Consider the following 64,694-nt stretch of genomic DNA (forward strand, 5'->3'; position numbering starts at 1 on the left):
TAGACTAATTAGGAAATGTAAAACGTTATTATATGAAGTTTATGTTTTGAGAGACAGACAGACAGTTCTGCTTGCCAGGTCTTTGAGATGCGGTGCGAATTTATGCAGAAGAGAATTTATGCCGTGCGTACTGATTCTAGATAATTACGAAGATTAAACTTCAGCTCATTCAGATAACCTTGATAAACATGCGTGCCCAACATTGTAAATCTCTGGGTGTTATGATCAATACTGAATATATACATAACTTTTTAAAGCTGGGATCCGCAAAAGGGGAAACAGTGCCGCTGGTCGCCCCAGGCGCTTTTGTAATTTTTTACTTTTTTTTTTTTACTAAACAGAGGTTAGGAGCATCCTAACGGAAGTGAACAGCACGTTTTAATAAATTCTGTACATAGGGAAAAAACAGTGTTGGTTGTTTGCAGGGATTTCTTCGTTGTTGTAATATCCCAAACAGACATGGCAGTTTCATCATTAATGATTCCAGCTTTAACTCTGGCTCAGTGGATTCAAATGGCAAAGTGTAAGAAAATATATTTTTTAAAGTAAACGATTTAATGATTTTGGAATCAATCTAATTGTACCCTTTTTGAGATGTATTAGATAGTAGTCAATTACTGGGCAGGGCAACCAACCTATGAAAGTGGTCTTGGGTAATGGTATGGGAATAGTTACATGCTGATTTATCAAATTACTCAGAATGAAATGCAAGCTATTTCAATTCAGAGTATATTCTGGAATCAGCAGTATTGAGAATTCTTATATGTACAGTGTGGAAGATTAATATTCTGTAATTGGGAGAAGCGGCCATGGAAGATGAGACCATCAACTCAGAAGTGAGAGAGAGAAAGGGAGGAAAAGTGAATGAGAGCAATGAACAAAAGCCTTTCTTGGCCTGAAATCTCATCACTGTTGGAAAATGTATGCCCCCATCAAGATTAGTTCAGCCTGAGTGGTTTAGTCCCTTAGTGAAATAGAGTGCCTTCAGAAAGTATTCACGAACCTTGACTTTTTCCACATTTTGTTGTGTTACAGCCTGAATTCAAAATGTATTCAATTTAGAGTTTGTGTCACTGGCCTACACATAATGTCAAAGTGGACTTATGTTTTTAGAAATGTTTTCAAATTAATTAAAAATGAAAATCTGAAATGTCTTGAGTCAATATGTATTAACCGCTTTGTTATGACAAGCCTAAATACGTTCAGGAGTAAGAATGTGCTTAATAAGTCCCATGACAAGTTGCATGGACTCTGTGTGTGCAATAAAAGTGTTTAACATGATTTTTGATGACCTCATCTCTGCACCCCACACATACAGTCGAGCAGAGAATTTCAAACAAAGATTCAACCACAAAGACCAGGGAGGCATTTTAATGCCATGCAAAGAAGGGCACCTATCGGTAGATGGGAGGGAAAAAAGCAGACATTGAATATTCCTTTGAGCATGGTGAAGTTATTAATTACACTTTGGATGGTATATCAATACACCCAGTCACTACAAAGATACAGGTGTCCTTTCTAACTCAGTTGCCAGAGAGGAAGAAAACTGCTCAGGGATTTCACCGTGAGGCCAATGGTGACTTTAAAATAGTTACATAGTTTAATGGCTGTTATAGGAGAAAACTCAAGATGGATCAACAACATTGTAGTTACTCCACAATACTAACCTAAATGACAGAGTGAAAAGAAAAAAGCCTGTACAGAATAACAAATATTCCAAAACATGGATCCTGTTTGCAATAAGGCACTAAAGTAAAACTGCAAAAAATGTGGCAAAGAAATGTATTTTATGTCCTGAATACAAAGCGTTATGTTTGAGGCGAATCCAATGCAACACATCACTGAGTACCACTCTTCATATTTTCAAGCATGTTGGTGGCTGCATCATGTTATGGGTATGCTTGTCATCGGCAAGGACTAGGGAGTCTTTTAGGATAAAAAGAAACGGAATAGAGCAAAATCATAGAGGAAAACCTGGTTCAGTCTGCTTTCCAACAGACACTAGGAGACAAATTCACCTTTTAGCAGGGCAAGGGCCTGTTACAGTTTTGACTTAAATCACAGGTGACAAACTCATTCCACGGGGGGCCGAGTGTCTGCGGGTTTTCGCTCCTCCCTTGTACTTGATTGATGAATTAACATCACTAATTAGTTAGGAACTCCCCACACCTGGTTGTCTAGGGCTTTATTGAAAGGAAAAACCAAAAACCTGCAGACACTAGGCCCTCCGTGGAATGAGTTTGACACCCCTGACTTAAATCATCTTGAAAAGCTATGGCAAGACTTGAAAATGGCTGTCTAGCAATGATCAACAACCAATGTGACTGAGATTGATTGTAACGTCCTGACCAGAGTTCTTATGTGTTTTGCTTGTTTAGTGTTGGTCAGGACGTGAACTGGGTGGGAATTCTATGTTGTGTGTCTAGTGCGTCTGTTTCTGTGTCCAGCCTAATATGGTTCTCAATCAGAGGCAGCTGTCAATCGTTGTCCCTGATTGAGAATCATATATAGGTGGCTTGTTTTGTGTTGGGGATTGTGGGTGGTTGTTTCCTGTCTTTGTGTTTTGTCTGCACCAGCTAGGACTGTGACGGTTAGTTTGTTTTGTCATTTTGTATAGTGTCTTGTTTTGTGTTAATTAAATCATGGAAAATTACCACGCTGCACATTGGTCCTCAGATCCTTCTCGCCTCTCCTCGTCTGAGGAGGAGGACGACTTAGACTGCCGTGACATTGATTAATTTTTTTAACAATAATGTGCAAATATTGTGCAATCAAGGTGTGCAAAGCTCTTAGAGACTTCCATTTGCTCTTCTACTCATATTTTCCCTATAAACAATGGCTTGACTTACTTTTGAAGGTTTGGTGTGGTGTGGCTATTATTAAGCTTTAGCTATTGCAGGCCTATGATATGAAGGCAGTGCAGTTGACTCAGACAGTTGACCTTGTGGTGAGGAAGACTGTTTCAGGCCTACCAGAGTGACTCTTATAATCTAACAATACAATGCTTAACTTTATATGAAATATTCAAATCGAAAATGTAATTACCCTCTTTCTGTATGTCTATATCTGTATAGCAGACGCAGTAGTTATCTGACATAAAGAAGTGCATGTCGGTGTCATAGCATGCCACCGGTATATGTATCTCTCTGGGGTTAGGCTAAGCTTCTTTTTCTTTATATACAGTGCATTCGGTGGACACCTAAGCCTTTGCATGCAATGCCCTGATACATTTTGTACTCAAATCTCTGACAGCTGAACCGTGAGATGGACAGTAGGAAAGGAGCTTAACCCCACCCCCTCAAAAAAAAATAGGCTATAAAGATTTGCATATGCTAAACATCAAAATACAATGAATAGTGATTTTGTAATTTGTTAAAGACTATTTTTAAGGACACAAATGTTGCTCATTTGGCACATATCCCTCATTTATTGACCGCGCTGGCTGCGCAAGGTTGGCTCTGAATGCATATGGATGTCCGTAAAAATGTTCAAATGTCTGGTAAATTTAAATATGCCCTGTCATGTTGATCGGCAACAAATTGTCCTGAAGGAAACTCTGAAATTGCATTTGGTTTTTATGAAGATTTAAAAATATTCACATGAAAATCTGTTGCCAATTGGATGGAAACCTGGCTATAGATATCCTAAAGACTCTGGCAAGTGTGCTAGTCAAGTGTAACTTTGATTATGCCTTCACATCATGGTTCACCAGCAGCCCCAAACGTATAAAGAATAAGTTACCAGCCAAACATGATTGTAAGAATTTGACTTAAACTCCCCCCTCATACTCATCTGAAGGTTGAGTGTTTTTCATCTCTATCTCTGTCTCTATCTCAGAACATACAGGGCGATCACTAAAGCCATGGAGCATGCTGGGAGATTACAGTGTCTGTAATCAAGAGAATGAGAGTGCATTTATGTAGCGGGTTGGCTTGGCACACTTGTCCATGTGAGAATGATCATAGTATTCCCTTTCCTGCAGTCAAATGACCTAGTGGCCTCATGGGTGGAATGTTATTCATATTTTTCATAATTTTATAATGAATAAACATTTATAATTTTTTTCCGCCAACAATCTGGTGTTTCTATGTCAAACGGTTTCGTTATATTTTAGTCTTCTGTGATGTATATAAAGTGAAATTGTCACACCCTGATCTGTTTCACCTGTCTTTGTTATTGTCTCCACCCTCCTCCAGGTGTCGCCCATCTTCCCCATTATCCCCTTTTTTTCCCTTTCTGCCTGCCCTGACCCTGCCTGCCGTCCTGTACCTTTGCCCCACCACTCTGGTTTACCGACCTCTGCCTTTGTATCCTAAAAATCTGTCATTTTGCCCCTGAACAAGGTAGTTAACCCACTGTTCCTAGGCTGTCATTGAAAATAAAAATGTGTTCTTTACTGACTTGCATAGTTAAATAAAGGTAAAAAAAAATATATGGACTTGGTCTTTTACCAAATAGGGCTATCTTCTGTATACCACCCTTACCTTGTCACAACACAACTGATTGTCTCAAATGCATTAAGAAGGAATGAAATTCCACAAATTAACTTTTAACAAGGCACACCTGTTAATTGAAATGCATTCCAGGTGACTACATCATGAAGCTGGTTGAAAGAATGCCAAGAGTGTGCAAAGCTTTCATCAAGGCAAAAGGTGGCTACTTTGAAGAATCTCAAATATAAAATATATTTTGATTTGTTTAACACTTTTTTGGTTACTACATGATTCCATATGTAGAAAATGTTAAAAAATTAAGAAAAACCCTTGAATGAGTACATGTGTCCAAACCTTTGACTGTATGTGAACTGCACTGTTGAAAATCTTGACTCTTGAAGTGATGACTCACTTCATAGAGGTCAATAACATGATCAGGCTGTCAGAGCTAAATCCCATTACACCTTACACCTGTGGAGAGGATGAAATACTGAGGAGACGGAGTCGTTTAATGCCTGATACATAAAGTGCTCAAGGATGTGCTAAATGTCATGGGTTGTGGCTGTAACACAAGGCAAATCTTTCTCTCTCCAGCCTCCTCACAGATTGAGATGCTTGGGGAATTAAACGAACACAGAGACTGCAGAGTATGTGGTGCACATAGAGTACAGTAGAGAATGTGAAACCTTGGACTATATAACACAGGTCTACTGTTATACAAATAATGCAATACCTCTATTCAACCGTTTCATGGAAATAGGCAGTAGCCTTCCTTTAAATCTATAAATCCTAAACATGTGATAATGCACCTTATTTTTTGCTATTGTGCAGGTTCTTAATGTAGCTTATAGTTTACTGCTGCTGTTATTGGGTGATTTTTGATAAATGACTTCATTACTTTCCCTGCAGTCTAGAAGAGATATTTTGTAATGGAACAGTACAACTTGTTTGTCCTTACAGCGTGTTTGTGTCAGTAAAGCCTTCACCACCCAAGGCAGGCACAGAGTATGATTTAATTGACTGATTTCTCTCACAAAGGATGATGGAACACAACTTCTGTTGTTCTGAGTTTGTGTAGAGAGGTGACTGGGGGAACTGTGTGTTTCACTATAGACTGGATCAGTGAGTAATTATGCTTGTGGGAAAGTGGGAATACACCCACACCTCCAGAGGCATCATGCCCATAGGGGCACAGGGGAAGGTGCCCCCTCAGATTTGTCCTCTTTTAAAAATAGATATAGCACTTTTTGGTTAAATTTGCTGTTGTTGTTTCTCTGTAATACTACTAGCCACCTAGCAATTTTATGAAGTTGGTTTTAGCTAGCCCAGATAGGTTCCCAATCTCCCAATCTCATAACTAGCTACCCAAGAAAATATGCAGAAAAATAAACATATTTTTTACAAGGAATTAAGCAGAATGATTATGGCTCTGGATTGCAGGAAGAAAAAAAACACCCGGACGGGGAAGCCATCCTCACGTATTTTGTTCCCCATCCGATTTTGGGGTGCGTGATGCCCCTGCACACCTCTATCAGGGTTGATACCAGCCATGTATTTGGTTTTCATGCTGATGTGATGTGTTTTGTGTGTATTAATGGCATAATACCAATGTAAAAGTGTGTCTTATTGTTACAAGAATATCCCCACTGCCTCAGTTGGTTAAACTAGAGTATTTGATATGGGTTCTCTCATAAAAAAAATACTAGATATTTTCTCTCCTTTCCATTTTCTCCATCCCTCTTCAAACAGAACATTTTAACCTCAGTCCATGGAGACCCCTCAGAGCAAGAGATTCCGCCTCGCCTCTAATCTCAAAATATGCCAGCGGCCAGCAAATTCCTCCTGCAGACAGGCTGGCTCATCAGGTGGGGAGCCCTGGATGTGTGAGCGGAGTAGGAATCAGCCACAGGGCTCACCACAGAAATCAACCACAGGGCTCACCACAGGAATCAACCACAGGAATCAGCCACAGGGCTCACCACAGAAATCAGCCACATGGCTCACCACAGAAATCAACCACATGGCTCACCACAGAAATCAACCACAGGGCTCACCACAGAAATCAGCCACAGGGCTCACCACAGAAATCAACCACAGGGCTCACCACAGAAATCAGCCACAGGGCTCACCACAGAAATCAGCCAAAGGAATCAGCCACAGGACGATGGCTCTGACAGTTCCTGAACCCCCACACAATTTGTAGATCTCACGTCCGCCATTGCTGTGTCTCAGCAGATCCGAGTAGGTGTATGTGCGTGGAATGTTAACCGGTTGGAGCTGGGTCAGGACTCCCCCTGTCCATCAGCTTTGACCCCGTGACCCCCACAGCTCCATACAGCAGAACATGCTTGGAGAATTCCCTGCTCATTGCAGGAGAGCCAAATAGATGCCCTGCAAGTTTTGCCAGAAAATAACCATCTGTCTCACTTTCTTTCTCACAATACCAGAGAGACATGCTGTGCGCTGGGCTGAGCTGATAGGAAACTCCCTGGAGATACCACCTATAGGAACCACTCAGTGTGGATGGTTCTATTGGCTAGGTTTGGCCGCTTCAGACAGCTGAAATTAATTTATTAAGGACCAGAATGGAAGGGCCTTCAATAAGCCGGTTCATATGAATAATTCAGCACAGCTAGCCTTTGTTCTGAATGTAATTCATGTCATTCATGCTGAGGGTTCAGTCAATTAAATGTGCATTCTAAAGAGGTTTTTTTCCACTCTTCCTTTGCTAATGGATGATTTCTGAACTCCTTGACCCATACACCATAAACCGTAATTTAGAGCTTACTGTAACACTCTGAAATGAGCGTGTGTGCATGTACAAGTGTCTGCATGGTAATTTATGAGGCGAGAGAAAGGGACGGAGATTCTATACAGTACAGATTAGGAAGAGGGTGGGCAGGGTCCTTCTACTTACCCCATAACTGTATTTTGGAAACAAGGTTTGGTTTGGAATATGAGACCCAATATTAAGAGGGTGGGTCATGCTGTCAGGTGGTTGATAGGCCATTACTGTGGAGGTTGGACCTCCATCTCTCAGAGTGCAGCTTGTCAGAGAGCCTGCCGATCAATCATCAACCAGTGTGCCTCAGTCCTCCACAGGCATACCACACTGCAACACTTCATCCTGGAAGAACCACACTGGAATCATCCGGGCAGAGCAGACTCCCAGAGGTGCAGAAATAAACCAGTTTCTCCACAGAACTTTCTTTCTCACAGCCGCAAATGTGTATTTGAAGTGTACACACACTTTGATGTACCCGTTGCAGTCCATTGCCTATATCTGTTACACTTTACCAGCTCTGCAACATTGTAGAACAGGGAAAATAGTAACGTTCAGAAATTCAAATGAAAACCAATAGGCTGTGACATAGCTGAAAGAGTTCAGTAGTTATAGGACCACTTCAGTACATTGACTACTGACCAGACAGTAAGACTGCTAATTCATTGGAGGGATGAGAAAAGTTCTAGAGAGGGATAAGATCGTAATTCTTGAAGCAACATAATGCCTGAACTCCTAATCGAAACCAGGCGGTGCCACTTTCCTCACCTGCAGAAATCCAATTACTGGACACCTATTGATCACGAGCACCTCCCCATTACATTGACAGAGGGCTCCAAAGATATGCTGTAAGCATGTGGGATGGGGTTAAGACAGGATTCTAGATATTGACAAAAAGGCATTGCTTTTTTGTCAATATAGGAAAGATAGGATTTAAAATCTTGTTGAAATAAGATGTTTCAATGTCAAATAATGGAACTTGCCAGAGAATTTGATTCCACTAAACTGTGTGAAAGCATACTGACCTCTTGTGACTAAAGAATGGAGTTATGTGTTTTATGTAAAGTGTTGTGGGCAGTATAAAACAACAGAACAGGGCAGCATAGTCTCTTTCCCTGCCCTCCTTTTGGGGCTCTCAATTTAGAGATAGTCTTGTGACAAAGTACCAAAAAAAAGGCATAAAATAGTATACAGTACTCTTGCACAATATTCCTTAATATCATGTAGTACATTGGCCTTGTATGGATGAGTGGGTGTTTCTCATTGACATCAATGAATGGCTTTAGTGAAAATTTAGTTGCATGCACGTTAGGATTCAGCCGTTACTGAACTGACTAGTAACGTTCGCCTTGCCCTTGTCATGGTCTCAATCGCATCCTGCGGCAGTACTGAGGAGAGGGTGGAACTCGTTGCTGCTTTTGAACGAGGGTACAGAACTGTCTTTTACAGGTGAACTCTATGCCATGCATGTCTCTTTGCTGTCTGATCCCTGTGCCAGAGCTGGAACGTCATTCAAAATGAACTGTTCCAAAAGAAAAAAGCAGAAACAAAGAATCCCAGAGATTCCAGACTCACATTTAGCATCTCCAATCCAAAATTAAATCTCCAATCAGCTTCCTATTTCGCAACAAAGCATCCATCACTCATGCTGCCAAACATACCCTTGTAAAACTGACTATCCTACCGATCCTTGACTTCAACGATGTAATTTACAAAATAGCCTCCAACACTCTACTCAGCAAATTGGATGCAGTCTATCACAGTGCCATCCGTTCTGTCACCAAAGCCCCATATACTACCCACCACTGCAACCTGCATGCTCTCGTTGGCTGGCCCTCGCTTCATATTCGTCGCCAAACCCACTGGCTCCAGGTCATCTATAAGTCTTTGCTAGGTAAAGCCCCGCCTTATCTCAGCTCACTGGTCACCATAGCAGCACCCACCCATAGCACACGCTCCAGCAGGTATATTTCACTGGTCCAAAGCCTATTCCTCCTTTGGCCGCCTTTCCTTCCAGCTCTCTGCTGCCAATGACTGGAACGAATTGCAAAAATCACTGAAGCTGGAGACTCATATCTCCCTCACTAACTTTAAGCATCAGCTGTCAGAGCAGCTCACAGATCATTGCACCTGTATATAGCCCATCTGTAAATAACCCACCCAACTACCTCATCCTCATATTGTTATTTTTGTATTTTATTCAATTTTTGCTCCTTTGCATGCCAGTATCTCTACTTGTACATTCATCTTCTGCACATCTATCACTCCAGTGTTTAATTGCTAAATTGTAATTACCTTGCCACTACGGCCTATTTCTTGCCTTACCTCCCTAATCTTACCTCATTTGCACACACTGTATATCGATTTTTTTCTATTGCGTTATTGACTGTACGTTTGTTTATTCCATGTGTAACTCTGTGTTGTTGTTTGTGTCGCACTGCTTTGCTTTAACTTGGCCAGGTCGCAGTTGTAAATGAGAACTTGTTCTCAACTGGCCTACCTGGTTAAATAAAGATGAAATAAAAATACATGTAAAAAAATCTGTGCAATGTTACAGGTCCAATATTAGAGAGGCTTTTTTTACAGTGTGCAGAGAGGACGCTTGACTTCCAACCAACACACGAGAACCGCACCCCTGTTTTCTCCCGTCGGTGTGTTTGTGTGTTTTCTGGGTTGCACATGGCCTACAGATGTAGCCAGGCTTGTTACACACATGCAGGCACACACACACACACACACACACACTCTTCATCCTGGTCAGTCTTTGTCGCTTACATAACACATACTGTTAGTTGTCAAATAATGGAACTTGCCAGTGAATTTGATTCCACTAAACTGTGTGGAAGCACACTGACCTCTTGTGGCTAAAGAATGGAGTTACGTATTTTATTGTGTTGCAGGCAATATACGTATAACACCAGAACAGCGCAGCAATTAAAATCTCTTGTCTCTTTCCCTGCCCTCCTTTTCTTCCACACGTCCTGGGTAGTGATTCACATGCAGGAAAAATACTTGTGATGTCAAGCTTCTAGCATTTTGTTCAAGCTTTTAATCCACAGTCTCTCTGCTAACCTCTCACAGCTCAGAGGACATTCCTTTATCTCTGGGATTCTTTGTTCCTGCTTTGACTCCTTTTGGAGCAGTTAATTTTGAATGAAAGATTGAGTGTGTCTTAGCTTTGGATTCATTACTTAGTCAGGATCAAGGGAAAATCTCTATTTCTCTGACTTTCTCTCACATTTACACAGACATGCCTCTTTAATTTTTTATCACCACTAATTAGTTATTTTAGTTATCCGAATGTTCATGTTTTTTTAATTGTTCCATCAAATTAAATTTTTATCAAAAAAAATTGCAAAAACATTTGAGTAATGCTTTTTCGTTCCCCTGCCTCAATGACTACTTCTCATGTTTAATTTTCAGTAATGCGTAGTTCCATAATAGAGACTGTGTTCTGATCTCAAACAGAGATCTTTGGGAATTCCCCTTTGTCCATGCAAATGTACATCCATATTGACTGCACATTAAAATAGTTACTTTTATCAATGTTTTTGTAAATGTAATTCCTCTTTTAAATATGTTTCCATAATTTTTGGACAATCTACTGAAGGAAGCTGAAAACGTGTCTTCACTTTCCATGTTCCAGGTAAAAGCTCATCCTCAGAGCTGGCAGGCACCTTCCGTTTCTACAGAACATGTTTATGGAGCAGACTTTGATAGATTTGGACTAATCTTAACACGGCATAAGTTATCAGAGTGCAATTAGCAATACAGCTTGTCTCCTCCTTCACAGCGGGATACACTTACAAGAGTTGACAGTATTCTCTGTAGTATCACACTGTACTGCTGGTATAACTCTATAAGTCCACAGAAGGTGTTACATTTTGAGAAGCTGCCCTGGGATCATAGCCCTTCCGTTCAAATTAGTGCTGGAATGTTAGAGTGTTTTATTTTTCATTGTGCTAGTTGTTGCCTCTTCAAATGTTCGCCGCTGAAGCAGAATTTAACATGATCTAATTATGGTCTCTGAAATGCAAGGAAGCAACGAAGGGAGTAACTATGTGCCGAGAATAGAAAGCAGAGAATTATGCTAGACTCTTCTTGCGGTGTCTGTTGAAATGGAGAGGGAAGCAAGTTTTGTGCCTAAGAAACAGCAGACAGACAGGATGGCATGGCAGAGAGACATCGCCCCAGGCATCTGTTTGATATCCTGTCCATGGCTACTGGTGGCTATTGTGTGGAATACTGGACAGATTTAAACCTTTTTCAGATGTTGCAGAGGCATTTGGGATGTTTACACACACACACTTATAAAAAAAAGTGCCTTAGTCCATCATGAGCACACAGCAGCAGCCTCCATTTCCTTTCAGATGATAAAGTATAAATTCAAAAGCAAGGTCACATGACTCAGACCTTGTCACTCAAGGTCTGAGTCATTTTGCTGGTGGATATTTACTGTCCCTCACACCGTAATATCACCTCTCATTGTGTTTTCCTAATCTAAAATAGATGTTGTTTTCTCATTGCAATTGCATGAAAATTATCATGTCAACAGGCATAATGAATCACAAATATTAACATTCTCTTAATGCTTCTCCATTTTTCACATTTACGGTGATAGTGCACTGTTATATTTATGTTTTGAAAGGCAATGGTGATGTTTAGAGAAACTGTTTGTATAGACAGGGGAGGACATAATGCAAACTTTGAGACATTTCTCTATTTGGCATTTAAGTTCATTTGCTAGTTCTTGGAGTAAATGTAGGCTACCATGCACTCTGTGAACAATAAGCCAGAGAGCCCAATGTGACTCTCTTAACACCTGTGCAAAGCAATCAGACAGAACATGGCAAATGTACACTATGTGATGGATGGATATGTAGGAACATATCTACATTGTGTATCAGACAATTCAGTGAGCAAAACAGTTACACACTGAAGGAAGGAGGGCAGGCTTGACATGATGTTGGCTGGCCCCAGAGAGCTTTGATATACACGCCTTTGAAACATGTATAGCTCGTGGCTGATCACAGCATTCTAACATGTTCAAAAGTGATACATCGTTTTAACACTAAATCGTTGTATCTTAATTAACACTGCAGTTTCTGTACATTTTCTATGTGTTTGTCTTGGTAGCACATATAATGATTAAAGATGATGTAGACCATCTAAATATATCCTATTTTGTCAAATTATAAATACAAGTTTAGTGACCTCATTTCTTGAAAAATAGAGGTCCATTTATAGATTTCAGGGAAAGCAAGGATAGCTGGTATGGCTTCGCATAGCCTTGGAGAAACAATGCAGAGGTGAGAGACCTGTTTCAGTCCCCTGCTGGGGACATGCAGTATGAACAGCACATCAATTATACAAAACAATATATGATAAAAGGAACATTGACATAAGCTAAAAACTACCATATTATAGTACATTTGACTTATACAGACTTTTCCTCCACATTTTTTTTCACACATTGTTAAGGAATGATAATGTATCCATCCTTAGTGAAAACAATGTACACAAACATTTAAATATAGATTCCTTTTGTTCTACTTATCTGGTTAAAAGATACAAATATAGAAAGGAACCCTGCGTGATTTGTGTTGCTGTCATTGTGACATGGGGTGACCAAAGTTAATGGTTTGTAAGCAATTCTTCACCTTAATCCCTGTCGAGTCCCCCTGCACACCACTGCAGGGGCATACCATTAGTAGGATGGTTCACATTGTGCCCACATGAGGTAATGAGAGCAAGTTGGTCGGGTATAGCACACGTGTCCAAGCCTATCCTTTCCAGCAGAGCACACAGGTAGAGAGCACTTTAAGCTGTTTATGTGCAAGATGTATAGAATTTATGGACAAACGACTCAGCCTTAGTTTACAGCATTAACTCGCCTCCTCCTCTTCTTCCTTCTCCTTCTCCTCCTCCCCCTCCTCTACCTCTCACATCACACCACACTGACCCATAGCCCTTGCCTTTTGGGGGTCCTAAGTGAAGTTTTGTTGTACCCATTCAACTTTAGATAGCTGGCTAGACTAAATTACCAATCTAAAAATGTTAGCTGACATGGGCTAATTGAGTGACTGTCAGTGACTGATTTTGGGGGGGCCGGGGTCCCCCTAGCGGCCGCGGGGCCCGAAGCGGTCGCTTATGTAGCTTATGCGTAGTGGCGGCCAAGCCGGCAAGGTACCGCCCACTTAAATGACAGCCATCACATAAATCAACCTTTGACCTTTGAGCAGGATCCTGAACTTTTATCTGTACAACAATACCAAACAGTGACTGGATTCATGAGGGGTGGAGCAGGTGTCCTATTAAAATTAGTATTCCTATTAAACATAGTATGTTATGAGAATATATAACAAGACATTGTAAGAGATCCACCCAAGGCTACTGTAAAGAGGTCATCTTGTGACAGCTTGATGTTGTTCCTTTTGTGGGACCTACTTCTTGTGGTCCTTCTGTCATGGCATAGCCATTCCTCTTCCACATTTAGAAAACCTATCTCATGGTTACCTAATGTGTCCTGTGAAAGTATGACAAGGTTATCCACCACCCATAGATCATGTAAGGCACAGGTAGGCCCAACTAAAGAACAGTGGTGTTCTATGTAGCTAAATATCTTGTGCTTATAATATATTTCAAATGTATATAGAAATTATTTCTAACAGATTTTGTTGTGTTACAGCCTGAATTCAAAATGGATTAAAGAGATTTTTGTTCTCACCCATCTGCACACGATAACCCATAATGACAAAGTGAAAACATGTTTTTCAAAATGTGTGCAGCTTCTGGTGGAAAGCAGACTGAAACAAGTTTTCCTCTAGGATTTTGCCTGTGCTTAGCTCCATTCCGCTTCTTTTTTATCCTGAAAAACTATCCATTCCTTACAATTACAAGCATACCCATAACATGATGCAGCCACCACTATGGTTGAGAATATGGAGAGTGGTACTCAGTAATGTGTTGTATTGGATTTGCCCCAAACATAACACTTTGTATTCAGAACAAAAAGTGAATTGCTTTGCTGCATTTTTTGCAGTATTACTTTAGTGCCTTATTGCGAACAGGATGCATGTTTTGGGATATTTTTATTCTGTACAGGCTTCCTTCTTTTCAATTAGTCAAATTGTGGACTAACTGCCTCCCGGGTGGCGCAGTGGTCTAGGGCACTGCATCGCAGCGACCAGAGACTCTGAGAGAGAGAGACTCTGTGCCACCAGAGACTCTGGGTTCGCGCCCAGGCTCTGTCGCAGCCGGCCGCGACCGGGAGGTCCGTGGGGCGACGCACAATTAGCCTAGCGTCGTCCGGGTTAGGGAGGGTTTGGCTGGTAAGGATATCCTTGTCTCATCGCGCACCAGCGATTCCTGTGGCGGGCCGGGCGCAGTGCGCGCTAACCAAGGTAGCCATGTGCACGGTGTTTCCTCTGACACATTGGTGCGGCTGGCTTCCGGGTTGGAGGCGCGCTGTGTTAAGAAGCAGTGCCGCTTGGTTGGGTTGTGTTTCGGAGGACGCATGGCTTTCGACCTTCGTCTCTCCCGAGCCCGTACGGGAGTTGTAGCGATGAGACAAGATAGTAATTACTAACAATTGGATACCATGAAATTGGGGAGAAAAGGGGGTAAAAAAAAAAAAATAATAAAAAAAATAAATAAATTGTGGACTAACTACAAAGTTGTTGATCCATCCTCAGTTTTCACCTATCACAGTCATTAACTGTCATGATGAAATCCCTGAGCGGTTAACTCCCTCTCTGGCGACTGAATTAGGAAGGACACCTGCATCTTTGTAGTGACTGGGTGTATTGATACAGCATCCAAAGTGTAATTTTTAACTTCACCATACTCAAAAGCATATTCAATGACTGCTTTTTTAAATTTATACCCTTCTACCAATAGGTGCCCTTTGCGAGGCATTGGAAAACCTCCCTGGTATTTGGGGTTAAATCTGTGTTGGAAATTCACTACTCGACTGAGGGACATTTGCAGATAATTGTATGTGTGGGGTACAGAGATGAGGTAATCATTCAAAAATCATGTTAAACAATATTATTGCACACAGTTAAGCAAATGTTTACTCCTGAACATATTTAAGCTTGCCATAACAAAGGGGTTGAATGCTTATTGAGTCAAGACATTTCAGATTTCAGATGTTTTTCAAATTTTTAAACATAATTTCACTTTGACATTATGGGGTATTGTGTGTAGGCAAGTGACAAAACAAATCTAAATTGTATATATTTTAAATACATGCTGTAACACAACAAAATGCATAAAAAGTCAGGGTGTTTGAATACTTTCTGAACACACTGTATAATAGCTTGCTGCAAGATAAATTCACCTGATGCTGTGAATAGCAAGAGTAAACGCAAGTGGATGCTATGCTCTTTCACCCTCACATTGCTACCTTTACAGGAAGTGTGTAGAGAGTGACAGAACTCTCTTCATTGGTCCAAAGTCTAAGTCTGAATTCAGAGTGCAATTTAGACGTCACATATCTCTAAGCACATTTAGCTTTCTAATGTCTCCAAGGAAATGTTCTCCTTGCCAAAGTTACCAATAAACAGTCTGTGGATGGGTTCCAATGAGCATTTGCTTTGTGGTGGTCCAACAGCACTTTTTCACTTCAAGGCCTCATATACCCTTTACATGCTTGCAATAAATAAACAGCCTTGTTTCTATATTTAGATGACAGCCAGAGACAGTAACTCTGGGTAATTTGAGGATAGCAAAGCTCTGTTACGTACAGCAAAAAAATAAAGACATCAATATCAAAAACCTTCATCACATCCCAGGTTTCTGCAGTTTGGTAGATGAATAGATAGAGATTTAATTGAAGTAGGCCCTCTTGTTCAGTGTCATGTCATGGACAACCATGGAATAGGATCAAAAGCAGTGTGACCAGTAGGGCCCTTGGCAGAGGTGCTGAAAGCTGAATTAGTGGTGAGTGTTGGTGGAGGTGTCGTCATGCAGATGCCTGCACTGAACGGGTGACATCAACATCAATAATGAAAGTGTCTCATCAATGACCAGGGGAGGGCTACTGTATAAAAAGGAGGGCGATATACTCTAAGCACTTATAAAAGACTGATCAACCAGCTAGACTGGCCCCTCCAAAGCATTATAGAAAAACATATCTAAACTTTGTGGAATTAACTCAGGCAGAAACTGGTAAGTAAAAGTTTGCAATAAATGTTGTAATCTGATATTGATAATCTAAGATACATTTAATAACGCTATGTTAACGCTATGTTAAATGTGAAGCATTGTCTTACCACAGAGTTAAAGATATGGACATGTTACTGACCTTTATTGAAAACAGATTACTTGTAATAATGAGTTAAATAAGTTCATAGAAGATTGCTGAGACGCGTTCTTAATTTTTCAGGCAATCAATATGCTTTCCATCAGATCTTTGGACAAAATTGTTTTGATAATTGTCCTCTGCAGTTTACACACAGAGGCGAGACCAATGAGGTAAGTTGACCAACTTAACTGTCGAAATGCAATTTTGTGTGTTGCATTTCATACCATGGTTTATTCCTCAGTGGCATTTAATTTCTTTGTTGTATCCTGTATTCTAAGTCACATCAATCAAAACGGGTTGCAATGGTTATTCTCTGACCAACAGAAAGAGGTCCATCAGTGAGGTCCAGCTCATGCATAACGTGGGAGTACACAAGCAGGTTGGGGAGAGACAAGACTGGCTTCAGCTGAAGTTAAAGGATATAATTGCAGCCTCACACGCCAAAGCACAACAACATGGACAATCAGGGAAGATCCGGAGTCTGCTTCCTGATGATCTCACAGGACTGAGCCTGTATACAAGTTAAGCCTGAGTACTCAGGGTTTGTCTTCTCTTCAGTCTTACACAAGTAATACCTCGTAAAAAAAACAGTTGAAATTTCACAATGAAACTTGTGAAACTCATTTTAGTTTTAGATATTTTCTAAATTATTATTCTAATTATGTTTTTATTAATGTATTTATTATTTATTTATTTATATTTTATATTTATTTCCTGGTTTTTCTGCATTTGAATTAACAAGACATTTTGTTTATGACCACTACCTGGACTAAAGCACACAGAACAGTATATATTTTTTTACACCACTTTACCACCTTTACCTCCTACTACACCGGCTCTGACACTCGTCGGATGTGGCAGGTCTTGAAAACTATTACGGTCTACAAAGGGAAACTTAGACTCGAGCTGCCCAGTGACGCAAGCCTACCAGATGAGCTAAATGCCTTTTATGCTTGCTTCGAGGCAAGCAACACTGAAGCACGCACAAGAGCACCAGCTGTTCTGGATGACTGTGTGATAACGTTCTCGGTAGCCGATGTGAGCAAGACTTTTAAACAGGTCAACATTCACAAGCCGCGGGCCCAGATGGATTACCAGGACATGAACTCAAAGCATGCGCGGACCAACTGGCAAGTGTCTTCCCTGACATTTTCAACCTCTCCCTGACTGAGTCTGTAATACCTACATGTTTCAAGCAGAGCACCATAGTCCCTGAGCCCAAGGAAGCGAAGGTAACCAGCCTAAATGATTAACGCCCCATAGCGCTCACATGGGTAGCCATGAAGTGCTTTGAAAGGCTGGTCATGACTCACATCAACAGCATCCTCCCGGATACCCTAGACCCACTCCAATTCGCATTCCACCCCAACAGATCCACAGATGATGCAATCTCAATCGCACTCCACACTGCCCTTTCCCACCTGGACAAAAGGAACACCTATGCGATAATGCTGTTCATTGACTACAGCTCAGCGTTCAACACCATAGTGCCCACAAAGCTCATCACTAAGCTAAGGATCCTGGGACTAAACACCTCCCTCTGCAACTGGATCCTGGACTTCCTGACGGGCCACCCCAGGTAGAAAGGGTAGGCAGCAACACGTCTGCCACGCTGATCCTCAACACTGGGGCCCCTCAGGGGTGTGTACTTAGTCCCCTCCTGTACTCCCTGTTCACCCACGACTGCGTAGCCAAACACGACTCCAACACCATCATTAAGTTTGCTGACGACACAACAGTGATAGGCCTAATCACCGACAACGATGAAACAGCCTATAGGGAGGAGTTCAGAGAACTGGCAGTGTGGTGCCAGGACAACAACCTCTTCCTCAATGTGAGTAAGACAAAGGAGCCTATTGTGGACTACAGGAAAAGGCGGGCCGAACAAGCCCCCATTAACATCAACGGGGCTGTAGTGGAGCGGGTTGAGAGTTTCAAGTTTCTTGGTGTCCACATCACCACACAAACACAACAAGACAGTCATGAAGAGGGCACAACAAAATATTTTCCCCCTCAGGAGACTGAAAAGATTTGGCATTGGTCCCCAGATCCTCAAAAAGTTCTACAGCTGCACCATCGAGAGTATCCTGACTGGTTGCATCACCACCTGGTATGGCAACTGCTCGGCGTCTGACTGTAAGGCGCTACAGAGTGTAGTGCGTACGGCCCAGTGCATCACTGGGGCCAAGCTTCCTGCCATCCAGGACCTATATAATAGGTGGTGTTAGAGGAAAGCCCATAAAATTGTCAAAGACTCCAGTCACCCAAGTCATAGACTATTTTCTCTGCTACCGCACGGCAAGCGGTATCGCAGCGCCAATTCTAGGACTAAAAGGCTCCTTAACAGCTTCTACCCCCAAACCATAAGACTGCTGAACAACTAATAAAATGGCCGTCGGACTATTACATTGACCCCCCATTTGTTTTGTACACTGCTGCTACTCGCTGTTTATTATCTATAGATAGTCACTTCACCCCCACTTACATGTACAAATTACCTCTAACTTGTACCCCCGCACACTGACTCGGTACCGGTACCCCCTGTATATAGCCTCGTTATTGTTATGTTATTGTGTTACTTTTCATTATTTTTTACTTTAGTTTATTTGGTACATATTTTCTTCACTCTTCTTGAACTGCACTGTTGGTTAAGGGCTTGTAAGTAAGCATTTCACAGTAAAGTCTATACTTGTTGTGTTCAGCGCATGTGACAAATAAAGTTTGATTTGATTTGATTTGTATGTGTCAAATTACCGTTAGCAGTATCAAAAAAGGTTTGTTATTGTCTTTGATATGTCCATCTCTTTGCCATTGCTTTATTTCAGTGTAAAGCACTGTTTACTTTAAATAATGTTCACAATGAGGACCAACTTGGTTACTGTTTGTACCGTTATAATCATAATGACATCACTGTTTACTACTCTCACAGAGGCTTTGTAATTTCAAAATAAGAATTCATGAAAAGCACAAAATGTAAAAAAGGTTTAATTTCAATGTGAATATCATGTGAGATTATTTTTATATGCATTAATAAATTGAATATTTGCAAAAAAATTGGCAGGTCTACATTTGTGGGGTGGAAGCAGAGTTACGGGGGACTCAGTGACCCTCTGAATGAGACATGAGTCCCCCTAAATGCAACAAAGTCAAACTTTGGGGGGGCTCCAAATAATGCTAATTTAAGCATTTTACTAGTTTTGTATGCAATTTGTACTGCTATAGTGATAACTATTCAAATAAAAGCTTATTCCAAATTAAATGTACATCCCCAGCTCTGTGTCATGGTTGAAACAACTTTTTTCCATGTATATACTTGTCATCCTGGGACAGTCCCGTGTCTCAGCCCCTTTTCAGGTATCCCAACTTTTCTTTCTACAAAAAATTACACATCAATTAATTACGGCTACAAGAGTGTAGACACAATGGCATTCACCGAATGTGTTCATTTCAAATTAAAATGTTATAAAAAAGTATGTCTTTACTATTAAGCCTGTGCACATGAAGCGCCTGTACACAAAGGAGGACCAAATGTTAAGGTATAATTCGCACTCTGGGTGGAAGTAAGACAAGGAGTTGAGACACTGGAGGAAGAAGAAGAATCTCTCCCTTCTCATGTAAAGTTAGACTTTGTGAGATACCCTAGAAGAGCTTATTTGCACAAACCCCTTCAGTGTCATGAATGCAAAAGATTTGGTCATGTGTCAAGTGTATGCCGAAGGGAAGAATATAGTATGCCAGCTGAGGTTATATGCTCAAATCCAATCAAATGTGTGTAGAATGACAGTGAAATGCTTACTTATGGGCCCTTCCCAACATTGCAGAGAGCAAAATAGAAAAATAATAGAAAGATAATAACACCAGGAATAAATACAGCTCTTCAAGGTGCAACGGGTTCTACTGGAGTTGATGGGGCGAGGCCTGTCTCCGGAGAAGGAGCTGTGCGACTGCAATACCTGCACCCCTAAGAGAAGCTGTGCATGTGACTGTGGCCATGACTGGGAAGTCTGCCTTGGTGACAAGGCCTGGTGTTATCACTGCGACAAGCACGGGCACATACTGAAAACCTGCGTGTTCCACCAGCCATGGAGGTCCGAGGCGTCGGCTGATTCGCCACCTGTTGTAGAGGCCCCACAGTCAAGCACTGTTACCGACGAGGAACTGTCCACTCTGTTCTGCGGTGTGCTCCTGGAGGAGAGGATGAGCTTTCTCTGTCTGCTGGTGAGGTCCCTGATCTACCTGTCCGTGATCTTCTGCTTCCTGCTGGGGGTGAGTCCGAGCTGCAGGCTGGGGTGCCCGAGACTCCAGTGGAGCTGCAGGTTTCTGATGCTGTTGATGAGTTGGTGGCTAGCCAGCTGCCCATGGCCAATACTGTTGAGCTGATGGATGGCGGTGGGCCGGAGTCTCTGCCGGTTGCTGGTAAGAGTGAAGAGCCTCTCACACACTATCTCCTGGGACTGATAATACTAGGTTGTACCCTAGGCCTGAAGCTGGGGAGGGGTTTGACCCTGCCCTTGGTTCTGCTGGGTTAGTGGCAGTCAAAACTGAACATTGCTTTCCTGATTCACCTGACTCCTCTTCTCTACAAAAGGTGACTGTGCCAAGAAGAGTGGACATGCCCTCAACAACCAAGCAGGTCAGTGAAGACCCGGGAGTGAAGCTGGTGTTCAAGATGAACAATCATACAGAGTGCATGTTCTCATTGTTTCAGGTGATGTTGCTCATTCATGTTTACCTGTGTAGGCCTACTGCAATGCAATGTCAGGACTCTGGTCAGGTGAAATACCAGCCAGCTCCTATTATGGTTCCTGTTCCTGTACATTCAGCTTGGTTATGTAAACCCCCTGTTTTAATGTTTAAATGCTTTTGACAGCCTTCATATCTAGGGAGGTGGTAAACCTATAACTGTTTAGTGCTTTTTCTCCACACTTCGTGCATCAAGGACAAAGGGGAGTAAACGTGACGATTGTCATTATGTTATACGTCACATAATCTAAGGTCTTGCCTGATTATGTATGTCCAGACATAGATTAATCCCCGTTTATTAGGAGAATCACATTTATTGACTGTTAGTGATGTGGGGATATTTATCATGTGAATATATTACCTGAATGTGTTTGTATATCATTGGCATACCTTTAATTGAAGTTGATTGTCAATTATGTAATTGGTAGGGTTTCTGATGCGTTCTGGGTCATGGGTGTTGCTACAAGAAGCAGGTCTTTGCTTTGTTTGGGAGACAAGACAGACAGGTAACAGGTCGGCATGGATTGAAGCCTCGGTTTTCATTTGTTAGGGCTCTCTTTGATTCCGATAAGTTTATTAAGTCTACTGGCCCTATCCGCTTGCAAATAAAAAAGCCTCACATAGGCAAGAAAAAGCACATCTTCCTCGTAGTTTAGTTTAGTTTAGTTTATTAATTCGACCATTTAAAAAAACAAGCACATATAAAACTTAAAAGCCATACATGCACATTAATAAAATCATCGAGGATAACACACAATAAAGTCTGGGACTTATTTCCATTGTGGTCCTCTTGAGACAAGATGGCTAGACAAGATCGAACACAGTATGGCAGTGAAATAATAAAACAAAAACATAAAATAAGAACATCTATCTCATCATTCCAGTTACATCATAGGGTTCATTCATATGGGCACAGAGGACATCAAACATATTTCAAGCTGTCCAGAGAGGACGTTGTTTTTATAGGCAGAGGCAACTCATTCCATTCTGAGGCTCCAGTATACAAGAAAGTACCTTTCCCAGCATTCCTCCTAAACCTGTATAAGCACACATCAGCAACACCTGATCTGGTGCTGTGATTGTGTGCATCCCTAACACGAGGAAAGTAATCACTTAGATATCTGGGCGCAGGACCATAAATACTCCTGTAAACCAAACCTAGTCTAATCTGGGACACCCTAGCCTCAACAGGCAGCCAGTTTAGTTCCTGAAAGCAGCTCCTGCCTATGTGAGTATGTGGACTCACCTTCAAAACTACCCTGATCAACTTATTCTGGGCTATCTGGAGCTTCCCCTTCATAAGTTTAGATAAGCCCCCAAACCAGGAAGTACTAGCATAGTCAAAATGGCATTGAATGAGGGCAGTAGCTAGCACTTTCATGGAGTCCTTATCAAGCAGCTTGGACTTTCTAGACAAAAACTTAATCCTGGCATTAACCTTCCCTAGCACCTTATTGGCCATGCTCACACCTCCCAAGCTTCCATCAAGGATACATCCCAAGTAGCTAACGGAGGTTTTAGTAGTCAGCACCTACTCACTGTTAAAATCCTACCGCATGGTACGCTTTAGTAGAGCCTGCACCAGTGAATGGGTTTGTTTGGCATTCCATCCGACAGTGCAACCTTGGATCATAAATAACTACTCATTATTATTTGTTGATCAGTCGGTCACAATTTAACCATGACACATTACCGTTTTCTTTCTCTCAAACACGGCCAATGTTTCTCGGCAACTGAGAGATCATAATAAATTGAATATGAAAAAGGTGGACTTTGTATAATTTATTGAAATGTTCATAAACTGCACACCACAAATGGAAGGAATCTGAAAAAATTGTCATCATTGTGAGTGCAGCTGAACACTTTTTGGGACTCAGTGATTTTACAGCAGAGGCCTGCAGGGAATCCTGTTGAAGAATGTTCCACCATCACAAGCCCCCGGGCCTGTAGGGATGTGACTTGAATTAGATTGTGACTGAAGGAGTGGGATGGGGTTTTAATGTGTCTATTTTTTGTATTATGTCCAGGGTTTATTCTTCAATGTTTTTTCATTCTATTGTTCACTGCCCCATACAGTAGGGGGCGGCAATACACTTTATAGGATGTAGTCCGTCTCAAACCTCAGATACGCAGTGTGTAGGAGGGAGATTCCTAGATTTGAGAAGTGTGCAAGAGGACATGAGACAAAGGAATGTGTAGTATCCGTGGAAATGTGTGTGTGTGTGTGTGTGTGTGTGTGTGTGTGTGTGTGTGTGTGTGTGTGTGTGTGTGTGTGTGTGTGTGTGTGTGTGTGTGTGTGTGTGTGTGTGTGTGTGTGTGTGTGTGTGTGTGTGTGTGTGTGTGTAAACTGTAGGGGTACCCATGGTGCTGGAGATCAGAACTGTGTCCTGTGAGAGAAAGGCAGGTTCAGGTTGCCAGGATCAGAGTAGTGCAGAAGGTGTCATATGCTAAGGTAGTGAAGAGAGTAGGAGAGGAAGATGGGTGCAGGGTGAGGGATCCTAAGAGGATCCCTGTGAGAAGGCCGAGGCCAATGGAGTGATAGGAATAACATGCTTCAGTAAGGTTTTTTTTTTTGGGCGTTCAAGGCCATGGTTGTCAATTGTACTGCAGGGAACGTAAATCATAGAGGATAGATAGGTGGCAGCTGCAAAGAAGTACTTGGGTGTATGAGATTTTACTGCCGAAGCGTTAGATGTTTTTGAATTATAGTGTCCCATCCTCCCAGACTGCTGGCCTGGAGTAGGATCAGATGGGGCCAAAGTAGTGGAATAGTGGTGAGGTTTTAATGGGTGTAGGGTTAGTTGGAAGGGCAATTTGTTTTCTCACAAAGTGTAAGGAATTCATACTCCAGAATAGTAGGTTGATACACAGCCAATACAGTAGGTGGCGACATGCACCTATGATATTTGTTTGCGGACTGCCAAGAAGAAGAAGAAGAAACTGGGCTATGTAATTATTATTATTTTTACAGCCAAATCTCGCGAGAGCGTCTGAGCAGCAGGGACAACATTACTTTTGCCTTTTAGGGGAAAATGCCAAACCAAGATCAATTATTTTACCAACGGATTGGATTGATCCTTTGAATTCCATGTATATGTTTTGTACAGGGTATACGATGTTAATGCGAGAATATTTATCATTTAAAAGGTAAGACTTGTTTTGGTGAATGTAAGTGTTCACATGTTTGAGCTAGCTAGTTTACTGGTAGTTTCTCTGCATATATAGCTTGTTGTAGCTAACGTAACTATTGATTGGTTATTGGTCAATCCCCTGAATTAATGCAGCTAGCTAGCTAACTTGACATGAAACTAGCTAGGTTTTGTTTTGTCCAGTTAGTTAGCCGACGAGTCAATAGCCAACTGTTTGCACATGATGTTTGCTCAGGTTAGCCACTGCACCTATGTGAAGTTTAGCCACAATAGTGGAATTTGCTGCATGCCTTCAAAATAAAAGTCCTCCATTGAAAGTGATGCAAACGGAAACAAATAGTGGTAATACAATTATTTGTTAATTTGACAAAAATAAATTCAAAAAGTTGAAATCGCACTGTGGATGTGTTAAAGTTCAGAATTGCATTGGGGGCATACCAACATGCACGGTACAGCCTTAACCCATTTCATGGAACCAAGATCCATAGGTAAGGATGTACATTGCAATATGAATGTTCAATACATAGTAGGTTGACTGGTGAGCTTAATGTGGCTCATTTTACAGTGGTTTCAGAGTCCTGTAATAAGAGCTACGTTGCACATTTATGTATAAACTCTTCAGAATGGTAATCTGTGGATGTCACTGAGTAGGCTGATACCCTAAATCCATAGGTATCAGCCTACTCTGTGACACCCACAGATTACAATTCTGAAGAGTTTATACAAATATTAGTGTAGTAGGCCATATTAGAGAACTTCAACTGTAGGAAATCACCTCACTAGCCTATTGTGCGTATTGACATTCATATTGCAATGTACAGCCTTACCCGATTTCGTGGACCCAAGATCCATAGGTATCAGCCTACTCAACTCTAATTTTTATTTGTCACATGCTTTTTAAACAGGTGTAGACTAACAGTGAAATGCTTACTTACGGCATAGAACAATTATAGAAACATAGTAACATGAGGAATAAACACACAATGAGTAATTAACTTGGCTATATACACAGGGTACTAGTACAGAGTCGTTGTTCAGGGGTACGAGGTAATTGAAGTAGATATGTACATATAGGTAGGGATAAAAGGGTCAATGCAGATAGCTAGTCTGGGTAGCTATGTGGTTAACTATTTAGCAGTCTTATGGCTTTGGGGGTAGAAGCCGTTCAGGATCCTGTTGGTTCCAGACTTGATGCATCAATACCGCTTGCCGTGTGGTAACAGAGAGAACAGTCTAACTTGGGTGGCAGGAGTTGTTGACAGTTTTTATTTTTTTAGGGCCTTCCTCTGACACCGCCTGGTATAGAGGTCCTGGATGGCAGGGAGCTTGGCCCCAGTGATGTACTGGGTAGTATGTACTAGAGGTCGACTGATTAATCGGAATGGCCAATTAATTAGGGCCGATTTCAAGTTTTCATAACAGTCGGAAATCGGTAATTTTGGATACCGATTTTGCAGGTTTTTTTTTTTTTTTTTACACCTTTATTTAACTAGGCAAGTCAGTTAAGAACAAATTCTTATTTACAATGACGGCCTAGGAGGGCCAGAGCGACAGATTTGTACCTTCTCAGCTTGGGGATTGTATCTAGCAACCTTTACTGGCCCAACGCTCTAACCACTAGGCTACCTGCCGCCCCTATGGATGTCCGGTACTTATTGAGGTTTTGGGGTCACGGTTTGGTTTGTTTACGATACAGCAGGAAATTGAAATGCCAACAGTTGCTGTAGTTATTTTTTGTTTATTTGGCAAAAGACTCCAAACAAAAGTCCAGCTTCTGTGACAGCATTCACAATGTTCCTGCATTGTCTGTTGTGACAGATATTTATTTTGGGCCTCTCAAGTAGTCTTCAGGGGTCCAAAGTGTTGGACCTGTTCCAAAATGGACCTGGGACTTTCCCACTCTATGCATAAATACAATTTTCAATATAAAGACTGAACGAACCCGAAGACAACTAGACCAGTTACGTATAGACCTGGTTGGATCTAAACCCAATCCGAGTGAGGAAAGCAGCAGAAAAGTAAATTTGTAAAATACTTTGTTAACCAGAGTTGATAAAGCGTGAGGGAGAAAGAGGTGCCGCTGTAGCAGATGGAGGGGTCTTGTGTGTGTACTGTGAGCGAGTGACTGGCGGAGGGAGATACTTAAACCAAGCCGAAGCGCGGTAGTAGACTAACCTCTAGCTTGTTATAGCTAATTTATCAAATATGATTACGTTGTACCTGTCCTGACTGCATCAAACCGATAAACACTAGCAGCTAATTGAGGATGCATGCACTTTTCACATGTGCTGACAGTATCAAACCAAGAAACACTAGTTAGCTAGCTAGGCTAATTGAGGATGCATGCACTTTTTACATGTCCTACAGTTACAAATATTACCTCCATTCAGATTATTAAGTAGCAGCCTAACTGTTGTCTCTTGGTCGTTGTAGCATATCCTTCTCATTTAACTTTTAATTCCATCTTCCATTGATTAAATATCTCCTAACTTGCTTTGCCACTCACGGAAGCTCTATGAATGTAGGGCCGCTTTGATGACTTGTGATAGCCCAAAAACAACAAGCTACACATGCCACTCTGCATAGGCTATTCTCGATGAGTATTGGTGACATACTATTAATATTTTGTCCACAACTCTGTCCACCGCCGTTGTAATCTACTGTGAAGTCAAAATGTTCCCAAACTGGAGATTTCAACGATGGTTTATCGACCCTACCACTCGCCATTGTACCGAAGTAGTTGCTGGCTGCGCCTCACAAAAGTATAGTTTGAAATATGCCAGTTAAGATTTTGATTACAATGTGCGCATATGCTCTAGTTAATGGAATAGCCTACCATGGTTTTTTCAAATCAGTTTTACTCGAGGCAGTGGCATACAACGCAGCATAGACATAGCCTTTATTAACATTTATTTTGTATGTACTGTATTTATTCAGGTTCACAGTGTGGACCAAACCAAGGACCCCATACCGAACATTTCAGTACGAATACGTGTACCGTTACACCCCTACAACCTATGTGTTGAACAATAATATTACAATGTATACCGTATCCCATTTCATGGACCCAAGAGCCATAGGTATCAGTCCACTGTGACACCCACGGATTACAATTCTGAAGTGTTTACACAACTAATATGCGCTATGACGCTAATATTTATCTTCAACTGTCCGAAATCACCTCACTATACAGTTTTTAGTCTCGCAGTAAGAGCTATGACGCTCATATTTGTGTGAACTCTTCAGAATTGTAATCTGTGGATGTCAGTCAGTTGATACCCCATTTCAATGACCCAAGATTCATAGGTAAGGCTATACAGTGCATTCAAAAAGTATTCAGGTCCCTTGACTTTTTCCACATTTTGTTACATTACAGCCTTATTCAAATATATATCTCATTAATCTACACACAACACACCATAATGACAAATCAAAAACAGATTTAGGAATTTCTGCAAATTTCTAGAAAAGAAAAAAAACGGTCACATTTACATAAGTATTAAGACCCTTTACTCAGTACTTTGTTGAAGAACTTTTGGTGGCGATTACACCCAAGAAGTGTATTTTCAGGTCTCTCGAGACGTTAGATCGGGTTCAGGTCCAGGCTCTGGCAGGGCCACTCAAGGACATTCAGAGACGTGTCCCGAAGCCACTCCTGTGTTGTCTTGGTTGTGTGCATTGTCCTGTTGGAGGTGAACCTTCTCTGAGGTCCTGAGCACTGTGGAGCAGGTTTTCATCAAGGATCTCTCTGTGCTTTGCTCCGTTCATCTTTCCCTCGATCCTAACTAGTCTCCCAGTCCCTGCCGCTGAAAAACATCCCAACAGCATGATGCTGCCACCATCAGGCCAAAGCACTCAATCTTGGTTTCATCAGACCAGTGAATCTTGTTTCTCATGGTCTGAGTCATTAAGGGGCCTTTTGGCAAATTTTACTGAGGAGTGGCTTCCGTTTGGCTGCTCTACCATGAAGGCCAGATTGGTGGAGTGCTGCAGAGATGTTTGTCCTTCTGGAAGGTTCTCCCATCTCCACAGAGGAACTCTGGAGCTCTGTCAGAGTGACCATTAGGTTCTTGGTCACCTCCCTGACCAAGGCCCTTCTCCCCCGATTGCTCAGTTTGGTCGGGCGGCCAGCTCTAGGAATAGTCTTGGTGGTTCCAAACCTCTTCCATTTAAGAATGATGGAGACCACTGTGTTCTTGGGGACCTTCAATGCTGCAGACATTTTTTGGTACCCTTCCCCAGATCTGTGCCTTAACACAATCCTGTCTCAGCTCTACGGACAATTCCTTCGACCTCATGGCTTGGTTTATGCTCTGACATGCACTGTCAACTGTGGGACCTTATCTAGACAGGTGTGTGCCTTTCCAAATCATGTCCAATCAATTGAATTTACCACAGGTGGACTCCAATCAAGTTGTAGAAACATCTCAAGGATGATCATTTTGAAACAGGATGCACCTGTCCCCTCCATCTACACTGATTGAAGTGGCTTTAACATGTGACATCCAATAAGGGATTATAGCTTTCACCTGGATTCACATGGTCAGTCAATGTCATGGAAAGAGCAGATGTTCCTAATGTTTTGTACACTCAATGCCTGTAGAAAGTCTACATACACCCCCTTGAACTTTTTCACATTTTGTTGTAATACAAAGTGGGATTGAAATATATTTAATTGTACTTTTTTTGTCATTGATCTACACAAAATAGTCTGTCAAATTGAAAAGAGAATTCTACAAAAATCATTGCATAAGTATTCACCCGCTTTGTTTAGGAGTTCAGAAGTCAAATGTGGCTTAACAAATCACACTAAGTTTTATATGTGAAATAATAGAGGTTGACATTATTATTTTTAATTTTTTTATGACTACCCCCTTCCTCTGTCCCACATACATACAGTACAAGTCAAACGTTTGGACACGCCTCCTTCCAGGGTTTTCTTTTTTTGTGCTATTTTCTACATTGTAGAATAATAGTGAAGACACAAACTATGAAATAACACATATGGAATCATGTATTAACCAAAAAAGTGTTTAACAAATCAAAATATATTTTATATTTGAGATTCTTCAAATAGCCACCCTTTGCCTTGATGACAGCTTTGCACGCTCTTGGCAAACTTTTGACTGGTACTGTATATCTGTAAGGTCACTTACAGATCAAGCACAGATTCAACTTTAAAGACCAGGGAACTTTTTAAAAGCCTCATAAGGAAGGACAGTGATGGGTAATAATAATAACAGATCAGACATTGAATATATCTTTAAGCATGGTTAATAATTATGCTGTGGATGATATATTAAACCAGACTAAGTCGTCATTCTGAACTGAGCTGCATGACAGGAAGGAAACTGCTTAGGGATGTGATTTTAAAACAGCTACGGCGTTCAATGGCTGTGATCTGAGGATGGATCAACAACATTGTAGTGACTCTACAATAATGACTTAAATGACAGAGTGAAAATAACAATTTAAATATACAGAATAAAAATATTCCTAAACATGTATATGCATTAAGGCACTAAAGGAATACTGCAAAAAAACACAGCAAAGGAATACATCACTGAGTTAACTGCCTCCTTATTTTCAAGCATGGTGCTGGCTCCAGCATGGTATGGGTATGACTTTTTCAGGATGAAAAGAAACAGGACTGAGGTAACCACAGGCAAAATCCTAGAGGAAAACCTGTTTGTCTGCTTTACACCAGACACTGGGAGGAGAATTCACCTTTCAGCAGGACAAAAATACAAATCTGCATTGGAGTTGCTTACCAAGAAGAACTGTATGTTCCTGAGAGGTCAAGTTAGTTTTGACCTAAATCTGCTTGAAAATCTATGGCAAGACTTGAAAATTGCTGTCTAGCCATGATCGGATGACAGAGTTTGAAGAATTTTGAAAAAAAGAATGGGCAAATATTGCACAATACAGGTGTGCAAAGCTCTTATGAGACTTACCAAAGAAGACTAATAGCTGTAATCTGTGCCAAAGGAGTTTCTAACGCCTATTGACTCAAAGGGGTGAATACCTATCTAATGAAGGTATATTAGTGTTAACATTTTCATAAATTCACTTTTTTTTTTAAGATTCTTCTTCCACTTTGACATTGGAGTATTTTGTGTAGATCGTTGACCAAAAAAGGACAAATTCTTTTCAATCCCACTTTGTCACACAAAATGTGAAGAAATCCAAGGGGGATGTAGACTTTATAAGTATGCCCCAATTACAATTCTGAAGTCTAATACAGCCACAATACGATTTCAACAGATTTTTGCATTATTTCGTCAAATTAACAAATTATTGTCTTTTGTTAAGATTATATAACAACATTTAGAACTTGTTTAACATTATCTAGTCCAAATATGGCCTGAGTCCGCAATTTGTATCCGTAATTTGTATCCGTTTGCATCGCTTTCAATGGGGGACTTTTATTTTGAAGGCTACCCGCAAATTCCACTATTGTGGCTAATCCTTATTGTGGCCAGCTTCACATAGGTAGCCACTGCCTGGCTAGCTAAACATATATATATATATAATATATATTTATTTTACAAGCATTCTAAATCATCTCTGCTATTTACTAGCTGGGACTGGTAACTAACTTAGTGCTGGTTATGTTGTGATCACATTAGTTAGCTGAGGTGCTACTGTCATCACTGTTAGCTAGCTAGTTAGCCACCATTAGCTAGCTCGTATTATTCGGGATCATCGTGACATTAGCTGGCGAGCAGCTGTGAAGAGTTAGAATGCGAAGGGGAACTGCGTTTTAGTTACGTATTCACTGAATGGATAACTAGCATTTATGTGAATATTTACAGCTTGTTTTGCTCTCCTGAATCAACCCAGTGAATTAATATATAACTCGACTCCCTTCGTCATGTCAGATTATGAATGGTGAGTAATCCGGGCTGGATGTCTCTGTGCACGGGTGATGGCAGCACGTCCACAGTCATATGATAGCAACTCAAGTGTCACTGAGAATTGGGAACGAAAAACAACCAACCGACCTCGCTAACTCTGCAAGCACTCGAGGTGAGGCAATTACTTTGTATTTGATAGTGTGTAAGATCAGAAAGAACTGACACTAACCAAGATAGTTGTCATTTCTGTGGAGGCATTTCACATCCATGATCATGTGTATAGTGCTATAGGTATAGTCCATCCTATTATAGGCTAGACAGATGTTTTTCAGCATAGTCACACACTCATTGTGCACTTCTTTACTTTTCTATATATATTTTTTGCAAGTATTTTCTTATAAAAAAATATATAAAAAGCTCTGCGTTGTTGGTTAAGGGCTTGTTGGTAAAGTCTACACCTGTTGTATTCGGCACATGTAACAAATACATTTTGATTTCATAATGTTGACATTGACCATTGTGATTTACAATGAAGGCCTGGTTAATCTTGAGCCCAACATCATAAAAGACTACTCTTTTTATCATGACTGTAAAGTCAGATGGGCTGTCATAACTCTCCCAGTAGTCATTATTTTAAAAATCCACTGTCATGACAGCGCTATGTACACTTTATAACAACAAGTTTAAAGTGTTTGCGAATGGTCTATGACCTTTACTGGCTGTTGTTTTGGCAGAAAGAAAGTCTTTGACATTTCTTGGGTCATTGTAGTTCAGTTATTTAAGAGTCCCTAGAGAGACTAGCTACCTAACTTCCAAAGCAAATTCTTTCAAAAACAGTCCTTATTTTTCCTAACTTCTAAGAACTGATGCAGAACATGACCATGCAAGTGTGTCTTTTGGCTTCTCTCCAAACAGGAACGTTTGCCTTTTTATACTTCCATGGCTCACTGATGTGATGTGCCCTCATATTAAAGGAACAGACGTTATCCTATACAACACTCTGCTTTTACTGAATCTCTGGGACAATATGTTCAATATTTCAATACTAAATGGGAAGCTATTACTCATGATTGTAGGCCTATATAGGGACGCAATCATTTTGATACTGCTTTTAATGTCTTTTCCCTTTAAAAGATGTACCAATAGACAAGTGGTCCGCCTGCACTAAAAGGGATTCTGCTTTTGTGCGTGTACATTCGTCTCCTTCCATTCTGTCCAGTTATTCTTCTTGGGTTAGATGGGCTGCTTCTATGCTGTCTGTATTTTTTAATTGTTTTATTATTATTGAGTATTTAAAACATACAATATACTTGCAGTGAAGCCGCTCAACAACTACATCACATTAGTAGTCCTCTTACAGACTCCCATCCAGAGCGACATACAGAAACAACCAGGGTCAACGCCCTGCTCAAGGGCACGTAGACAAAAACGTGACTGTGACAGTATGGTCCAGTGCGGTGTTGTTATAATTACCTCTAGAGGTAAATACTGGTTCTAGTAAAGCCCTGGACCATACTGTCACTGCTGACAGAGGTCCTGAGTGTCTCTACGGTTACAGCAAACACAAGATTTGTGACCTGCAATCTGTAATAATACATTAGGGGAAGAAAGACAACTGTGTGTGTGTGTGTGTGTGTGTGTGTGTGTGTGTGTGTGTGTGTGTGTGTGTGTGTGTGTGTGTGTGTGTGTGTGTGTGTGTGTGTGTATATAGTTTAACTGCAATTAGTATTTAGTGTGCTTTCTGCTCTGGCCAGCGCTCAGTCGCATGCATCTCGACTAGAGGCAGACCTGGTGAAGATGAGCCTGCATGGTGCTAGTGGGGGCAGTGACCGCTCACGCGACCGCCGCCGCTCCAGCGACCGCTCCCGGGACTCGTCGCACGAGAGGGGAGAGGGCCAGCTCACCCCTTGCATCAGAAATGTCACCTCGCCCACCCGCCAGCACAACAGCGGTGAGTAGAACGTACTGCGAACACTTTCACACAGTCTCCTAAAATAATATTTCTAAGAGAACATGTTGGATTCTAATGTTGGCATGTAATAGGAGTAGTCTGTGAGAAAGGTCAGTCGTCATGCCAGTGAGTTAGTGCCTCTCTCCCTCCACCTCCAGACCGTGAGAGGGACGGTGGCTCCAGGCCCAGCAGCCCCCGTCCTCAGAGGATTTCCCCCAGCAGCTCCAGTAGCAGCGGGGTGGTCAGCAGCCGTAACAGCAGCCTGTCCAGCACTGAAGGCTGCTTTAAGAGCCTGGGAGTGGGAGAGATGGTGTTTGTCTATGAGAATAGCAAGGAGGGACTGGGCACGGGCCTGGGTACCCGCAGCATCCGGACCTCAGGCTCCGAGAGGGTCACTCTTATTGTGGATAACACACGGTTTGTGGTGGACCCTTCAATCTTCACAGCACAGCCCAACACCATGCTGGGCAGGTAGGGCTGACCTCATTGTTGTACTTTGTTATGGTAAAATCATCGATCCATATCAAGTTTTGTTTTACCAGTATGGTTATATGAGGAGGAAGTAACCTACATGGGTTTTTTCCTTTAGCTTTTTTATTTTTTAACGCTGAACAACACTGAAGTGTGACCCCTGTGAAATGTGACCTGTTTTGTGGTTTCTTGCAGAATGTTTGGATCTGGAAGGGAACACAATTTCACACGGCCCAATGAAAAAGGAGAGTATGAAGTTGCCGAGGGCATCAGCTCTACGGTGTTCCGAGCCATCCTGGTCAGTCAATAGCACTGTATTACCAAGTACAACACTCCCTTTTACTAGCTTGGTCAATTATTGACTGTTTTTACTTTTTTTAAATCCTTGATCTAGCGTAGCCGTTGCTAACCTTTGCTCTTCTGAGCCACAAGGGGAGGGGCAGCCTGCTACGCATAGTAATCCTGAATTGATTAACTTATTTGTTGATTGTCTGAAACTTTGTAGCTTAATTATATAGACAACAGAAACATTTACTTCAGGCTATAGAGTCAACCTCAGACTGTTATTATAGAGTAGATGCCATGAGTTGTCCACTGAGGCTATGAATGTCCTGAGAACAAGTACAATAATCAATACCACTGGCTGTAGGCTTCTGATGTGAAAATGGAGGATGGGATTGATACATGTGGGCTGTTGTTGACAAACATGGATCACTCTGGCCTCAGAGGCACAGCACTTGTTTTGAAAGATGCACCATTTTATTTTTGCATTTGCAAATCTATATCCATGCCCAGCTCAACTGGCAGTAAACTGATATCCGTACGTAGGGGGGACGGCATTGGCCATTTTGACCATTTTAGGAAGGGGGAGCTGATAGTGGGCAGTCTCTGTAATTTACATTTTTACATTTAAGTCATTTAGCAGACGCTCTTATCCAGAGCGACTTACAAGAGAGCGACTAAAAGTCCTAATATAATACAGTTTCTCCCCGACCAGATTATTCTCCCTCTTCCTCCTTCACCTTTTTCTTCTTCTTCTTCTTCTTTGACGATTCCTCTGTGGGAGAGACGGGCGCCTCCTCTTCCTCTACGTCCATCGCCTCGGCTTTCTTGGACTTCTTTTTCTTCTTCTTGGGAGTTTCTCCTGCTGCCGTTGACGCCTCTGGTTCTTCCACCGGTTCTTTTTTGGGTTTCTTGGGTTTGACTGTCACCGGTGTGGCCACCTCTTCCTCCACCTCCTCAAACTTCCTCTTCCTGGAAACAGGGGAGGGTGGAGTCTCCGGAGGGGTCGTACACCTTCACGTCACTCTTGTGTTGGTATTTGTCAGACTTCGCCATGGCTTTGCCTGTTCCACTGATTCTTCTGATTCCCTTCTCCTCTAGGTGGCGTAGCCTGGCCTCCAGCTTGGCGCGGTTCTCAACTCCCATCTCAGCGTTCGTGTCCTCTCCCAGGGCATCGTAGCGGATCGCCAGAGATGCTTTGGCTGCCAGCATCCTGGAGATCTTGCCCTTGTTCTTGGCCGAGGTCTGTCCCACCAGAGAGGCGTGGTAGATGAGCCCATATTTGGGCGTGTCTCTGCGCGTCTTCAGGGCTCTGAACAGGGCCTTCTCTGCTCCCAGGATCTGGACTGTGGAGGCCGGGTGCTTGGCCAGGTTCAACAGGGACCCGGCATGCGAGATGAGCCGTGCCCCCACCAGTTCCCCCACCATGACAGTCAGGTTGGGAGCGATAGCCATCATCCTGTTCTTCAGATAGTCGTACAGCTGGGTGCGGTACTCCGTAATATCTATCACCTGGTCACACAGGTGCATGATGTTGCCGATGTCCTCCTCGGACACCTCCGTTCCCATGGAGATCTCTGCGGCCAGTTTGACCTCTGCCTCCACCTCCTCGGGGAGATGTTCAGACAGGTCAGTGGTTGCCACGTTGGTACGAGCCCCTATCTTGCGGACACTCTTGCAGTAGGCCAGGTTGTCAGTGATGATCTTCCCCACCTCGGGGAAGTGCCAGCCGTACCACTCTCTACAGCGCATGATGTAGTTGTTGAGCTCCTTGTCCAGGTCATCCAGCAGAGAGATAGCTTGAACTATCATGGTATCCACTTTGTCAGGGCTGAACTTCAGCTTGTAACGGGACAAACTGTGAGCCAGTCCCAGAGACATGGCGCTGATCTCCCGGGGGGGCAGCCCAGTGATCAGGGCCTCCATCTGTGTCCTGATGCCTCTCATCAGCTCTGCCACCGCAGGGCTGTGGACACAGCTCAGGTTCAACTTCTCCTTGATGACGCCCCCCAGCTTAGCGTCGCTGATGGCCAGCTGTTCATGAGCTTCTTTAGCCACCACTTTCTTCAGGATCTTCTTCAGACTCTTCCCCATCTTCCCTTCCGTCATGGCAGTGGCCGCTGCCAAAGCCTCTGTTGTGTCCTGGAATTTCTCAAAATGCTTCAACTTCACTACTTTGTTGGCCTTCTCCGGCGTTTCGAACTCCTTCCATAAACTGTCCACCTCCTGGAGCTTTGACTCATCTAGGACTTTAAATATTGCATAACCAGCAGCGGTTTCAAATAAAACAAGCATCTCTGACGCTTTTTCACCGTTTAAACCCGAAACAAAACGCTCTCCTACTGATCCTTCGCTAGTCGCAGTTCCAATAGAAAAGTGTTCCACGCGGTGATCTGTGTGCCTCACCCGGAAGCACGTCCTCATGTAATGGCTGCCTTTTGTGTTTTCTCTGTTCACTCTCTAACTGGCAGGATTACTACAAATCTGGGATAATCCGTTGCCCCGATGGAATCTCCATCCCTGAGCTGAGGGAGGCATGTGACTATCTGTGCATCACCTTTGACTACAGCACCATCAAGTGCAGAGACCTCAGTGAGTACACCCCCTTTTTACCCTTCTTGACCTGGTAGGTTTCCATTAAACTGATGAAAATGTTCGTGGAAAGTTAGTGTGTTGGTTTGCGTCTCTGAACTGCTGTCTCCTGACTGACCATGTCCCACTGTCCCTAGGTGCCCTCATGCATGAGCTGTCTAACGACGGTGCCCGGCGTCAGTTTGAGTTCTATCTGGAGGAAATGGTTGTGCCTCTGATGGTGGCCAGCGCCCAGAGCGGAGAGAGAGAATGCCACATCGTGGTGCTCACTGATGACGACGTAGTGGACTGGGACGAAGAGTACCCACCACAGATGGGAGAAGAGTACTCACAGAGTGAGTCAATACACACACACACTCTCCACCCACCCCTATTTGACCTAGATATTTTGTGTTACATATTGATATGTAGACTGTGTGTGTCGTTTTTAAATGTAAGTAGTTTTGTCCTTGAGCTGTTCTGGTCTATTTATGTTCTGTATTATGTCATGTTTCATGTTCTGTGTGGACCCCATGTAGAGTAGTTTCGGCTTTTGCAACAGCTAATAGGGATCCTAATAAGATACTTAATACCAAAAATATGTTCTTCCTAATTAGTAATCCCTGCCGTGGATTAAACTGTTGTTCACTTACCTAAAGGGACTAACTTAATTGACACTGCTTCAAATTTTTATTTTCTCTCTGCAGTAATATACAGTACAAAACTATACCGGTTCTTCAAGTATATAGAAAATCGAGATGTTGCCAAATCAGTTTTAAAGGAGAGAGGACTGAAGAAAATAAGATTAGGCATTGAAGGTAAGATGCTGATTTTATCATGTATTTGCTGGGGTTCAGAGCAAAAATGTAAGATTTCGATTCAGCATTGTGAACTCACTGGCTGTTGTCTGCGCCATGTATTGGTAGGTTACCCCACGTATAAAGAGAAGGTGAAGAAGCGTCCTGGTGGCCGTCCTGAGGTCATCTACAACTACGTCCAGAGGCCTTTCATCCGCATGTCCTGGGAGAAGGAGGAGGGAAAGAGCCGCCATGTTGACTTCCAGTGTGTCAAAAGCAAGTCCATCACTAACCTGGCTGCAGCTGCTGCAGATATCCCCCAGGACCAGCTGGTCAACATGCACCCTGGCCCTCAGGTGGACGAGCTGGACAACCTCCCCAACCAGCCCCCCAGCGGACCCCAGTACAGCAACAACTACAACAACGACCCCGGTGACCCAGATGCCCCCTCGCCCGCAGTCTGAGGACTGCCCCCTCCCTGACACCTCCCTCCCCAGCGTACCGCAGCATGGAGCTAGAGGAGCATCATAACCATATTGCCTTGGCACCTCCTCCGCAGCCTTAGAGCCTCAAGGATCTGGTCGACTGTAAAAACCCTATAAGGGACTAGACTGGCAAAAGGGCATATTTCTCTTATTTCTTAAAAAAAAATACTTGACCAAAGGAATTTATTTTTCTGTTAATTGTTTGAAATAAATTTAGCAAACCCAATTATTTTGTAGTTATTATTATTAATATATTATTTACAATGGTTATCGGGCTGGTGTTACTGTGTTCTCCCCCTGAGTTTTATTTCACGTGCAGTTCTGGGCATACTTCCTGGATGGCAAGACTAGTGAATACTGTAACTGTTTGGGGAACAGATGCAGAGCGTGATGCCTGGCCATGGAGAAAAGCCTCTGATTTCATCACCATTCAGTGGAAATTACTGTTGAATTCCCCTCAGATATACTTTGAATCATGTAATGGTTGGGTTGGTTGACATCATAGAATTGGTAATGTGATGCTGTGCTCTGTGCTCCCTAAATATTCAGCATGACATAAAGACATTCAAATCACTACATTGTATTGTTTTTATTCTTATCATTATGCTTATTATCCATTAATAGCACTTGAGTTGAAAGTGGTTACTTTCACCTTATCCCTCTATGTAGAGCCCGCGATGGTTTTATTTGGCCCCCCACAGTTTCTGAGCAAAAATCATTTGGCAGAAAACACCAGTTATTTTAATTTTGGAAATCTGTTCCCAAGTATTCCCACACATGAGAGACACGTGATCGTATACAAATTTAGGCAAGGTTTGAAATGATCATGTTCTTGTCAAATATATCTGTTTGGGATTCTTGCGGTCAAATTGCAGTCTACAAATGATTTGTAATTATGTTCTGGCCCCCCGACCATCCACTCACAAAAACATCTGCCCGAGGCTGAGTCTAGTTGATGATCCCTGACGTAGAGTGTGTGTAATAGGATATTTTTAAACCATTTGTTAATCATTTCTGTGACTTGACTTCCTAACCTAGGGCTCTATTCAATCTGTATTGTGAAAGTTCAGCTTTACAGCATGATTGAAATTTAAAGGCAATGTTGCTGCATTAGTAGAGACTATTCATGGTAAACGCTGCATCAATTAGAAGTCTCCTTTACATTTCTATTGCGCAATCTGTAACGCTTCCGCGATACAGATTTCAATAGAGCCCCTACACTTTCAAACTGAAAGTTCAAAAAGTAGCCTAATATATGTGCAATACCTAGCCTGCAATTGTGGTTTGAGTTGACCTGATTTCAGATCAGGAGGAACGTTTTCCTTTTATGGGTCATTTGGATAGTCTGCCTGTTGCTAGGGAACAACAATATTTCCCGGGGGTCAGTAGTAAAGCACATCCTGTGTGTGGGTGGACGGCGCTGGCAGTGAGGTGGTCCAGGAAGGCGAGTAGGTGATGAGAAATGGTGTTCCCCCACAATATGCAAACATCACAAGTAGTGTGGACAATACCAACCAGTCTCCTAGCAACTCTGGCACAGGAACTTGTCTGTGATTTTGTCATTTCATCTATTGTTGGCAAGCAAACATTACTCACTGTATTTCCACATTCAACATATTGTAGCAAAGTACCTTGGATTTCCACATTGTAGCAACAATGTAAAATCCCTACAGTTGATTTAGCAGTGTTATGCCACTGGATGGTAACTTAATACAGACCGCCCTGTTTTGTATTTTAGAAAATGTAAATAAGCAATAGAGAGTAAGTTTTATTTTAAAAAGAATGCACTGCTGACACAATACACTTTTACATATATATATATTTAGAGAAAATTAGAATAAACATGTATGATACAATTTTCTTTAGAAATATTAACATGTTTTTTGTAGTGTAAAAACAAAAAAACAAACGTATGCCATTATAAAAGAGCTGGGTTCAATGCCTGTGAGGATGAATGGACATAGAAAAACCCAGATAACTGGTACAATAATACTACATGAGTAATGAGGCAGTTTCACTTTTCCCAAACCGCACTGAGGCGGACTGTACACCATGACCGACCCCAGGCCTAGTATTCCTTCCTTTTCAGGGCCCGCCTGCATTCAGCCTTACTGTGAGGCTACAGTCACATTAGCCCTGTTGATATGGCTCTCTGGTACTGGTCACAAACTGACATAATGTGAATACTGTAACACCCAGCCCCTTCTCCACCATGTTCAGCTCATTTAGGAGGCCTTGCCTAAGCCTGACAGTCCTCACAGTGGCCAGGGCAGGTCACTGAAGTCCACTGGGCCTCCCAGCCCTGCATCTGCCTCCAGAAGGCTCATGATCACAGCCATGGCTGCCTCGTCATTACTCGGGCTACTGGAGCCTGGCTCATCCATGATGTCAATGCCAATGTGAGAGTTATCACCTAAATAGGGTCAGGACAAGGGTTAAATATTTAAGATTTTATGTGGATAGTTTCATTAACTGTAATCGAGATTAGATTTCAGAGCGGGGAAAAATACATACTTAGATTGGAGTTGTTGGAGTATGGATAGCCTATGGAGTCTGGTCCCGGTATCAGCCCTGCTGAGGGATGTTCTGGGGTTCCACTGTTCTGTATCTGTGAGAGAATCAAGACAGAATTTACATTCAGGAATCACCATTGCATTCTCAAGTATGAGCCACCAACAGACACTAAAAATATCCACCAGATGTGCTAATTACTGACTTCACATGGATGAGCAGTGGAGTGAATAGCAGATTTCCTCCCAGATGGGAGGGGTTGAAGTGGAGGAGAATGGGAAGGACAGGTGGGAGCTCTTACCTTCTTTCCCCCTGGGAATGACATGTCTGGGGGTGGAGTGCTGGTGAAGTTGTGAGGACTGGAGCCACAGCTGGAGGGCGAGGAGCCTCTTATCCTGGAAGAGTAAAAACCCAGGGTAAAAACAGCAGGAGACAGCCCCATACAGTCTCAGTCACACACAGACATTTCCATTATGCACTGGGGGTCAATGACCATGGTATAGTTATGACAATACAGACATGTCAATTTCTGTCTGACAATTTCTGTCTGACAATCGTAACACAATCCACATGGTCCCTCTCACCTCTGGATCTCCATCACCTCCTCTGCGATTATCCGGCCGATCTTTCCCGCCCCTGCCCTTGTGCCACCAGGGATGCCAGGCACAGTCTGAAGGGCCCGCTTCCCAGTTCCTACAACCAACAAACGCAAAGGCTCAGTCACATTTCGGAAAACAAAACAATTACTTAGTCAGAGTCATGCCAGGCACAACAAAATGTATGTCAACTCATCAAAGTACAGTCTCACTTCATCCAAGCGGGTGAACTGCTGTGTGAGAGCACAGCAGGAGGGCAGGCTTACCGTCTGTGAGTACACTATCCATGCTCTGGGGGGAGGCGGCGAGCTGAGGATAGATGCCATCAGATCCTTCAGGTACGCTGCCGCTGTGAGACAGAAAGGGAGAGAGAAGAGAGAGTGAGCATCATCACTGAGCATGCTCATCACTTCACACCTCATTGGGCAGCTTATTAACATCCATTGCATAGATAGCCCAACAGCTCTACACAGTAATAAATATGCAAGAGTTCCAATAATACATGCTTTGTTTTCTGAGGCAAGCCAGTTAGCTACATGAGTTGGACATTGATTTCATGTTGAAACAATAGTGGTGGTGATAAAAACAACTTTGACCCAGTAGGCATTGTAATCAGCTGTTTGAAATCTTACATTTATTATTTGACTTTATTAGGATATGACCCTAATACAATGAATACAGTGTAATATTATGCATTGACTAGTTAAATGGGGGCTATGGAAGAAAGTCCTAGCAGAAACAGATGTGTAGCTACTTACCAGACGACAGTGTTGGTGGAGACAATGTACTCCACCTCTTTGGTCCAAGGGTTCATAAAACTGAACCAGCAACTCCTCAGCGTGATAAAGGAGCCGTCTTTTATTTTGAACTTGTAGCAGTTTGTATTGATCTTCTCCCTCATCTGGAGCACTGAGAACAGAGGCGGCAGCCAGGGGGTGAGCTCAATAAGGTATGATATCTGCACACTTGGCCTCTGTGACATGCCAAATGGTAGCCTGCCACGTTCTAGATTAATTCATATCACAGTCTACTCGCTATGTGACAGGCTTATTAGCACAATACACTTTTTATGACAAAATTACCAGACATTACAATATTACTCATGTATGGCCTGAGATTCAGGGATGTATCACAGAGTCTAAAACATTGATCTTTGGTCTTATATTGGTGTCCTTTTTCAATCTGATACATACCTTGTCTATGACATTCCGCAAGGTGCCCTATGTCATCTTGATGAAAGTATTCATAAAACGATGTACCCAGCAACTCTTGGGGTAGATAAGCCAAAATGGCAGTGGCCCTACAAAAAAGAACAGTATTAAACACAAGTCCTGGCATTCAAAGCAGGCCAGTGTTATTTAAGACATTTTTAAGATAAGTCTAGCCCACATCTTTTTTTATTGTATGCAAATAAAATAATATTCTCCCCCCTGCTTTACTTGCTTGATCATAATCAATGCCATGACAATCTAGGGCTGGGCAGTATACCGTATTTGACTATATACCGGTATTGATACACGGACCGGTTTCAGTTTTTACTTTAACTTCTATAACGGTATTTCAATGTTTGGTTTGTTAAATGTAATACGCAACTCTGGCGTGTGTAATGTCTGTTTTTATGGTTTACTCCGTTTTCTTCTTGAGTCATCTCTCCCTCTCCTGCTGCTGCATGCCGCTAACCACACCAAGCCCTGCCCTGCCCTGTCACTCAAGAAGAGAGCAGTTGCTCGACCATAGAGTCACAAGCACTTTCTTGCCGTTCACTCAGCATGGTCAGATGGATGCATCAATGTTGGTGACATGCTACTTACCACAAGCATCCTATTATTACTCTATTCGTTTGTGTATCTTACTGTCTGCAAACGACTGTTTGCTAGTTGGTCTTTTCTTAGCAAGGTGTTGCTAAAATAATTTGTGCTTATCGCTAGTTTGCTGGCTAGTGGCTAGCTAGCTAAATGTACTAAGAGTCAGAGCAAACTTATCTAGTTAGCTAACACTGCCTGGTGCCAATGCCGGTGTAAGCCAAGATAAGCATGTTGTGCAATGGTATCTTATCAGAGAGGAATAGGCAAAGTATGAATATGTTGGCTTCTTCTATGATATAATGGCGGGTCCGCAAACAAACGTTAAAGGTGCATGCCGCCACCTACTATGCTGGAGTGTTTGGTCAATCACGGTTTACAACATTAGCGCCACATTTCTAAATCCTCCTACCTAACTCAGTACTTCTGAGAAAATAAAAAAGAGCCCTACTAACTTCTAAAAGACCCTCCCCCACCCCCAAAATCCCTTCCAACCTCAATAAATTTACACTTCAATTTTTCCCTCTCTTCAACATCCTTACAACAATATAAAAACACATAAGCCATCATTTCATCGACCATACACTTCAGACACAAACCATTCACATACTTGCCAACCAGATGTAATGACGAGTTCAATGTACATTGTCCTAGGCACAATCAAGCAAACACCACCCCTTCCTAATCTGACCTTTGAATCTTGGTCCACCGACCTTCTTTGGAGGGCATATAAATGCCGGCCCTTGGGCTCAGAGTCCCATCTCTTCTGCCACACATCTATCAAAATGACTCTGATCTTACATTTGGCCTCACCTCTACCCAGTGGAACATTAATATCAATTATATCTAGTGGGAATAGCTCTTTTGGCCAACTGGTCTACAATTTAATTCCCTTCCACACCCGAATGGGCTGGGTCCCAGCAGAATCTAACTACTACAACCAGTCTCTCAATTCTCCATAATAGCAAAAATACCTCCAATAGTAGGTCACTTCTATTATATTTGCCTGACAATAAACTATTCAATACAAACAGGGAATCTGAGCATACTATCATTCTGGCAGGTTGTACAGACTCCACCCACTAGAGGGCAACTACTATTGCCAACAGTTCAACTGAGTATGCTGACAGTTTAGTCTTCTACATATCTGCACATCAAATTCAGGAACGTAAATGCCTGCTCCTGTGCGCCCACTATCTGGGTCCTTGGATCCACCTGTGAAAAGTGGTAAAAATGCATAACAACTTCTACCAATGTAATTGTGAACCAGTTTCCCTATATCACTGACTTTTGACCAATCATTCCTTTTTTCTACCAAGGTTAGATCGACAACAGGATCTGGGAGTAACCATAGAGGACCATCCCCTATCACCACAGAAGGGCCAACCTCGAACTCCCTCCAACCACTCTCATCAACAAGCTTTCCAACTGTCCAACCAAAACCACTGCCTTGTCTACTAGTATATTCCCAACAGTCATCTAGAACAGTAGCAGTGGGATGGTAAAGAATATGTTGGCTAGCTAGAATATATTTTTTGCCAATATCATGCTGAGTGTGGAAATATTTTGATATTTTGTCCATATCGCCCAGCCCTATGACAATCACATAGCACCCAGTGACATTATCTAGAAATTCCCAGTGTACCCAACAGTATTAGTGACGTGGCGAGGTTGTGGGATTGTTTTGTCAGGGGGCAGTGGAGTATTTATTGTCAACATATCTACTCTGAATTCTGTCTGCCCTCTGGGCCTCCATTACACCTCCATCTGGAACATGTTGCTGATGCTATATTTGGACATTGACAAAAACCTCACTCACACATAAGCTGTCACTCCACAGTAAATCCAGCTCTGTACTACCCACGAGGTCCAGCAAGGTGTCAGGACATCACTGTGTAGGGGCCAACTGGCATGTCTTTTGCTACATGTTTGTATGTCTGCCTGCATGCCATAAAACATCTCTCACCTCTGATCAACAAAGACAAACTTCCCGTCGATGGCATGGCGCGAGACGTACTCAGTGGGCTTGACACGGATCTCATTGTTCATTGGCTGAGGGACAATGTGGGGATGCAGCCGTCCAATGGCCACCAGACAACTGAGGTTGCAGCCCTCATTGTCTGGTTCATTGTCGTCATCCAGACCCATCTTGGTGGGCGGCCAGCTCTTCAGATAGCCAGTACTGTGTATTGTGCAGAAGCTCTTACGGTCAGCTGTGGATATAGGGAATGTATCATCATCATCTAGTTCTACTCTCGAGCTATCACTAACATCAATGAGTAAGTAGTCTATTGGTACGAAACCAAATGAACTGTTAACTAAAATGAATCACAGGAGATGAAAAAACACCCTTAAGCAAGTTACGTAAGGAAAAGATAGGAGGCTAAAGTACCTTTCTTCTTGGAGCAGGTGGAAGGAAAGTCCTTGTCCTCCATTTTGATGAGGGGCCGATTGCACTTCATCCTGCAGAAGAAGGATCGCCTGGCTCCAGAGCAAAGTCTGGATGGGCCGGGGGTGATGTCTGTCTTTACTGGAAGGCCAGCTGAGGACCAGACACAACATAACATTTCATTTATGCTGCAACAACAGGAACAGTATTACCCATGGTCCTTTATAAATATATACTGTATCAAGTCTTACTCTGGCAAATAAAGCTACAATACATAATTTGCTATTACAATTTTTTTTTGCTGAATTTACAGAAATTGTTTGACTGTTTATTTTTACACTAAACCCAGCATGGCTTAATGTAAAAATAGCACTACCCTACATTTAGCTTCTGACATTTAAATAATGAGGAACAACGGTACAGGGGGATACATTGAGGGCTGTGTCACTGTGCTAGCTGTGTAGGGGACAGCAGGCTGATGACACTGATTACAGTCTGCTCTTCTACTCTATCAGATACACTGTGTCCCTGCTTTCCTTGTGCTCCACCCCCCGGGCACTATAAGAAAGGCTGGTAACTAGAGGCCAGGATGCATTACTTTTGGAATCGATGAGGCGCTCCCGCGGCGCCGTGTCCGATGAGGACAGCTGCTCCTTGACTTTGGCAATGTCTTTAGGATGCAGGTAATCAAATAGGCTCTGGCCAATCAGGTCATTCTGCACAGAGAGGGAGAGAGTTCCGTAAGATAAGACAACGTTACATAAATGAGGCCCATAAAAAAAATAGAAAATAACTAACACCCTTGCCTTTCATGAACTAACACTTGTACTTGACTTTTTCCAACTAGCACCGACTTTGCTGATAGCTACTTTATTGTGGAAAAATGTACTGACTGAGATGTAGTTGTCTTAGCTACTTATCTTAAGATGAATGCACTAACTGTAAATCACTCTGGATTAGAGTGTCTGCTAAACAACTAAAATGTAAATGTCTGTAAAGTAATACCAGGTTAATAATAATAAATAAATGTTATATTCATGTCATCAGGATAGCTCATGAGGGTAAAAATGACTACAGTACCACCATTTATTGAAAAAACAGCAACATATTGGAGAGGACGTACTTGGCTGAAGTTTAGAATTTTGTAGACTGTCTCAGAAACAAACAGTATCTTCCCTCGATCGCAGCCAACAACAAACAGAAAGCCATCAGATGCCTGTGGAGGAGAGGAAGAGGGGAGATGAGAGAGAAAGAGAAATACTGAGTCACATGCATACTCATCATGAAACGCACTCTGAGGACACCATACAGTCTATGGAGGTAAGGACACTCACCCTCAGTATTAAGTGCTTCAGTTCGTCGTCTGACAGGAAGGCTGGTTTGTAGATAGCTTCAGTGTAAGGGTTAGCAGCACCTGTGATTCAGAAAAAACTCATATGTAAGACAACTGAATCAATATGTAATTTGTATTTCTCTGATGTTCTCTGATCAGCTGTATGGTGGTGGTTGTCATCATTGTACTGTTCTGGCAGCAGTCCTATTAAAATCCTTCTCGCCTCACCTCTTAAGGTCTTCATGTGCTGGACAGCCATGCGCAGGACTGTTAGTTTGTCCAGTTTACGGGACATAGCGTTGCATGTAGGCACTAGTGCGGCCAGCTCGTCTATGAAGCTGTTCATCTTGTCCCTGCGTCTCTTCTCAATCTGACTGTGGGCCTCCCTGCAATCCAAACAATACAAAGAGCATTTAATGCAAACAAACGAATCAACACATCCATAGTCTGTCAATATTTACAGAAACATGACTAATCTCTAATATAAATACAAAGATTTTTATTCCATAGATTTTTATGTCATCCTACGCAAGATAGAAACATTTGGTTACCTGGCATTTTTTATCCGGCCTTGATGATCACCAAGTCTATCATTGTCTGTGTCCATGCTATCCCTTTGACGAGAAGCAATAACATTAGTACAAAGAAATATAGTAAAACTATTAATTTACAACAAATATTAAATAATGATGTTACAGTATGCAATGTAAGTATGAATAAAGCAAAACACTAAAGTGAGAAGTCGTTTGAAATGTTTATAATAAAAAAAACATGGAGAGCCTTTGATTCACATGAAACATCAACATTACTAATGCAAGCCACTCAGAAATACCATCTTTGGTAGAAGCTATATGAATAGTTATTAGAAATGTCCCTACAGAATTAGGAACCTGGTTTCTTTGAGACCTTTCTTAGTGTGGATTCTGGCGAAAGACCTTGTGCCTCTGATATTGTTCACAGCTGAACTCCTACTCTGTCATCCCACTCAGCCTTACTGTCCTTTCACAAACCACAAAAGAGAAATTAAGCCATGACCCATTACATATCCTGTGCCCACTTCAAGACTCGCCGACTCCATACTATAATAGCATTCAACAGCCTCAAATTAAGATTATTTCAAATATGACTGGCTCTACAAAATTGACCCAAAGGTATTCACACAGAGTTGTTGTCTTAAGTCTCACTAAGTGAGGTAAAAACAAATCTGTGCCTTTAGTAAATGAGCTACAGACAACAATATAATGTATCATCCATCATCCATTATACATCATACATCATACATCAAATCAGGGTGCCCTCTCTATTAAACGAAGTCCTGATCAACCTAAATACCAGCAAATACATTTTTTAACACAACTGTAATACTTTCTTGGTGCTTCAAGATTGTTACTGCAGCACCCCTTCGTGCTTTGATGCTTATCCTAATTCTAGCTATTCAAATCTACACTATAGCAATCCTGGCTCTCCCATATTCACAGCGATCCATAGTGTACATACTAACTGACCAGTCACTCTCAGGGTACTGATCACCATAGCGCATTCATTTTGATTGACCTAAATTAGGGATGAGGAATTTCACAACATCTAACTGATATGGAGAACACATTAGTGTCTAACCTCTATTTCTAGGGGTAAACGCTAGAACAGTTTGTATAGTTTGATCAAAGAAGAGGCCAATCCCGACCAAACAAGGATCACAGAGGGCCAACTAATCTGACACGGGATTGGCTCATTTACTACAAATGTACTTTAACATGCATAATTTGATTTGATACTTACTCAAAAGAAAAGTCATCAATTCTGTGAAAGCAAGGAAGTTTGTATATTACAATTCAAATGAAGTATGCTGATTATTCTGATCTAATCTAAATCAAGGTTATGCTACCATTTGTTCCTAATTGGTTGTTCATTTCTAGGTAGGTAGTTATCTTGTCAACTTTAAGTGGAAACCTTTGACACACAGTAAGAAAATATTTCCATATAGTTAATCAAAAAGCTGCCATGCAAACATACACATCTGTCAGAAAATGGCATAAATGACAAACAGAAAAATGTGATCACTAAACCAGACCTAACATGACATTAATATAATAAAGATGATTGGCACATGTACTATCTTCAGATGGCAAGTAGGACAAAGTCTATAAGCAGTTTTGAAGTCAGGCTTACTGGTAGTCTGTGGTGCTGCTTTTTCTCTTGCGTGTGAAGTCCATGCCGGGTGCGCTGATCGAGCTGATTAGATCAGTGGAGCCGGGAGACAAGAACTCGTTCATCGTGGAGGAAATGTCCATTCTTTGGTCTGCCATTAGATCACCTTTAGAGAGAAAACACACTGATTTCAGCACTTATTATGCTCCATAACACACAACAAAAAGGTTGGTTGATGTGAAAGCGACTTCTATGAAAGAACACTATAGATATAAAAATCTAAATTCCTAGATAAAGATAATTGATCAAAAAGTGAAATAAATGGTGGTTGTTTTAAAGAGGGTGTGACACTCACCACAAATATTCATTAGGCCGGTTATCCTCAAAACATCTCACTCAGTTTCTTTCCAGCAGTGACCCAGATCTGAAAGGCAAGTCAGTGAAGAGTCAGACGTCCTCTTTATATACAAGGCATGAGGAAACCACAGCAGCATCATATAACAAAGCCCTCTGAACCTGAGCAGCTGCCGTATAACCTGGACTTTGTGCTGACGTATACCGTAGATGGCCCGTTCAGTAAAGGTGATGTAAGAGGACCGATTCATATCTCTATGGTTTGAGATAGAAATGATAAGGTCTTACATAAGGTGAAAGCTATAGCAGAGGCTCAAGTCTCTCTCTCTCCCTAAGGCAACAATCAAGAGTATCTTTGAGAGGCATCATTCACTTTACCTCCAGCAACAATGAACCAGAAGAATGATGTGCGTAGAATTGATTTTGTCGTCAATGAAAACATTGGATTATTAAAAACGGATGCTTGGGAATAGTGTCCATAACATAATGCAGCATATGCTACATAAACCTAGGTGTCAGTCAGAGACATAATTTAGTGAGATTAGTCCTTAATGTAAAGGCTAATTCAGATAAAACAATGCCAATGTTACAGAGGAAGAGGAGTCACATTTCATGAAGAAACCCATATCTACATTGATCACTGTTTATATAATCCAATCAGTAATATGGCCTTTTCCTAACCTCACTTAGATATATTAAATGAGTCTCCTCTGCTAACCCATCACTTGGTGCTCCTTGTAGTTTCCTGCACAACGTCCTTGTAACATTGTAATCCTGGTCAATTTGCCTCGATAGATGACCTTAACCTCACATAGGGCTGGGCAATATATCATATTTTAAGGTATACCGGTATGGATTTTTACACTTGGATACAGTGCTAAATAAACTACACTGTCAGTTTTGTCCTAGTTTGTTTGAGTATAAAACAGTCAGGAGAGAAAAATACCATTTAAACCACTTAAAATTACTTTTTTGCCATCCTAGGGTCATCCACTACTTATAAAACCTATTTTCAACCTTTATTATTGAGAAAAATAAAATACTATCAAATACCGCCATACCGTAAAAAAATGGGAAAATACTGTGATATGATATTTTGGTCACATTACCAAGCCTTACCCTCACAAATTGCATGTTTCCTAGACTTTGTAAATAACCTAATGCTGCTAGCACTTTCAGATTTACAGTAAATGTAAATCTGGTACACTCAAATTAGTATGATATGTTACGTTTGGTATGGTAAGGTTACTTAATGCAAAAACTAAAATATAACGTGAACATCTAGCAACCCACATCTAACAACTTTAACATTTTAGCTAATTAGCTAATTTTCAACTACTTACTACTTTTTAGCTACTTTGCAACTAGTATTGTAATGAAACAGCAGGGAGCAGGTCTCGAACCCTCGACCTTCTAGCCCGAAGTCCGGCGCGCTATTGACTGTGCCGCAAAAGCATGCTCAAGCAGCAGAGTCGATTTCCACGCTTATAAACCCAGGGTCGTTACACTATTCCCTCCTTTCAAAGAGCGCGTCCTCGCACTAGCTTGCGACTCTAGGTCTTACAGGAACGCACTCATCTGCCAAGCACACGCACTGTCGTGGATGCAAGGTTCGATCACTTCTGACACCAATGTAATGAAACAGCAGGGAGCAGGTCTGGAACCTTCAACCTTCTAGCCCGAGGACCGGCGCGCTATCGACTGTGCCGCAAAAGCATGCTCAAGCGGCAGAGTCGATTTCCGCGCTTATAAACCCAGGGTCGTTACAGTATGTTAGCTAACCCTGCCCCTAACCCTAGCCTAACTCCTAACCTTAACCCTAACCCCTAGCCTAGCTAAAGTTAGCCACCTTGCTAGAATTTTTAACATATCATGCGTTTTGCAATTTCGTTAACATATTGTTCGTTTTGAAAATTCGTAACATATTGCACGTTTCACAAATTTGTAACATATAATACAAATTGTAATTTGTAACATATCCTACAAATGGGTGATGGACATCCACAAATTAATACATACCATACGAAACTTAACATTTCATACTAAATGGAGTGTCTCGGATTTACATACAGAATAATACGAAATGCTCTGAGACCAGGTTGCACAAAAATACCTTAAAAAGACCTCAGGTCACAGTGGCTTGTCCTGCTCCTGTAATCAGACCAAAACTAATGCTCTGCTCCACTGTGCCTTAAAGTCTTTTCATTGTAATTAGATTCTCCACTGACCTATTTTTACACAGCTCTTTTTCCCTATCCGTATGATGTGACAGTTTCAGAGTGTGATTACATCGAACCAAACCATAATTACACCCCATAATTTCTTGCCTGCAGCCAGGAACTTTGTTATTGTCACCGTCACCATAGACAACTACACTACAACCTGACCCTTCACTCTGGTACAGTATATGTCACAGACATATAACAGATATCCGAGCTGACCATGTAATCCACGGGGCAAAGAGAACTTGCTTTACCATTCATCATCTATGTTTTTTTACATGTTTTTTTGTAAGCTGCATAAAACAGTACTCCTGAGAATAAGCCTTTTTGTAAACGTTCATTTTGTCACATAAGCCAAAGGAAGGCTAAAACACCTACACTACACCTACACCTACAAACACCTACAAAACATTAAAAACACCTGCTCTTTCCATGACATTAACTTACCAGGTGAATCCAGGTGAAAGCTATGATTGATTGTCACTTGTTAATTCCACTTTAAATCAGTGTAGATGGGGAGTTGACAGGTTAAAGAAGGATTTTTAAGCTTTGAGACAATTGAGACATGGATTGTGTATGTGTGCCATTCAGAGGGTGAATGGTCAAGACAAAAAATGTAAGTGCCTTTGAACGGGGTATGGTAGTAGGTGCCAGGCGCACCGGTTTGTGCCAAGAACTGCAACACTGCTGGGTTTTCATGTTCAATAGTTTCCTGTGGGTATCAAGAATGATCCACCAACTGTGGAAAGCATTGGAGTCAACACAGGCCAGCATCCCGGTGGAACGCTTTCGAAACCTTGTAGAGTCCAAACTGAGGCTGTTCTGGGGGCAAGGGGGGGTGCAACTCAATATTAGGAAGGTGTTCATAATGTTTGGTATGCTCAGTGTATACTCAAACACAAAAGCTCTCGCTCGTACTGACAAAAAAAGGAGAAAAAGGAAACCCTATTTTAAGGTCAGCTTAGCTAGTTGTGACAAATCTCTGGTTGCCCGGATACAGTGGTGCAGGAACTTCTTGAATGCTTGCCAATTAGGGAACCTTTTCTGCTAGACATAACCCACTGATAGCATGCAGGTCACAACTCTCCTCACACCACCACTCCACTGCTCATCAGTCTAATGAAAATACTTTAGTATCATTTTAACATCCCCATGGCATTCACATATTCAGTAACACTCAACACCATCCATGTTACAACACTAGAAGATTACATTTACATTTACATTTAAGTCATTTAGCAGACGCTCTTATCCAGAGCGACTTAGGTGGATTCTGATCATTTCTAATGTTTTAATGCACATGACCTCTATGGTATCTAAGTGTCAAAAAGGTTTATATTTAAGCTGTGCGGAAACAAAAACCTTGATCCGATGAGGAGAAGTAGGGAAGAAGCAGAACTACGTGTAACAGGGTCAGGGTGAATCTACAATGTGTCAGCTCAGCTGGATACGCATGGTTAGCTTACACAGCACTATGATACTGTCTGCCCTGCAAGAACTTCTCCCTTTCATAATGTTCTTAATGCTATGTCACTGTTGGGTTCCTATTTACGCCACTCCCCTGGCGTGATCTCATCGTTCTGTCACGTTCAGATGAAACAGAGTGTCCTGTGCACTCAGCAGCATCATCATAGCGCTGTAAGGCTGTCTGTAATTCCCTTCTGTTGTGTGCCGTCCTGGAAAGCTCAGGCTTGGCTCCTGTAATGACATGGCCTATGTGTGCTATGTAAGTCAAGCTGTCCGTTTCTCAGTAGGCTCCTTTACTCAGAACAGAGCATTCTAAGAACCAGGCTAGAAAGATAGACAGAAGGAGATGTTAAAGCTTTGGTGGAATAGATGGTTAGAAGACATGTTAAAAAAAAGCCACCCTCCCGCATGACTGTGCTTATGTATCACTGACTGACTGTGATCATAACTTACTCCACCCCTAACTGTTCTACCCGCCAACTGCTCATGTGGCCATTTTGAAGTGAAACAGCATGAAGCCATGCGTCACAAATGTCATTGGTGATTCACTTCAAATGAAGGTTGTGAACTCATTTCAGAGCAGCTGTCAATTCTTATGAAATCACACAGAACCATGTGCGTCCAAATACCTGAATGAGTGGTGCAGGAAGTGGACTGGCCTCCTTATGTCAGAGCTGGGCTTTTTCTCACAGATCCATCGACAGGCACAGTACCTGGAGAGGAAAGAGAGGGATCAGCTAGGACAAGAGGTCAGGTCACAGTGTAAAACAAATTGGCCAGCTGGGAGTGGCGACTCAACTAGGCCTATGATGTAAGAGCGAGTGGTACTCTGATTAAGTGGCTTGTTTAGAAAGCTCAGATGGGCGACAGATGGGAGGTGATCTGGAGATAGTGTGAGTAGAGGAGATGGCCACAGATTCTCCTCTATGCCAAGCCCCAACAGGGTGTATTAGCAATGGGATCACCCCTGCCATGCTAAATCTCATGCCTATAAGACTCTGCACAAAGGACAACATTTTGAATGCCACACAGTATACTATGGACAACAGACAGCCCAGTCCCTGATGTGATTCCTGTAATTAGGAACAGAACAGCTAGGCCTATTTATGTTTATGTTTCCCAGACTATCACGGCTCCATGGGGAGACATGTACAAAAGAGACCACTTCTCCTTCCTTTTACCATGTGCTCTAATGGCTCCACACACACACCCCTTATATATAGGTCAGTGACACACATGCACACTTATCCGCACCATAAACACAACAACTTTCTGTTTCGACTTTTAACCTTCCTGCTCATATCATCATTGGAGTATATGGATAACAGCAATGCTTTCTTTTAATTAGAAATGTTTACACCTATAGCTGCACTCAGCTACTCTCATAAACAACTCCAGAGGGAAATATCAAGCATGTCAGCAGAATGTACAAAACACGTGCACAACTCAAAGGGAATGAGACCATTTTGGGTCTAAAAAATCAGCAAAAGAGATTAACGAGCATTGTGTGTGCCTCAGGGAAAGGGCAAAGCAGACAGCTGGACAACCATTCACAATAGTCTAACAAAAAACAAAATTTCTGACCGGTCAGCTCTAGGTTTAGGTGGCAGCTACAGCTCTACCTAGCCTACTGCGCTTGTCATCCTTTGACTTTGTCAATTATTATTACTGTATTATTACTCTACTATTGATTGAGAAAACCTATTGCTTCAAATGATTGGCTTAGGTGGGTTAAGTGACATGAACCTTCCTCTAACACCTAAAGCAGGGATCTGGAAAAGCAGACTGGAACATGTTCCGGGATTCCTCCGATGGCATTGAGGAGTACACCACATCAGTGACTGGCTTCATCAATAAGTGCATCGAGGACGTTGTCCCCACAGTGACTGTACGTACATACCCCAACCAGAAGCCATGGATTACAGGCAATATTTGCTTGAGCTAAAGGGTAGAGCTGCCGCTTTCAAGGTGCAGAACTCTAACCCGGAAGCTTATAAGAAATCCTGCTCTACCCTCCAACGAACCATCAAACAGGCAAAGCGTCAATAGAGGGCTAAGATTGAATCGTACTACACCGGCTCTGACGCTCGTCTTATGTAGCAGGGCTTTCAAACTATTACAGACTACAAAGGGAAGCACAGCGGCGAGCTGCCCAGTGACACGAGCCTACCAGATGAGCTAAATCATTTATATGCTCGCTACGAGGCAAGCAACACTGAGGCATGCATGAGAGCATCAGCTGTTCCGGACGACTGTGTGATCACGCTCTCCGTAGCCGACATGAGTAAGACCTTTAAACAGGTCAACATTCACAAGGCTGCGGGGCCAGATGGATTACCAGAACGTGTGCTCCGGGCATGTGCTGACCAACTGGCAGGTGTCTTCACTGACATTTTCAACATGTCCCTGATTGAGTCTGTAATACCAACATGTTTCAAGCAGACCACCATAGTCCCTGTGCCTAAGAACACGAAGGCAACCTGCCTAAATGACTACAGACCCGTAGCACTCACGTCCGTAGCCAGCAAGTGCTTTGAAAGGCTGGTAATGGCTCACATCAACACCATTATCCCAAAAACCCTAGACCCACTCCAATTTGCATACCGCCCAAACAGATCCTTCAGATCCTATAGTTTGTTCACAAACTATAGTTTTGGCAAGTCTGTTAGGACATCTACTTTGAGCATGACACAAGTACTTTTTCCAACAATTGTTTACAGACAGATTATTTCACTTACAATTCACTGTATTGCAATTCCAGTGGGTCAGAAGTTTACAAACACTAAGTTGACTGTGCCTTTAAACAGCTTGGAAAATTCCAGAAAATTATTTCATGGCTTTAGAAGCTTCTGATAGGCTAATTGACATCATTTGAGTCAATTGGAGGTGTACCTGTGGATGTATTTCAAGGCCTACATTCAAACTCAGTGCCTCTTTGCTTGACATCATGGGAAAACCAAAAGAAATCAGCCAAGACCTCAGAAAAATATTGCAAACCTCCACAAGTCTGGTTCATCCTTGGAAGCAATTTCCAAACACCTGAAGGTACCACGTTCATCTGTACAAACAATAGTACGCAAGTGTAGAAGTAAGTCCTATATCGACATAACCTGAAAGGCCGCTCAGCAAGGAAGAAGCCACTGCTCCAAAACCGCCACAAAAAAAAGCCAGACTACGGTTTGCAACTGCACATGGGGACAAAGATTGTAGTTTTTGGAGAAATGTCCTCTGGTCTGATGAAACAAAAATAGAACTGTTTGGCTTTAATGACCATCGTTATGTTTGGAGGAAAAAGGGGAAGGCTTGCAAGCCGAAGAACACCAACTCCTATAGAACATTTGTGGGCAGAACTGAAAAAGTGTGTGCAAGCAAGGAGGCCTACAACCCTGACTCAGTTACACCAGCTCTGTCAGGAGGAATGGGCCAAAATTCACCCAACCTATTGTGGGAAGCTTGTGGAAGGCTACCCGAAACGTTTGACCCAAGTTAAACAATTTAAAGGCAATGCTACCAAATACTAATTGAGTGTATGTAAACTTCTGACCCACTGGGAATGTGATGAAAGAAATAAAAGCTGAAAGAAATAATTCTCTCTACTATTATTCTGACATTTCACATTCTAAAAATAAAGTGGTGATCCTAACTGACCTAAAACAGGGAATTTTTACTAGGATTAAATGTCAGGAATTGTGAAAAACTGAGTTTAAATGTATTTGGCTAAGGTGTATGTAAACTTCCGACTTCAACTGTACATGTACAGAATTTCAAGGTCAGATTTCTCCCTCGGCATATCCTGCTCTTTCTACAAATTTGCTGTTGGCTTCAAGCATGTTTTACAATATTCCTGACTTGCAAAAAGCAGCTTGAATTTCTTTGCGTGTTCTTTGAGAGCTACTGTAGGCTTATCGAAAGCTCAGTGAAAACACTGAGAGGAGCATCGTACTGGCAGGGCAGGTGAATATGGTCAGGTTATGGTCATATACACTGTAGGAGTGTGTTCAAATTCGATGCCTTGCTTGCTGTTGAATCCCTCCGTTGAAACCTAAAGTTGGCTATTGGGATGAGGGCAACATGAAGAAAGACTGAGAGACCTCCGAATAGAAGTGAAAAATCAAGAAGTGTGTAATTTTGGGTACCCAACATAAAAGCTACTGCGAGTTGCACAGCTCCAGTGGAAGCAACCGAGCGCCACACATACTGTAATGTGACATGATGCAACTCGCTAAAGTAAAGAATGATTACCAAAATTTTATGAAATTGCCAATAAAATCCACTTTCCCGTGTTAATGTGCAGTACGGATAGGTAAATATTTCATAAAACAAAAACAAGACCTACTATTGTCCATCAATGAGTTAGTAAAGACAACGCAATCACAATTGAATTTCCTCTGACCCCACTGATCTCTATTTACCTTCATGGCATATTATGTCAAATTAAAGCCATGTAGCATCATCTATGTTATTACTGTCACATTACTGATGCACTTGTTGACTTTTTCAGGAATAGCTGTTTCAGATTTTAAGAATAGCAGAGTAATGTCCTTTTAAAAGTGAGCATTGCATTGTGCATTCCCTGGGCATGGTGTGCTGTAGCCATTTGTTAGTCAGGAATAGACAGCATGTTGAGACTATTTTTATAAATAGCTTGTCCAACATATAACTTTCATATATATAGATTGTTTACCTATTCTATTTAATTTTTTACAACATTTTGCAATTGATGGTGTACTTTTATGAGCAGAAGGATTTGCTCAAATTTAACACAATTGTATTTGTTATGCTTGGTAGAAATACATGGTTATTATTAGACTATTCTGCACTAGGATGTGTGGAGCATATAGGCCTAATGACAACGGTCATTAAATAATGAAACATACAGTCCTAATGGACTGCAAATCGTTTACAAATGGAAAGAAATCTGTTAGTGACTGTCACATTGATTTGTTATAATCTGAAACAGAACAGAATCCAGTGCAGTATGTTTTCATTACATTGTATCAATATCAGCCCAACACCTGCCTTGCATTGCTCATATAGAGGAGAAACATTGTTGCTGTTAATTAAAGGATGACTATATAGGACTATAAAAGGCAAATGATTGTAACAGGTAATCAACTACCCGTCACTAGTTGATTTATGCAACATAGCTATGACCTCGTTTAATCTGACCCGTGGTAGGGAAGTTCAGACAAATCACGCAATGTACAAATAGAAGAAAATAGCTTCCCAATCAAATAAAATTACATACGGACATTCCAGATCTTTAAATTAGGTTAGACGCCTACAAATCGCGTTTTTTTCACGACATTAAATTACACTGTGTGCCTTTAAAAGTTACACTGTAAACCGATGACTGCACATCCTCGGGAATGGCATTAGATAGCCAATTGAAACCATAATACGAGTAAAGAAATGCACACAGTATACCAAATGTTGAATAAATGAAACATGTTATAGGCCTTTTACATAAGATATAACAAAGTATGTGACTTACGTGTGGAAAGGCAGCACATGTGTACTGATGCGGATAGGAACAGTGGTAGGCAGTAGGAATACACTGACCTACTTTCCTCCTCCTGTGATGATCGTTGCACCACTAACCCAGTTTATGAACCAATTGGGTGCTTTCGAGATCAAGGTTTTGAGCTTCTAGCAAATAGAATAACTCGTTGCCATTTATGGACCAATGAACATAGGGAAGACAATATGGGCAAGATGGGCTATATCCAATATCCAATGAAATGACATGAAGCGTCAAAGGAAGCTTCCGTCAAAGGAAGCTACAGAATAACGCAACGATTCAGCCAATGGCAAAATAGAATACAGTCAGCAGGAATATATATTGTATCACAACACATGTGGGCAGTAAACTCCAATATTTTTGCTGGACTTGTCTGTGGAACTCTTGTAATGGACCAAGTCAAGAATGTGTGTTGCAATGCATAGAAGTGTAGCCTATTTATCTCAGGAAGATAAAACATCCAACGTGGTATGCCAGGTTAACCACATAGCAAACAATCAACACAAAGAAGTCTGTCTGTTAATGACTTTATAGGCCTATCTACTTTGACATTTTATTAGAAATAGTTAGTTACAGTAATTACCTAATAATTACTGTTCTATTTATTTAGGAATAACGATATGCTACTCTGTAACAATTTGGTGAATATGCAATTATTCAGAAATAATATGTTTGTGTATTCTTGGAAAACAGAATTACAATGCACCAAAGCATTGTTGTTCAATATAGTTACAATGTATAGTTACAAAAATATGTAGTTACAAAGCAAATATCAACAGAAAATAACGAACTATCTAATCCTGTAAAGAACCATCACTGCCTGTGTCTAAGTCAAATCTGTTGCCATACCAACAGCCTAATTGAAATATGAGCCACAAACAGTACATTCTTACCACATCACATTCTGAGACAAGGACATACAAGTCAAATATCTATCAGATGAAAATGTTACCAAAAACAGAGAAACAATGCATTTTCATGGTTTTATAACATGTTGATGAGTGGGGATTCTTAACTTTAGGGCTATTTCATGTTTCCACCACAGATGGGCAGCAGAGTATAACGTATAGATGTGAAGAGGGTGGCCAGTTGTCATTTCACATTTACACACATATACGGCTGGCTACAGTATGTCTCCTTAAACAACTACGGTATTTGCAGATATAGGCTATTCAAATGCAATAGAGATGTGTCATGTTCCCTTGGGATGGTTTCAGATGCATTGCAATATGATTATTTCTGAGGCTTGCTGAGATTTCTGTTAAAGAAAAGCTTACATACTCTATTTTAATTTACATAATAGGGGATTGTGTTAGGCAGATCTCAGGTAGTACAGTAGACTTCTTGTATGGTAATCCCCAAATATGTCTCAATTTCAGACGGACTGGGCCAGAATTAGCCTGACTATTGGAGATGGGCAGGTCAGTGGTACTTGTGAAATTGTTAATAAATAACAGATTTGGTTTGGCATATCCACTGACATCCACAGATTCTCCTTTTGATCTCTGCACTGTGGAATATGATGACATATTAAGCTGCACCTGGAGATCAGTTCAAAGTGTATCAGCTGTTTGGAAAAGGTGCTTGTGTCCCAGCTTGACTTGACGCCTCCTGCATCACTGAAGCATTTATTTTCATTCGCCCCATGTGAACCCTGTCCCTGCATACCCCTCAGCTCTCTCCCTGCCACACAAAGGGGGCAGGCATCTTGTCATCTCCTGCCCATAAGCAGAGCAGCTACAAAAGCTCTTCGCAACAGAGCCTTGCTGTTATCGCCCAACCTGCAGCTGCCACCCAGCCACATATTCAGCACAACATGGGCAAACAGAAGAGATTGTGGAGAGATTTACTCAGGCTGCCATTGCAATGAGGGCATGAAAAGCCCCTGTTTCCCTGCCCTGCCCGCAATACGGTAAAGGGGACTTGCTGATCCCTCAGTTGCTGTTCCTGTCATTTGTGCTGCCTGACAGTCTCTCAGGGGATTTGTGTCCCGTCCGTGATGATTCAGCATATGTCTCTCATGTCTCTGCAGAATAAGTCCAGACGGTCTTCGTCGCAAGAGGCTTAGGCAGACTGCAGTGGATGAACTAATGTACCTTTTCAAGAATTAAGCGTTGTGGTGGTATCATAATGCATCCTGTGTTTAAACCAGCTTTTCGGTGCTCTTTCCCATCTCCATTCCCCTCTCTGCTCAGGGTAGCTGGAAGGGAGGTGGAGGAGTGTGAACTACTGTATGTGTAGTGTGTCACACAGTTTAGCCTGGCGATGTGAAGCAGCAGAGCGGCAGGACGGGCATAGAGAGACAGCTGCGTCCAGCCAGGTCATGCAGACAGAGAAGGTTTAGGGGAGGTAGTCAGATTTCTACACCCCTTACTTGACTCACATCTCAGTGTGTTATTGTTCCTTGACAGACACAGCCCATAGTAATATCGTATCACACACAAAGCTTTTTGTATGTGAACAAACCCAGATGAAAACATAATGCTAGATATGAGTGGTCCACTGCAATGACCACTCTGGCCATGTGAATGGTGAAGCTGTGTGGGGTTGTATGGCATAGGCCATGACCTGCACTGTAAAGACCTGCCCCTAATAACGGCCACCTAGATTGCACTTTTTTATTTTATTTTCTCCCAAGCAGCTTGTGTAGGAAGTGATTATGAAAGGAAACTGCTTGACAAAACAAAAGGTCCCATTGCCAGACCTGTCACGTGCCAGTGAGCGCAACCTTCTGATAGGCTGTTTCTATTTTCTATCAATCAAACCTTTCACCTTCTTGTGATGGAGGGGTCTGGTGAGGTGAATTCCCTCTCCAGTTGCATGCCTGTGCATTTCTCCTCCAGACCTCCATAAGGAAGAGTGTGGGAGGGTATTTAGCAAATCCTGGGAATCTTAGACATTCTCTGTTATACAAGATTTATGTTATGACTTAGGAGCTTGTCATGTTTATCCATCCACTAACTAAATGTTGGTGTTATAATGAACGTAACATTCAAATTGCAGATTGTGTTTACTGTTTGTTATTAAGTCCGGGTTTCACAGCTTGCGCAGGGGATTTGTGCTCATCATGCATGACTGGTCTGCTGGAAAACCGGCTCACATTGAGCACTGCTTTCTGTGCCACTGAACTCACACTCCTGAACTATGACTGTAATGTGAGAAACACTAATTTAATCAAATATATACTGTGTGCTTGTTGTTCCACATAGAACAGTAGGGTGAGGGAGGATTGGGTTGTATTTCACACAAAAAAATAATTTGGAGTAAATGGGCCAGTCTGTTGTAGGGCCCAGATGTTGGATCAACCATATTAAAAGTGCAGTGAGTAACAGGAGGCAGCAGGATCAGGTGCAAAATAGTATCCAGTTTATTCACAGTGAAAATGTTGTACAGCTGAAAGACGAAATCCAATGGATATTTACATAGGTCTAGAAAGCTATTTACAAAATAAACATATTTCAAATACTGTCAAAACACTGAATGAATCAGCCTTACCCCAAGCCAACTATAGCAGATTGGAGTACACCAGTCTATTGACCCTCAGCTTCCCCACAACTCACATACCTGAGCTAAAACAGAACTGAAGTACACCTGAAAACAGGTATCTTTATACAAATGGCCTCTCTCATATGGACCATACCATTGACCATGTATACTCTTAACCAAAAACATTCATTACATTATGCAACAGGTATCTTCAATGTATCCACATTTAAATAGAAAACTTGTAACATTCTAGGAGTAAACTCAAAGTGGGAACACTTTTAATAAATTAATATACATTTCATAGTACTGCAGGACAATAGGCACAAGGTAGGACTATTACAAGTAGCACCTGTCAGAGTCCAAAACATGTACGTTTATGCACAGCAGTGTTCTATAATATTGGACTGTTGGCTTTTATACTTCTCGAATTCTCAGCGTGGCTCAAACAATTATGAACTCATTGTGAACACATTCAGATGAAAAGAGGACGTGTACAGTATGTGGAGCCGCGTTGGTTGGTCATTTTGGCGAGGATTTTGATCGAGCCGCATAGCTTTCAGAAATTAAAACTTATTCAAACACCATTTTACCACTATTATAATTGTCTTTGATTTCTCTAGAAACAATATCTGATAATGGTTGCAATCGTTCTATTCAGGAATTTATATAGTTTGGTTATTTTTCCCAGACAACCGTAGACACATGTAATTTCCATCATGTCATTTAGTTGAAAATAAAATATCATACAATTTATTTATAACACATTTCTTATACATTTGTACATAACTTGTATTGAATATTCTTTTAAGTGATTTTTAAGGTTTTCCTAATATGAATAATTCAACACGACGCCTGAATGTATAAACTTACCTGGTGACAGCTGAAAATGTATTTACCATGAAAAATAATATATTTCCACCCAAACTTTTTGTGAGATCATGATAACAACCATATGATTTCCCTATCTAAAATAAATAATTAAATGTAAATTATACATAATATACTAATTTACCTGAAAAATATGGGTTGTGGTGGAAATGACAAGGTGTGGTGGAAATGACATGTATGTAAAAAAAAAACGTATGAAAACATTATTTGATTGCAAACATTTTGAACAACAACCATTGTTAAACATTTCATTAATATAAGACTAAGTACGGTTCCAAAACACTGGAACTAGCACCTTTTCAACATGAGAACAATGTTTTGGCTACACTTAGATGCAGCAACTAAAAATTCTAGCACATATATTGAAGGAAGAGTTAATTGAGAGCTACACATGTTTTATTTAATGTATGATTTTATGTCCTGCTTTGTATGTACTGTATAGTGAGTTTCCAAGGGTATCTAGAAAGAGAGCTAAGTTGCTCCCAGACAAATGCATCCAGCTCCATGTGCCTTTTGGTCACTGGATGGGGCTCAGGGACAAGTCCAAGTGCATGCTGTGGTCTGTACCATACGATGTCGTCTCTCATCTGCCAACAAAAAAAAACGGTTGGGGCCTACGCGACAAGAGCACCACTCTCTGCGTGAACATCTTGCACAATGCCAGGGTAAACGTCCTGATCATACCACACTACTTTCCGATCAATGCTTCACTTTTTATTTTCCATCTTGGTCTGCTTCTGTTTTTCAACTAGAATCAGTCTGTGGACTGACACAGTTGCAGTGATGTGGAAAGGAACAGAAGTATCCTCCAAGTTATCTCTCCTGGACTGTCGGTGACGATCTGGAAACACAGGAAATTCTAAAAGTTATGCACATTCGAAATATGTAATGATTGCATAGTCTAGTGATAATATGTTTGTATAACAAATGTGAGATTTTATATAAAATAACCCACAAATATTACCTGGTATATCTTCATTGTCCCATGCATTTTCTCCAGGTGATCTGGTAGGAGGGCCTCCATGCTCGCTATCTCCTCCTTTGAGATATATAACTGCTTGATAGCTGACTGATCTTTTGACAGTTCCTCAAATACACTTCTTCCATTTGGGAGGTCCTTGCCTTGTGCCACAATTCCATTTGCTCTTCGTTTCACAGCTGTTCCTACCTCATCAGCTTGGCCTTTTCCATGTCCGGCTTCTAGGAAATTCCATGTGACTCTAACTTTAAAAAAAACATTTAACCTTTATTTAACTAGGCAAGTCATTTAAAAACAAATTCTTATTTACAATGACGGCCTACTCTTGAGAAGCCCATTTCAAAGGGAAAAGGGTGGAGAGATAGTACATTTTTCTTAGACCTATACTGGGTTGAAGGCCCATCACTCACAAAGTGTACAACAGTAGCCGATGGGCAGAGCTCAAGGAAGTAGGTCAGTGTTTTTGAGAGATGGGCCCAGATAGCAGAGGGGTCATGCCGCATAGAAGAGCTCAGTGTGCAAAGTGAAACTGTATCATTTGTGGTGTATCCAACACAGGTGTGGAGAATCTGCTTGTGAGAATTACATCTACCATCTTCACTGGTGTATTTATACAGGTAGTTTTCTGCAAAGTCTATATGCATGATGATCTCCTCTTTCCCCAGATTCTCTTTTAACTTAAGGATCAGACCCTTTTTTTCAAATTTTGCCTACCCAAATCTAACTGATCTACTGCCTGTAGATCAAGACCTGAAGCAAGGATATGTATATTCTTGATACCATTTGAAAGGAAACACTGAAGTTTGTCGTAATGTGAAATGAATATAACACATTAGATCTGGTAAAATATCATTTTTTGGGGCGTTCTATAATCTTTGAAATGCAAGAGAAAGGCCATACATTGAAATATGATTCTAGGTATAATTTACACTTTGTCCACAAGATGGAAGCAAGATGGTGTGCAAAGATGGTGTGCAAAGTTTCAGACCGATCCAATGAAGAATTACATCACTACACAATATGTTGTATCAAGTCTGCCAGGAGTTTGCCCAAATGTGCCAAATTGGTCAATTTATACATTTTCAAGTACATAAACATAGAGAATATACAAAAATACTATTGTAATAATTTTTTCTTAGTTTACACACTCCCAGGAATGTCATACACGAT

At 41.7% G+C, this 64,694-nt stretch overlaps 3 protein-coding genes and 1 pseudogene across 5 annotated transcripts; 2 read left to right on the forward strand and 2 right to left on the reverse strand.

The window, feature by feature from the left end:
• Positions 1–16,612: 16,612 nt before the first annotated feature.
• LOC139563153 (parathyroid hormone-like) lies at positions 16,613–17,048 on the forward strand. The gene is made up of 2 exons (XM_071381473.1): positions 16,613–16,692; positions 16,847–17,048. Exons 1-2 carry the CDS (start codon positions 16,613–16,615, stop codon positions 17,046–17,048), a joined length of 282 nt encoding a protein of 93 aa, XP_071237574.1.
• A 7,186-nt stretch (positions 17,049–24,234) lies between these two features.
• On the forward strand, positions 24,235–38,402 carry LOC139563213 (BTB/POZ domain-containing protein 10-like). Of its 3 annotated transcripts, none has more exons than XM_071381604.1 (9): positions 24,235–24,412; positions 31,296–31,443; positions 33,005–33,222; positions 33,381–33,693; positions 33,889–33,991; positions 36,447–36,567; positions 36,705–36,902; positions 37,254–37,364; positions 37,473–38,402. In XM_071381604.1, exons 3-9 carry the CDS (start codon positions 33,069–33,071, stop codon positions 37,805–37,807), a joined length of 1,335 nt encoding a protein of 444 aa, XP_071237705.1. In that variant the 5' UTR covers positions 24,235–24,412; positions 31,296–31,443; positions 33,005–33,068; the 3' UTR covers positions 37,808–38,402. The 3 variants fall into 3 exon arrangements, with proteins under 3 accessions (XP_071237705.1, XP_071237704.1, XP_071237706.1); XM_071381603.1 differs by having other exon boundaries at positions 33,026–33,222; XM_071381605.1 differs by having other exon boundaries at positions 33,026–33,222; positions 33,381–33,639.
• LOC139563212 (nucleolar protein 58 pseudogene) lies at positions 34,635–36,383 on the reverse strand (annotated as a pseudogene).
• Positions 38,403–39,583: 1,181 nt separating the features above from the next.
• On the reverse strand, positions 39,584–58,290 carry LOC139563211 (basic helix-loop-helix ARNT-like protein 1). The gene is made up of 19 exons (XM_071381602.1): positions 58,145–58,290; positions 53,280–53,363; positions 48,963–49,031; positions 48,629–48,773; positions 48,239–48,259; positions 47,011–47,073; positions 46,688–46,845; positions 46,461–46,540; positions 46,250–46,342; positions 45,725–45,842; positions 45,130–45,279; positions 44,704–44,950; positions 42,129–42,235; positions 41,694–41,844; positions 41,202–41,284; positions 40,924–41,032; positions 40,641–40,734; positions 40,343–40,436; positions 39,584–40,241 (listed from the first exon to the last, which is right to left on the reverse strand). The coding sequence occupies exons 3-19, from the start codon at positions 48,973–48,975 to the stop codon at positions 40,084–40,086; spliced, it is 1,884 nt and encodes a 627-aa protein (XP_071237703.1). The 5' UTR covers positions 48,976–49,031; positions 53,280–53,363; positions 58,145–58,290; the 3' UTR covers positions 39,584–40,083.
• Positions 58,291–64,694: the final 6,404 nt, after the last annotated feature.

Source organism: Salvelinus alpinus, chromosome 33 (assembly GCF_045679555.1).
Source record: "Salvelinus alpinus chromosome 33, SLU_Salpinus.1, whole genome shotgun sequence".
NCBI lineage: Eukaryota > Metazoa > Chordata > Actinopteri > Salmoniformes > Salmonidae > Salvelinus > Salvelinus alpinus.

What these genes read in the sequence shown, in the direction of transcription:
- LOC139563153 (XM_071381473.1), top strand. Translation starts at nt 16,613, where the DNA reads ATGCTTTCCATCAGATCTTTGGACAAAATTGTTTTGATAATTGTCCTC. An exon ending in ACAGAGGCGAGACCAATGAG is followed by an intron (nt 16,693 to 16,846) that starts GTAAGTTGACCA and finishes TCTGACCAACAG; the next exon opens with AAAGAGGTCCATCAGTGAGG.
- LOC139563213 (XM_071381604.1), top strand. Translation starts at nt 33,069, where the DNA reads ATGAGCCTGCATGGTGCTAGTGGGGGCAGTGACCGCTCACGCGACCGC. An exon ending in CACCCGCCAGCACAACAGCG is followed by an intron (nt 33,223 to 33,380) that starts GTGAGTAGAACG and finishes CTCCACCTCCAG; the next exon opens with ACCGTGAGAGGGACGGTGGC. An exon ending in GGGAGAAGAGTACTCACAGA is followed by an intron (nt 36,903 to 37,253) that starts GTGAGTCAATAC and finishes TTCTCTCTGCAG; the next exon opens with TAATATACAGTACAAAACTA.
- LOC139563211 (XM_071381602.1), bottom strand. An exon ending in TGCGGAATGTCATAGACAAG is followed by an intron (nt 41,845 to 42,128) that starts GTATGTATCAGA and finishes CTCTGTTCTCAG; the next exon opens with TGCTCCAGATGAGGGAGAAG. An exon ending in GAGGTGATGGAGATCCAGAG is followed by an intron (nt 40,735 to 40,923) that starts GTGAGAGGGACC and finishes TTACTCTTCCAG; the next exon opens with GATAAGAGGCTCCTCGCCCT.